The sequence below is a fragment of the Geotrypetes seraphini genome, chromosome 3, assembly GCF_902459505.1.
Source record: "Geotrypetes seraphini chromosome 3, aGeoSer1.1, whole genome shotgun sequence".
NCBI lineage: Eukaryota > Metazoa > Chordata > Amphibia > Gymnophiona > Dermophiidae > Geotrypetes > Geotrypetes seraphini.
This window is the reverse complement of record NC_047086.1, coordinates 27,083,027-27,155,115: the sequence shown is the minus strand read 5'-3', so window position 1 is coordinate 27,155,115 and position 72,089 is coordinate 27,083,027. Positions and strand designations below refer to the sequence as shown.

The 72,089-nt window shown below is 45.1% G+C and overlaps 1 long non-coding RNA gene across 1 annotated transcript; it reads right to left on the bottom strand.

The window, feature by feature from the left end:
* Window positions 1–13,901: 13,901 nt before the first annotated feature.
* Window positions 13,902–70,971, bottom strand: LOC117356320. Its single transcript, XR_004538617.1, has 3 exons — window positions 70,771–70,971; window positions 64,344–64,513; window positions 13,902–14,437 (listed from the first exon to the last, which is right to left on the bottom strand). It is a non-coding gene; the product is annotated as an uncharacterized LOC117356320 (long non-coding RNA).
* Window positions 70,972–72,089: the final 1,118 nt, after the last annotated feature.

Below are 72,089 nucleotides of genomic sequence, written 5' to 3'. Positions count from 1 at the left end.
GCCCAGTTTCTCTAATCTCTCTCTGAACGGCAACTCCTCCAGCCCCTTAACCATTTTAGTCGCTCTTCTCTAGACCCTTTCGAGTAGTACCGTGTCCTTCTTCATGTACGGCGACCAGTGCTGCCTCTCTCCTTTTTAAACAGAAGCAATTGCTGGATTTTATTGTGGCTAGAGAAGGGGGCTTTTTCACATTGTGGAAATTAAGAACCATAAAAAAATATTTTGATCCTTTATCGTTCAGACTATTGGTGCAGGCATTAGTTTTATCTATTTTAGACTATTGTAACATCATCTATTTAGGAGCACTCCAAAAAATTCTAAGGAAATTAAGGATAATTCAGAATACTGCTGTTCAATTGATTTTTGGTTTAAAACAGAACGACCATATTAGTCCATATTATCATTTACTTCATTGGCTGCCTTTGGAGGCAAGAGTATTATTCAAATTTTCCTGCATCTGCTTTAAGCTGATATCGGGATTGTCTTTTTCCTCATTTTGTGTTGCATAGACCATCAAGAGAAACTAGAAACTTCTACTTATTTGCTTATCCAAAAATTAATGGGTGTAGATATAAGACCTTCTTGGATAGGACCCTAGCAACTATCTTGGTTAGGTAAATGTATTCAGCTTGCTATGATATCCTATTGCTGTTTTCGGAAATTAATTAAGACCACTTTGTTCGATAAGTTTATTACTTAATGAGTTTTATTATTGAAATTCTATTTTACAAATATTTGTATTTTTTACTGTATTATTGTATTTCACTGACTGTCCAGCCCTCTTTAGTGTATACCACCTAGAACTTTTGGTTATGGCGGTATAAAAGAATAAAATTATTATTATTATTATATAATTAGATCAGTGGCCTCTTCTACAGATTAATGTGAACCGGCTGCCAACATTGTACCTCCAATTGCTGTCTTCCGTAATATATATACTTTTCCTCTGCATTTTTGTTTTTTTTGCTTGGTCCTTGAAATATTGTGGACTAAATACTGAAAATCTCTTATAGTTAGGTGATTTGTTTGCTTGCTTTTCATCACAAATTTTCTTGAGAATTTATGAATCTGTATTCATTTTAGTATGTAAATAATAATAATAAAAATAACCAGTGCTGCCTTTTTTGAAAGGTTGCATAAGAACATAAGCATCGCCTCCGCTGAGTCAGACCATAGGTCCATCATGCCTAGCAGTCCGCTCCCGCGGCGGCCCCCCAGCTTGATGATCTGTAAGTGATCTATTACTCTAAAGCATTTGTACTGTATAGTACCCCTCTAATTGTACCCTTCAATCCCCTTTTCCTTCAAAAATTTGTCCACTCCCATTTTGAAACCCAAAATCATGCTCTGCTTTACGACCTCCTCCGGAAGTGTGTTCCAGGTGTCCACCACCCTGTATAATGCCTATGCCGCCTCTCACATTAAGTGGTATATTACATTACATTACATTAATGGCTTATATTCCGCCTGTACCTTGCTGTTCTAAGCGGATTACATCAAAAAGATAACTGGACATTTCCAGGAAGAGAAATACAATTAAAGACGTTGGACCTAGTACAACAAAAAAATAGCTGGATTTTTCCAGGAAGAGGAATACAATTAAAGGCGTACGGTCTGAAACAATTTTGATGTGAGGATGCTAAGAGGGGGCGAGAGGGGAAAAGGAAGGGGTTAGTACATTTGGGTGAATTTCTTGTATAGTAGGGTCTTGATTTCTTTGCGGAAAGCCTTGAGGTCAGTTGAAGCTGTCAGTAGGTTTGTAGTCAGTAGGTTTGAGGTCAGTAGTCAGTATATGTGTTTTATATATGAGTATTTTGGATCTGAACCACTTGGGTTGTTAACATTTAGGTTAGATACACTTCCATTATATGCAAATCTCTCTCTTGCATATTCATTAGGGGAATCTTGAAAACCCGACTGGCTGGTGGTCCCTCAGGACAGGGTTGGGAACCACCGCTCTAGACTATTGTAACATCATTTAATCTAGGATCTTACCAAAATATTATTAAGAGGATGCAAATCATTCAAAATACACCAGGAACATGTGACACCTTATTACCGAAAGTTGCATTGGCATCCGGTTGAGGCCATAATAATTTTCAAATTTGCCTGTTTTTGTTATAAAACATTGTTGGGTCTTCTCCCAAGTTACCTTTTAGATCACTTTGATTTGGTCAAAAATAAGTCGTTCTTCACATAGTACGACTTTATTCGCTCTCCCTTCCATAAGGGGCTGCGTATATAAGATTTCTTGATAGGACTTCAGCTTTTCAGGCAGGGAAACGGAATAAAAGTTATGGTGGTTGGATTTAAAACTCTTCTTCTTACCGGGCTTTTAGAAGGTTATCAGAAACTTACTTATCTGATAAATATGTATCAAAGAGAGAACAATTGGGAGACCACTGCGTCCCCTTTTGATTCCATCTTTGGGCTTTTTTTTACGAGCGTTGTACATGTTCTCAGTCTTTTAAAAGATTTTTGTAAAGTTTGTATTCCCAGTACTGGAGTGACACCTAGTGGACCAATAGACAAAACCCTGAGGCAGGCCTCCACCTGGGGGCTGAAACACGGACCGTGTCGGGCCATCTGCTGGATCCTTTCAATATAAGGACATTACGTACATAGGACATTTTCAGTATAAGGACATTATGTCCATAGGACTTTTATACAAGTGTTTTTATTCATGTTTCTGTATTTATTTTGAATTTATAGAAATAAAAGATTGTTTGTGCCAAGGCTGACGTGTTCTATCCCACTCCCCACTTGCTCTTTCGTTAATGGATTTTACGTGGGGTTTTGGTTCCCTTTACTTTGTTCTATATTTGATAAATATGTATAACTTGGACAAATCAATTATACAGTAATGCCATTCTTTATTTCCTATGTATTTCAACTTAACGGTGTAAATTCTCTGTGTTTTACAGTTGTACTTCTTATTGTGAACCGCATTGAACCTAGAGGTATTGCGGTATATAAATACATTTTTTTATTATTATTATTTATGTAATAAAGCTACCTAGCTTGTATGCTCTTCTTGTCTGCCCTTCTGTCATGCAAATTTGGGTGTCATTTAATTAAGGCCAAACTTTAAACTGTTTTATTTGCAGATGTAAATAAGATATCATAAACTGCATAGGAAGAGTCTTACAGAATATGGGGTCTTTTTACTCAGGTGGTTATTCCATTGTTCTTTATTATAAAAAAATTGTAGTTCACCTTTAAATGTTAAATTCTTGTCTATGCGATTGTTTGAATGTGTTCACGTATTACACCCAAGTGAGAGGTTGTAAACTGAAAAAACACCATGAACATCTTCTCTCGCACCAAGCAGCATCATGGGGTAAAGACCTAGAACAATTGCTTTCGCCCACTACTTATGAGGAATTTAGGAAACGTCTGAAAACACACCTGTTCCTAAAGCATCTAGACAACTGATCCTCTCTTCTCTCTCCCCTCTATAGCGATTAACTTGTTCTATTGATCACTCTCTCCTCAAAAATTGATTTCCTGTCCTATTAACCCTCTTTCTTCCTCCCCCTCTTAAAGTCAATCAATTTGTACCTTTGCTTAATCTTTGTAAACCGCATAGAACTTCACGGTATTGCGGTATGTAAGCTGTTATTATTATTATTATTAGGCTTTTAGAATGTACGCCGTCCAGAAGGATTATTCATGGTGCAGGATAGTAAGATTTTAATGAACTTGGAAACTTGAAACATTTACTGAAATCGGTCTTGAGTGCTTAATAAAATGGCCCCTTTGTAAGAGAAAAATTTTCTAGGGTATAAAATACAAATGTATCCAGACCTGTCACGAGATACACAAAAATGTCGACATGAATTTTTGTTGTTAAAGCCAGGTGTTATAGCTCGTGGGGCGTCTTAGTTTCTTCGCCACCCATGTAAATGTGTGATAGTGCATCAAATGCAAAAATAGGTCTTCTTTGATCCTAGCCAACCGACAACCTTCTTGTCAGCGGCTCGACTGAAAATAGGAGGAGGACCATGAAGCACTGTTAGATTAGATTGTTTGATCACAAGATCATTGGTCTGCTCAAGAGAAAACATTACACATCAACCTAATTAGAGCTGAGAGATATTTGAAATGCTCTAAGGATCTTACAGAGCAGTCTTTCCAATCAAGTCCTCCTAGTTTGCACAATTTGTTACCTTTGCTTAATCTTCTGTAAACCGCATAGACCTTCACGGTATTGCGGTATGTAAGCTGTTATTATTATTATTATTATTATTATCTCCTGTCTCAGCCAATATAATTGTTAGTTTTTTATTTTTACTTTCTTTGTTATATTCTCGCTGATTCTACATTTTGGATCTTTATTGAGGACTTGAGTTAAAGTTAAGATATATTGGCTCCATCTCCCCCTGCAGTCCACTAGGAAGATCAACTGTTTTTTACACCTAAGCAGCAACAGGACCAGCCACCACTACCGAGAGCCCTTTGCCCTGATCCAGCCAGACAAGTAAGCTCTTCCCCAGCATTCCGTTGGAAAAATCAATATGCTTGCTTTTAAATATCATCAGAAGTAGGAGATCAACTGCTTTTACACCTAAGCAGCACCAAGACCAGCCGCCACTATCGAGAGCCTTTGTCCCAATCCAGCCAGACATGTGTGCTCTTCACCATACAATTTGTTGGAGAGATCAATCTGCCTGCTTTTAAATATCAACAGCATTGGGAAAACAACTGCTTTTACACCTAAGCAGCAGCGGGTACATCAGCAACCACCAAGAGCCCACAGACCCGATCCTGCCAGGAGCGTGAACTCCTCCCCCTGCAGTCCATTGGAGAGATCAATCTGCCTGCTTTTAAATATCAGCAGCAATGGAGATAACTGCTTTTACATCTAAGCAGCAATGAGACCAGCCACAACCACCGAGAGCACTCAGACCCGATCCTACCAAGAGTGTGAACTCTTCTCCCCCTGCAATCCGCTAAGAAGATCGACTGTCGGCTCCGGGTGGCTTTCCCGCAGAGGAGAGAATCCTGCATTCACCGTGGACCTCATCTGGGGCAGCCTCCTTGGAGCGGCTGGGGCACGGGCAGTGTGTCTGGGAGGGAATGCATGGATGGGAGAACATCGCAGGGGAGGAGACATAGGCATCCTGGGACTGTCGGCCAGAAGAAGCCCTTTCTGGATACGTCAATCGCTCCTCCTAAACTTACTTGCTCCACTTCATCACTGACGCTGACCCATTCTACTTCTATTCCTTTCTCTCCTCTCTTCTACCTTCCAAAGTATTTAGATCAATGCTGTCTTTTTAAAATGTTTATTTTATTTTTATTTTTCCTCTAACTCTACTTTTCACTTCTCTATTACCCTCCAGGTACTTTAGTTAGATTGTGAGCCTTCGGGACAGTAAGGGAATTTTCCAAGTACCTTTCTTATTTCTAATCTTAATGTATATTTTCTGTAAACCGCTTAGAACCTAACGGATGTAGCGGTATATAAGAAATAAATTACATTACATTACATTATTAGATTATAATTTGATTTGTAATTTATTTCTTGTTTAACTTTATCTTTCTGTACAAGTGGATACTTGATATGTTATTGAAAAATGATCAATAAATAAGATAATAATAATAATAATAAAAAAATGGCCCCTTTGTGTGCATATGCCCTGGAGAATTTTATGAAGGACTATTTCTGTGCCTATAGGGCCCAATTTTATAATTGGCGCTTGTAGGAACCTAATTTACAAAAAAGGCGCCCATGATCTGACCCCCCAACCACGCCCACTTTTAGTGTAAGTCCTTTGGACTAGGCGCCTACTTTTTATAGAATCTGGTTTTCCGAATTAGGCGCCTAACTTCCAATCAAGTCCAATTAAAGTTGTTACGCGCCAGTATTGGCGCCAATTAAGCCTATTAATGGATTGTTAGGCGCCAATATTGGTACCTAACTTTCCCCACCTTTTACAAAACCATAGCGTGGTTTGTAGCGCCGGCTGTGGGGTGTGACCGAGTAAGGCCCGGACTGGATCAGACTGGAGCGCTGACCTGGGTCATCCAAACCTCGGCCGAGCGGTAAGGCGAGGTATGGAGGATGGTGGGGTTCGCCAATAAAGATAATTGCCAATGCAAAACTGTCCAGTGTGAACTTTATTGTGCTAATCTGTATCACGGTGCACTTTTTCTGGAGGTGGTAACCAAAACCCCTCAGTATTTGCCAGAATGCAAAAATCAAAACACAAAAACACTTCTTGATTTCCTTACAGTTTGTTGGATCACAATGCTTATTATTATTATGGCTCAAAACAATATTGCAGTCAACAGTATCTTGCCTCTGAAGTAGCTCCCTGGAGTGAAACCACTGTGTTGTCCCGAAAATAAGACAGCGGGTCCAAAAAACGCACTAGGATTTATTTTTGGAGATGTATTATTCTTTTCATGTACAACAATCATCTCTCCCTTCCTCCTGCACCCCAATTCTTCCTCTTTCCTTTCTCCCCCCCTCCCCATGTGCAGCATCTTTCCTCCCCTCTCCCCATCCCTTTGTCCAGAATCTTTCTATCCCTCCCTCCCATCCCCCTGTGCAGCAGAACCCCACCGACCCTCCCACCGTGAGACTGTTTCCTATGCTCCAGCCAGTTTTTGATCCACGTGAGTATTTCACTCTCGATTCCATGACTCGCAATTTTCCAAAGTAGTCGTTCATGCGGAACCTTGTCGAACACCTTCTGACAATCCAGATATACAATGTCGATCGGGTCACCCTTGTCTATCTGTCTGTTTACTCCCTCGAAAAAGTGCAAGTTCATTAGACAAGATCTGCCTTTGCTGAAACCGTGCTGGCTGGTTCTCATCAGATCAGCGCCTCTACCATCTTTCCCGGTACCGAGGTTAGACTCACCGGTCTGTAGTTTCCCGGATCTCCCCTGTTCAGAGCTCCCCTGGGAGAACAGTACAGAAAATTAAATAAATAGTGTGAAAAGTTTCAGCCTCTGATAGCCAGCGCTGGCATTGTGACATCATAATGCCTAAGAGCCAACCTTATCAGTGACGTCACAATTTCTCAATTGTTCTTTACTTGGATCACTTTCACTACATTTCGTTTTCTAGAGTGGCGCAGTGGTTAAAGCTACAGCCTCAGTACCCTGAGGTTGTGGGTTCAAGCCCATGCTGCTCCTTGTGACCCTGGGCAAGTCACTTAATCTCCCCATTGCCCCTGGTACATAGATTGTGAGCCCAATGGGACAGATAGGGAAAAATGCTTGAATACTTAAATAAATTCATGTAAACTGTTCTGAGCTTCCCTTGGAGAACAGTATCAAAGATTGAATAAATAAATAGTGTGACAAGCTTCAGCCTCTGATAACCAGAGCTGGTATTGTGATGTCATAATACCTCATTCCACCAATGCCTAATAGCCAACCTCCTCAGTGATGTCACAATGGCCTGACTGTCCTATATTTGGCTCACTTTTACTACGTTTTGATTTCTAGAGTGGCGCAGTGGTTAAAGCTACAGCCTCAGCACCCTGAGGTTGTGGGTTCAAACCCACGCTGCGCCTTGTGACCTTGGGCAAGTCATTTAATCTCCCTATTGCCCCTAGTACATTAGATAGATTGTGAGCCCACCGGGACAGACAGTGAAAAAAATGCTTGAGTACTTAAATAAATTAATGTAAACTGTTCTAAAGTCCCCTGGGAGAATAGTATAGAATAAAAGAAAGGTATTTATTTTGTACCTGGGACAATGGAAAGTTACCCAGATCCACACAGGAACCCACTTCCCCTGCTACTCAGGCCACTAAACAAACCACTAAGCTACTCCTCCACTCCATGAGACCTAGTACCACATTCTCCAGTGCTCCTTTACCAGACAATGAAACAGATTAAAAATAAACCTGCTCGCCGGCCATTGTCGTGTTATTTCTCCAGCCAAATATTGAGCCATACATCTCTGGAATATTTCTCAGATGCGACTTCCCTAGCTCATATTTGACCCGTTTGCTCATTTCAGTGAATGCTTCCAAAATGCACAGTTAATACAGAGCTGCACAGTGAGTAAAAAAATCGGTCCCTTGGTGTTTTGGACCGGGGAAGTGAAAATAAAGTCATAGAAGTTTAATTTAAAAAGTTTTATTTTTCTCACCGCCATCAATTTCAGAATTCAATCTTTTTTTTTTTTTGGGGGGGGGGAGGTAGGGGACAGAATGAGACTTATAGATAACCTTAAAATACGTTAAGCAGTTACCAGAGGGGAAAAAAGGGCAAGGGCCATTCTCGCACCCCGAGAAAATCTCTTACAATCGCATCATGTAATAAGGTGGATAATGAGCCCACAGCTTTTCTTCCTCTTGAGAAAGGAAGGAGTGAGCTCTGTCGCTCTTATAATGGGAAGCACCAAAATCAATGACAAATTGCAGAATTCACCAAGAAGTCCTGCATGGAGAGAGCCGATAGCAAAGACAAGGTAATACTGTGGGAGGATGAAATGAAAGCCCTGCTACAGAGTAAATAGCGCAATTTCATGGCCGTTTCATCATATTACATTTTCCTTCTTCTTTACACTTCTCTCTCACCTTCATGTGAATGCTTTTAGTTTCATCAGGTCTGGACTGCCGAATTGTTCTATCTGATAATCGCTCAGATTCATGCTGTGCACTGCTGCTCTTCAGCTCGTTCTGCAAGTGAATTTGGCTTTCCTGAGCTTCATTTTGACAGCAGGGGATTCCAAGGAGCCTGGCTTAGGTCTGACACAGTGTCCTGCACACTTTGTTAAGCCGTGGCGCACTAAACAGAGCGTCCGCGGCTCGAGGCATCTGGAAGTGTGCGGACGTCGCCGCGATCCCGCACTAAACAGAGCGTCCGCGGCTCGAGGCATCTGGAAGTGTGCGGACGTCGCCGCGATCCCGCACTAAACAGAGCGTCCACGGCTCGAGGCATCTGGAAGTGTGCGGACGTCGCCGCGATCCCGCACTAAACAGAGCGTCCACGGCTCGAGGCATCTGGAAGTGTGCGGACGTCGCCGCGATCCCGCACTAAACAGAGCGTCCGCGGCTCGAGGCATCTGGAAGTGTGCGGACGTCGCCGCGATCCCGCACTAAACAGAGCGTCCTCGGCTCGAGGCATCTGGAAGTGTGCGGACGTCGCCGCGATCCCGCACTAAACAGAGCGTCCACGGCTCGAGGCATCTGGAAGTGTGCGGACGTCGCCGCGATCCCGCACTAAACAGAGCGCCCACGGCTCGAGGCATCTGGAAGTGTGCGGGCGTCGCCGCGATCCCGCACTAAACAGAGCGTCCGCGGCTCGGGGCATCTGGAAGTGTGCGGGCGTCGCCGCGATCCCGCACTAAACAGAGCGTCCGCGGCTCGAGGCATCTGGAAGTGTGCGGGCGTCGCCGCGATCCCGCACTAAACAGAGCGTCCGCGGCTCGAGGCATCTGGAAGTGTGCGGACGTCGCCGCGATCCCGCCCTAAACAGAGCGTCCGCGGCTCGAGGCATCTGGAAGTGTGCGGGCGTCGCCGCGATCCCGCACTAAACAGAGCGTCCGCGGCTCGAGGCATCTGGAAGTGTGCGGACGTCGCCGCGATCCCGCCCTAAACAGAGCGTCCGCGGCTCGAGGCATCTGGAAGTGTGCGGGCGTCGCCGCGATCCCGCACTAAACAGAGCGTCCGCGGCTCGAGGCATCTGGAAGTGTGCGGGCGTCGCCGCGATCCCGCACTAAACAGAGCGTCCGCGGCTCGAGGCATCTGGAAGTGTGCGGACGTCGCCGCGATCCCGCACTAAACAGAGCGTCCGCGGCTCGAGGCATCTGGAAGTGTGCGGACGTCGCCGCGATCCCGCACTAAACAGAGCGTCCGCGGCTCGAGGCATCTGGAAGTGTGCGGACGTCGCCGCGATCCCGCACTAAACAGAGCGTCCGCGGCTCGAGGCATCTGGAAGTGTGCGGACGTCACCGCGATCCCGCACTAAACAGAGCGTCCGCGGCTCGAGGCATCTGGAAGTGTGCGGACGTCGCCGCGATCCCGCACTAAACAGAGCGTCCGCGGCTCGAGGCATCTGGAAGTGTGCGGACGTCGCTGCGATCCCGCACTAAGCAGAGCGTCCGCGGCTCGAGGCATCTGGAAGTGTGCGGACGTCGCCGCGATCCCGCACTAAGCAGAGCGTCTGCGGCTCGAGGCATCTGGAAGTGTGTGGACGTCGCCGCGATCCCGCACTAAACAGAGCGTCCGCGGCTCGAGGCATCTGGAAGTGTGCGGACGTCACCGTGATGACATCATGTGCATGCGCTATGTCATCGCGTTGACATCTGTGCAGATGTGAAGGCCCTCCAGGCGCCCCTGAACCACGAGTGTGTGGGGGGGGGGGGGGAGGATGTCAGCAGGGAAGAGGGCCAGAGAGAAGGAGAGGCACTGGCGCCGGCTGATTGCCTGCACGCCTATAGGCGGTCAGCTGGTGCTGGCGCCTCTCAACCTCCCCAGTGTATTGCGGCACACCTGAAATCTTAGGAGGCACACCGTTTGCAATACACTGGTCTAACACATATGGACCAACCAGGCTGAAATTTAACATCCTGTGTTGACCACGTAGGACTGCAGAAAGTAAGCTTATCAAGCATTTCCTGCATGCAAAAAGCATGTTTCACATGTGGAAAACAGCTGATAATGTTGCATGAGGTAGAAATGTGTAACAAAATAGATGCACCAAAAGATAGCACCTACCTATATGCAGTCGGGACTTGATTTTGTATTGGGCACCCAAATGTGGGTTGCAAAATGATAAACGCCGCACGCCATTTTATAAATAAGAACATAAGAATAGCCTTACTGGGTCAGATCAATGTTCCACCTAGCCCAGCATCCCATTCTTCATGGAGGCCAATCCAAGTCACAAGGATCTGGCCAAAACTCAAATAGTAGGAGCAGTCCATGCCACCGATCCAGGGCAAGCAGTGGCTTCCCCCATGTCTTGCTCAATAACAGACTATGGACTTTTCCTCCAGGAACTTGTCCAAACCTTTCTTAAAACCAGCTACGCTATCTGCTCTTACCACACCCTAAGGCAACGTGTTCCAGAGCTTAACTATTCTCTGAGTGAAGAAAAATTTCCCCCTTTTGATGAAGTTACAGCTAAAATTGATGAATTATCTATGAATTTTTCAATCCACATTATGGTATTTTCTTGAGGATTGTTTTTTTTTTTTTAATTATATGAGTATTTTATTATGTATTTGCTTTTATTTTGTCGTTATTTTAACACTGTGTATGTAAACCATTTTGTTTTAAACGGTATATGAATTTTTAAAATAAATAATATCAAATAAAGCAGACCAAACCATCGAAAACCTCCGTGACCAGCACTCAGCACTCAGCACTCAACAGTCAACAGTCATCACTCCTTCCCCCTTAGCCAAACTCAGACCACATATTTCATCTTACAGAACAGATGTCTTTTCAGCATTTTCCTAAAGTTCTGTAAATTTTGCTGTTGGCGAATATATCCTGGAAGGTTGTTCCACTCCCTAGGACCAATATAGTGAAAAACACTCTTTCTGGAAGAGGAAAGCCTTAAGTCCCACACGGATGGAACAGACAGATCACAATGCTCAACTGAGCGAAACAGTCGAGCCGGCTCACGTGGCAAGATGCTCTGGACCAGGTGTTTGGGGGCCAACTTCTGTAAGCACATGAAAATATTTACCAATAGCTTGTAATGTATCTTATCCCTTACTTTCAACCGATACAACCTTAGAAAATATTCTGTCACATGCTCACGTCTGTCCAATTTAAATAGAGAGCATACCACTGAATTCTGGGCCACCTGAAGCGTACCCAAAACTGATTCTGATACTCCCCAAAACCCGAATGCAATAGTTGAAAATGGACAGCATCATCGACTGCAACACCATTCTGGACAATGGAGCCGCCAAATAAGGCCTAAGTCCATTGACTAACCAACGATGAAACTACACCTTATGAACTACTACTTCTGAACTACTGACCTCTCATAGTAAGTCCTGAATCCAACAGCACACCAAGACCTCGCGCCACACCAATACTCTGTCCCCCAGCAACTCAACTGTCTCCGGGGACATTAGCACCCAGGGTTCTTGTAACACACAACACCTTCATTTTCTGAATACTTAACTTCAACCTGTTACGGTCCATCCAGTATTTAATTGCTACCAGTACAGACTGTAAGCGAGACGCTGCCCCATCAAAATCCACACCAATGGGGAAAAGGAATTGGATGTCATCAGCGTACAGTCGGTAGGATACATCAAGATCTGAAAGCAGTTTACACAGCGGAACGAGATACGGATTGAATAGGGCTGCAGAAAGAGCTGATCCTGGTGGCACTCCTATTTTAACCTTCTTACGACTCGACAGTTTTTCACCCATAAGAACCTCCTGCTGTCTCCCCATCAAAAAAGACTCAAACCAGGCTTCAACCAACATAGGATGGCAGTGATGCGGCAGAGGGAATTCCCCGATGAGAGAAGGCCACGAAATAGCCTGTTTAGAGTGCTGCCGGCATGATGCTTCTCTAGAGGGAGGTATGTAGGGCTCGCGGTTGGCAGGGTTTGGATGGGAGGGATGGATGGAGGGTCAGTGGGGGTTCGGCTGCGTGGCGGGGGCGGGTGCTCAAGGGTTCTGCTGCACGAGGGATGGAGGGATAGAAAGATGCTCTTGTTCCGGCCCCTCTGTCAAATTTAAGAACCCATTGTGGCCCACGAGTCAAAACGTTTCCTCACCCCTGTCTTAGAGTTTATACTGTTTTTATGTTGGTTGGCTTTGTTGGGGGTCTACCCTGAATTACTGAAATGTTCAGCTCTACATTGTGTGGACGGTGAGAGAGTACAGAAAAGTTATAGCCACTCTTTCAAGAAGTGCTTTTCCTTCTCCCTGCTAGGTGCAGTCACTGGAAGAGCCTAACAAATCTAGTTTTCAATTAAATCTCTTTATTTTCTCTAACTGTAATAACCTCAGAGGCATCCCAAGAGTGCCATCGCCTGCTGATTTTTTTTAATTTTTTTATTTTTAATTACAAAAGCCCTGTGAAAGAATTATAACATACTTATTTTTATTTATTTTAAATATTTATTAACCGCTTCCCTGGTCCCTGAGAAATCATTTTCACAGTTAATGGAACTTGTTGCTACTGATGTGAAGGCAGAAGAGAGGCAGATGATAGCGGCATAGTTCTGTTCGAGTCAACGGAAAAAGCAATTTTGCACTCTTAACAGTGGAGCTTCCTCTCTGGGGTTTTTTTTTTTTAATTTATAATATTTTATTGAAGGAAATAATATAATACAAATAGATTCCATTTCAATTAAAATTACAAATATCATTTTTACATAAATATTTCTAGCATTCCTTCAAAATAAATTGTCTTATGATCCCAATCAACCCCCCTACTACCCCTCGGTGACGGGTCAAAAGCGCGCGAGGACAAAGGTGCGCAGACAACTGAGCGCAAGGCTGAATCGCGCCGAAGAAAACCTGTATTTTAAAGGGCTCTGATGGGGGGGTGTGGGGGGAACCCCCCCACTCTACTTAATAGGGATCGCGCTGCCTCACGCTGCCATGTTGGGGGGTGTGGGGGGCGTAACCCCCCACATTATACTGAAAACGTAACTTTTCCCTAAAAAACAGGGAAAAAGTTAAGTTTCCAGTATAATGAGGGGGGTTACAACCCCCCAACGCTAGCGCGATCTCTATTAAGTAAAGTGGGGTGGGGGGGTTTCCCACCAACACCCCCCGTCGGAGCCCTTTAAAATAAGGTTTTTCTTCGGTGCGACGAAGTCCTGCGCTCCGTTGTCCGCGCCCGGTTGTCGGCGCGCCTTTGTCCTCGCGCGCTTTAGACTATGAACCCTAAACCTCACCTCCCTTCCCCCTTCCCCTCATCCCCCCCCCTTTTATTATAGGAACAAAACTCGCTTAAATATGTTGGCAGACATCAGTCACACGGTCAACAGTATTCTAAGATCCCAGGACACCAGAAGAAAGGGAAAATTTCACCATGTGGTTAAAATAATAAAACCCATTCTTTGAAATCTGTTGACACAGACACCTAGGGCTCCTTTTACTATGGTGTGCTAGCGTTTTAAGCTCACACACAAGATCAGCACGCACTCTAGCGCGCGCTAGCTGAAAAATTACCGTCTGCTTAAAAGGAGGCGGTAGCGGCTAGCGCGCCTTTGTAAAAGGAGCCCCATTTGATATATTGCTAACGACCCTAATGAAAATAGGTATATGCTGGAATGAGTCAGTCTCTATGGAGGCTTTCCCTCTCCACGGTCCATAGCGACCTGATTAACGGCTAGAACACGCCAACGGCGGTATCAAAGTTTTCCCGGTGAAGCTCTTTAGACAATCGTAGAGCGAAACGGAGATCTTCCGTCGTATTCCATCCATTCGGCTTGGCAGAATAAAATCCAAGCTAAGTATCATATTGATGGGCGTCCACTAGGAGTAAAAAAAGAAAATTGAAGGAATAACATAAGAAACCTTGAATGAACACAAACGGGTGATTTGTTCGAAAGCTAAATAATTCACAAGATTATTCATTTATAAGAATATTTCAGATTTATAAAAATAAAAAAGTTAAAAGATATGTTTTGACCAGCGATAGCTCGCATTTAGGACGGCCACCTCAAGTGTCTCTCGTACGAAGAGAGACTGAACAAATTGCAAATCTACACTCTCGAGGAACGTAGGGAGAGGGGAGACATGATCGAAACATTTAAGTACCTCACGGGACGTGTCAAAGTGGAAGATGATATTTTCTTTCTCAAGGGACCCTCGGCCACAAGAGGGCACCCGCTCAAACTCAGGGGCGGAAAATTTCATGGCGACACCAGAAAGTATTTCTTCACAGAGAGAGTGGTTGATCATTGGAACAAGCTTCCAGTGCAGGTGATCGAGGCAGACAGCGTGCCAGACTTTAAGAATAAATGGGATACCCATGTGGGATCCCTACGAGGGTCAAGATAAGGAAATTGGGTCATTAGAGCATAGACAGGGGGTGGGTAAGCAGAGTGGGCAGACTTGATGGGCTGTTGTAGCCCTTTTCTGCCGTCATCTTCTATGTTTCTATGATGGGTCATTTGGCCTTTATCTGCCATCATGTTTCTATGTTTCTATAATCAGAAAGTTCTATGACATCACAATGCAGGTGTAAAGAGCCTTAGCCTATGGGAAGAGGAGATGCAAATGTTATGAGCCTTAGCCAATAGGGAGAGGAGGAGAGAGTGGCTGCTGCAGACACCAGAAAGTATTTCTTCACAGATAGAGTGGTTGATCATTGGAACAAGCTTCCAGTGCAGGTGATCGAGGCAGACAGCGTGCCAGACTTGAAGAATAAATGGGAGGGTCAAGATAAGGAAATTGGGTCATTAGGGCATAGACAGGGGGTGGGTAAGCAGAGTGGGCAGACTTGATGGGCGGTGGGCAGACTTGATGGGCGGTAGCCTTTTTCTGCCGTCATCTTCTATGTTTCTATGTTTCTTGCGTAGACAAGTTCTAAAAGCATGCAACTGCAGGCACTTGAGGTCTTTTAGTCTCTAAAAATTTAAGAAAATATAAAACAATGAAGACTGGCTATTTTCATTAGGGTTGTTGGTTTAAAACACAAAAGTTGAACACATTTATTGATATATTATGTTTATTAAAAAACTTTATGTTTATTAAAAACTTTATATACTGCATAATGGCCTAAAAGGATCCAAGCGGTTTACAATGCATAAATCACATTCATCAAGAAAAGAAGTCCATTATAAATAGAAAAGGAAAGATTAAGAACAAAAGGTTTTTTTTTTCATAAATATTATAACAAACTACATCTCCATAAAAACCATTCTAATGACAAAACAGTAAAACATTCAAATCTCAATGAACTATAATTTATACAGACAGCTAAAAATTCTCCATTACAAAATCCCATAGGGCTCCTTTTACTAAGCTGCGGTAGCGTTTTTAGCGTTAGCATTTTTAGTTAACCCCTGGAGGAGTGTGTGGCGCAGTGGTTGGATCTACAGCCTCAGCATCCTGGGGTTGTGGGTTCAAACCCCACGCTGCTCCTTGTGACCCTGGGCAAGTCACTCAGTCCTCCATAGCCCCAGGTACGTTAGATAGATTGTGAGCCTACCGGGACAGATAGGGAAAATGCTCGAGTACCTGATTGTAAAACCGCTTAGATAACCTTGATAGGCGGTATATAAAATCCTAATAAACTTGAAACTTTATGGCTGCAGAAGCCACTTATATGCCAGTCAAAAAGGGTTTTGGGGGTGTATAGGGGAATGCACATGTTTAAGTCTCAATTCAGTGGTTACAGGGGCTTATGGGCATGGGTCCTCCTCTCTATGGGTCCCTAACTCATCCCCAAGACGACTTAAGCTGCCTATGGCTGGACGACTAGGCTTTCCTATGCCAGGCAGCCAGGTGATGATGGTCTAGAGGCTGAAATTTAAAGTTGTGAATAAAATTTTTAAGGGGGGGGAGGGGGTTGGTGATCACTGGTGTAGTATGTGGGGGGTCTGTGTTATGTGTTTGCAGTGCTTATCTGGTGACTTTAGGTGGGTTTTTGTGACTTAGACAACGTCCAAGTTCCGTCGATCCTGGGCTGTATAACTTTCGGTTATACATGCTGTACGACTAAGTCTAATCCGGCCCACGTCCCTCCCAACTCCCGCCCTCGATAAGCCTCCTGAAACGCCCCGTTTAGCTTTGGATGTTGAGCGGCACTATGAAGGCCTAGGTCATTTAGAAATACGTCCAAAACCCGGTTTTATTATCGGCGCTTGGACGTTTTTGAGAAATGTTCGTCCAAGTGCCAACTTAGGCCGGTTTTTGGACGTTTTTCTCTTTCGATTATGAGCCCCATAGCAGGCAAGCATAATACGGCAAAACACAGCACTGCAAACTTATGCAATACTGTCAAAAAAATGAAATACAAGACTAATAATGTTCTGAGATCCCAAGAATCTTTTTGAAGATAAAAAAACTACTAAATTAAAATCAAGAGCAAAATGGCCCATCTAGTTTGCCCATCTGCAGTAACCATTATCTCTTCCTCCCTCTAAGAGATCCCACGTGCCTATCCCAGGCCCTCTTGAATTCAGACACAGTCTCCTTCTCCACCACCTCTTCCGGGAGACTGTTCCACGCATCTACCACCCTTTCTGTAAAAAAGTATTTCCTTAGATTACTCCGGAGCCTATCACCTCTTAACTTCATCCTATGTCCTCTCATTGCAGAGTTTCCTTTCAAATTAAAGAGACTCGACTCATGCACATTTATATTATATAGGTATTTAAATGACTTTATCATATCTCCCCTCTCCCGCCTTTCCTCCAAAGTATACAGATTGAGATCTTTAAGTCTCTCCCCATACGCCTTATGATGAAGACCACGCACCATTCTAGTAGCTTTCCTCTGGAGCGACTCCATCCTTTTTATATCTTTGTGAAGGTGCAGCCTCCAGAATTGTACACAATATTCTAAATGAGGTATCACATACAATCACACCCAAGTCCCGCTCTTCTGTCACGCACATAAGTTCTTCACCCTCTAAACTGTACCGTTCCCTTGGGTTTTTGCAGCCCAAATGCATGACCTTGCATTTCTTAGCATTAAATTTTAGCTGCCAAATTTCAGACCATTCTTCAAGCTTCGCCAGGTCATTCTTCATTGGCATTGACTGGAGGTGGCCACATGTGGAGGTCCTCCGAGCATGAGCAGCACAATGACATCACCTGCGAGAGCGGACACCCTCCAGAGGTGGCCCCGAGCTTAGGCAGAGCTGGAGCCTTTCCTGCCACCTCCAGCCAGTGCCAAACGAGTCTTCAGCAGCTCACCCCTGGACCACCGGTAACTGTTGCGGGACCACAGTTAATGCGGCTCCCACCCAGGGATGACCCCCGCTGCCCACCCAAAGGTAAAAAAAAAAAATTAGGTTGGGCTCAGAGAACCTGGACAAAATGCGAGGTTTTAGAAAACCATCCAGACACTTGGACAATCCTCTTAAAAGAGGACACTTCTGGGTAAATCCGGACATATTGTCACCCTAGGTAGAGAGAATATACAAAAGAGAAAGTATGGTTTTGAAAGTGTAGGCAAATGGTTTTGACCTTAATCTATCCTAGCACCATGTTCCAAGCACGCTCTATGACTTTTCTCTGCTTTGTGATATAGGGAACCGATATCACAAAAGCACAGTGCCTGAAAAAGGCTCAATACCCGACAGTATGACACATGACTTACTCCTACTGGAGCATTGGTCCAGGACCTGGCAACTAAGTTTCAATGCCAAAAAATGCAAGGTCATGCACCTTGGCAGCAAAAATCCATGCACGTCTTACACCCTAAATGGTGAGACCCTAGCAAGGACTGTAGCAGAACGAGACTTGGGGGTGATCATTAGTGAAGACATGAAGTCTGCCAATCAAGTGGAGAAAGCTTCATCCAAAGCTAGACAAATCATAGGTTGTATCCGTAGGAGCTTCGTCAGCCGTAAGCCCGAGGTCATAATGCCGTTGAACAGATCCATGGTGAGACCCCATCTGGAATACTGTGCACAGTTCTGGAGGCCACATTACCACAAAGATGTGCGGAGAGTTGAGTCGGTTCAGAGAATGGCCACCCGGATGGTCTCAAGACTCAAGGATCTCCCGTATGAGGAACGGCTGGGTAAGTTGCAGCTATACTCACTCGAGGAACGCAGAGAGAGGGGAGACACGATCGAGACGTTCAAATACGTCACGGGCCGTATCGAGGTGGAGGAAGATATCTTTTTCCTTAAAGGTCCCACGGCAACGAGAGAGCATCCGTTGAAACTCAGGGGGGGGGGAAATTTCACGGCGACACCAGAAAATATTTCTTCACCGAAAGAGTGGTTGATCGCTGGAATAGTCTTCCACTTCAGGTGATTGAGGCCAGCTGTGTGCCTGATTTTAAGGCCAAATGGGATCGACACGTGGGATCTAGTCACAAGGTAAAGGTAGGGGAGGGTCATTAGGGTGGGCAGACTGGATGGGCCGCGGCCCTTATCTGCCGTCTATTTCTATGTTTCTATGTTTCTATGAGGAACGCAGAGAGAGGGGAGACACGATCGAGACGTTCAAATATGTCACGGGCCGTATCGAGGTGGAGGAAGATATCTTTTTTTCTTAAAGGTCCCACGGCAACGAGAGAGCATCCGTTGAAACTCAGGGGTGGGAAATTTCACGGCGACACCAGAAAATATTTCTTCACCGAAAGGGTGGTTGATCGCTGGAATAGTCTTCCGCTAGAGCAGTGATTCCCAAACCCGTCCTGGGGGACCCCCCAGCCAGTCAGGTTTTCAAGATATCCCTAATGAATATGCATGAGAGAGATTTGCATAGAATGGAAGTGACAGGTATGCAAATCTCTCTCATGCATATTCATTAGGAATATGCACTAGAGGTAATTGAGCCAGATTTTAAGAAAAAATGGGATTGGCACGTGGGATCTCTTCACGGAGGGAGTTAGGGGGTGGGATGGGCAGACTAGATGGGCCGAGGCCCTTTTCTGCCGTCAGTTTCTGTGTTTCTATGTTATCAAAGGGAAAGTGAGGAGACTGAGGATGCAGCACATGCCTCAGAGCTATTTTGCCCCCAAGTGCCTCATTTTACACTTATTAGCCGATAGATTAATACTAGTAGCCTCCCTTGCAACCTGCTCTCAAATTCAGAGTTCTCTATTTAACACAGCTTCCTTTCCAGTTTCAAATAGATTGAATTGATCCTGAATTCCCTAACAACTTGCCACTACTACCTAGGTAGATAACAATTGTCTTTTGCAGAAAGGAAATGTGGCACAATCCTGTCTTTCTTACTTCTACAAAGAAATAGTTATGCTTGTATACTCGTCCATACACATATTACCAAAGCTATGGCATAAAATGGCCCCAGCACGTAGTACTCCAATTCAAATGGAAGTTCTAAAGAAATACTCAATTACTCTTTACCCATTGAACCCCAATCTGTAACTTTCCCCTCTTCACAATTGTATTATATTTAGACTCATTGTACGACACTGTATTAGACTTATGTATGGTGTTGTCTTCAGACTTATTGTATTGTATTATATTTAGACTCGTTGTATTATACTGTACTGCGTTGTATACACTCATTGTATTGTATTGTATTGTATTGTTTTGTCTTGTATTGTTTGTTGACTTATTGTATTGTATTGTGACCTTGTTATTCGCTGAATGTCCAGCCTTCTTACAGTGTGAACCGCCTAGAAGTCACCTGACTATGGCGGTATAGAAAAATAAAGTTATTATTATTATTATTATTATTACATGGGGGGGGGGATGGGATCATTCATTGGAGCCGTTTAAGAGCCGCCCTTTCATCGTGGGATGAGTTCAGCGGGGCCCTTCACAACATATCGAAAACTTACAGATTACAAAGGAGTTGTTACAATTCACATGTTGAATGGTCTGATTGTGGGGGGGGGGGGCATTGCCTCCTCCCACATGCATCGCATGCTGGAACGAGGTGGAGTGCTCAGGATGACTGCATGTATAAGAGGAGCCAGGTAGCGTGCTTGGCACATATTCCGCCGAGAACCTGTTGAACAGGTGCATCGCCCCCCCCTCTCCCACATGTGCCACACGCTTTACAAAGGAGTTGTTACAATTCACACGCTGGATTGTCCCATACAACACATGCTGGGATGTCTGATTTGTGGGGGCTTTGGGGGGGCCATTACTAACTTAAGAAGGAAGATGGAGGCGATGGAAAATTTTTCTCGTAATAATAATCTTAGATTGATTCATTTCCCCAGGGTTTCTACGATAGCCCCTAGGGAAATGTTGAAACGCTATATGATCGAAGTATTGGAGCTTTCTGAAGAGTCATTACCACCATTTACACAGGTCTACTATCTTCCAAACAAAATCCAGGATCAACAACAGCAATGGAAATTGGAACATGATTTAATGAATATATCTAACATTTTGGAAATATCTGATAAAGAATTAGTAACCCCAGCATCTTTACTTTTGACAGTAGCTCTCGCACCAGATAAAAACTGGTTGTTGAGACTTTTCTTTAAAAATAAACAAAAAGAATTTTTAGGTTGTAAAATTCAGATGTTCCCAGATTTGGCTAGGGATACGCAGAGAAGGAGACGTGAATTCTTGCTAAGGAAACCTGGTGTTATAGCCCTGGGGGGGCGACCTTTTACTTGCGACATCCATGTAAATGTGTAATTAATTATCGTTCACATAAATTTGTTTTCTTCGAGCCATCTCAACTGACAACCTTTCTCTCAACTTCATGTCTGGAGAAAGATGGAATAAGAGTGCTCAGCTTAAAAAAGGGTGCACTAACCTCATTCAACTAGTTACTACTTTTGTAAATGTAATTTTCTTTAATCGCCTATTATCCACCTTGGATCCCTTTTGAGGACTTGAGTTGAAATTTATGCTTATATTTGATATCTTTTTATATTGTTTCCTTTTATATTAATTTCTTTTTTTCTTTTTATAATTTTTATTTATTCATTTTTGAATTCTTACAAGTGAATTAAACATATTATAATCAATTGTCATATATCACTTGCTGAATTTCCTTTCTGTACAAGTTTATGCTTGATTATATTGAAAAATTCAATAAATATATAATTACAAAAAAAAAAAAAAAAAAAGGAAAATGACTGATTTGCTATTTTCAGCATTAATGGCCGGACACTAGTGCTGCCATCAGCTTGTGGCCACTAGTGCGTGGCCCGTTGCTGATACCCGTTTTGTAGGTGGTAAGGGCTCACATGCTATCAGCACGTGGGAATGCCAACCTGCTAACTGATTAGCATAGCCACACCCCCTGAAATCCCTCCTCAATGAAAAAAATGGGAAATTTTTTTTTCACACACGGTTTGCACGTTTACCTTTCAAAATGACTGCGGGATGCCTTAACGCACGTTAATGTTGCAGGAAGCGTGTGTTAGCGCCTCCTGCAGCTTTGTAAAAGGACCACCATAGAGTAGTGTTCTTTGGTACAAGGCCTGGGAGCCAAGGCGGCCCCTGGAGATCTCTGGGTCGGGCCCTATCATCATTCTGTATTTTGAATTCACTACTCTCTGCCTCTCTTCCCAGGCTTATGGCAGAAAGCAGAAAACGGATGGGGGAAAAGCTGCATTTCTCAGCAGAACAAGGGAACGAATTTGGAAATGCCTTATCTCCTTGAGGATACCCCAATGAAAAGTCTCAAGGTGGGTAGGATGTCATTGACCAGCAGTGTCACAGCCCTGCAAGGGGAAGATATTTGGCAGCTCTCCTTCAGTGGCATTAGTGAAGATCACAGCTATAGAAAGTATTCTTACAGGGTGATATATTAACGGCAAACACTAACCCCATTCTTGTGTGTTATTTGCTAAAGGGACCTATTGCATAAAATGGGCTCTACAGTGAATAACTAGGGTTGCCAGATTTTCCAACTGGAAAATTCAGACCCCCTAGACCCGCCCCCAGGCTTGCCCAGTTCCACCCACCCCTGATCTTTAAACCAGTGTTCTTCAACCACCGGTCCTTGGACCAGTGCCGGTCCACAGAAATTTCCTGCCGGTCCACAGGACCAGCATGTGCATCAGGCCCAAAACAGTGTTCTTCGACCGCCGGTCCATGGTGCGATCGATGCAGCGTTATCTACGAGCCAGCTCCCTCTTCCTAACTGATTCGGTGCACAAAGCCACGGGCAGCGGCTCCTACGGGCATCCTGCGCCTGAACCGGAAGCCTTTTCTCTGACGTTGCAACATCAGAGGGAAGGCTTCCAAATGAGGCACGGGACGTGCAAGGTGCAATTAGTACTATTATGGGGGCGGGGTCTGGGGTGGAGATTGGGTAGAGGTGGGCGGGGTCTGGCCCAGTGTTCCTCAACTGCCGGTGCACGGACCAGTGCCAGTCCACAGAATAATTCTTTTATTTCTGCCGGTCCATAGGTGTAAAAAGGTTGAAAAACACTGCTTAATTCGCTGTATGTACAGTTTCTCTTTATTGTATCTACAGTTTCTCTATATTGTAAACCACTTCTCTTTATTGTAAACCGCCTAGAAGTCGCAAGATTGTTGGCGGTATATAAGAATAAAGTTATTATTATTATTATTATTATTATTATAATCCCGCATTAGCCCCGCCCCCGCTCTTGTCGGACAGGGAAGAAGTCCGCACATGCACGGATGCCACACAATGATATCACACGCACGTGCGCGTGATGTCATCTCGTGGCATCCGTGCATGTGCGGACTTCCTCCCTGACCGACGCGATTTCAGGAGGCTTTTCAAAACCCTGGCCAAGTGCTGGCTTTTGAAAAGCCGTCTGGACCCCGCGGACATATCCTCAAATGGAGGGCATATCCAGTGAAATCCGGATGTCTGGTAACCCCATGAATAACCCACCCTACTTTTAATGGGGTTAGTACATGCTGTTAGTAAATGATCCCCACAATCAGCTGTTCTGTCCACAGAAAAAAAAAAAATACACTACAGATAATTGTCACCAGCAATCAAGCACTTGATAGATCAGTTCAGGTTCATAGACAACCCCGCGAAAGACAAAGGCGCGCGCCGACAACTGAGCGCAAGACGGAGGCGCGCGCCGAAGAAAATTACAGTTTTTAGGGGCTCCGATGGGGGGTTTTGTTGGGGAGCCTCCCCAGTTTACTTAATAGAGATCGCGCCGGCGTTGTGGGGGGTTTGGGGGGTTGTAACCAGTGTTCCCGCTAAGCTGCGCTGGCGTGCGCTGGCGCACAAAATTGACATCGCTGCGCACAAGTTTCTCGTCACAGCGCACGGCGTACGGCAGATGGCAGGGCGGCTAGAGGAGAATCGGGCGAGTTGGCTCATAACTTGCTGGCTTTTAGCGCACAGCGAAAAAAGTTTGCTCACAACACCCGCCCGCTTAGAGGGAGCACTGGTTGTAACCCTCCACATTTTACTGTAAACTTAACTTTCTCCCTAAAAACAGGGAAAAAGTGAAATTTTCAGTAAAATGTGGGGGGTTACAACCAGTGTTCCCTCTAAGCTGCGCTGGCGTGCGCTGGCGCACAAAATATTACATCGCAGCGCACAAGTTTCACGTCACAGCGCACGGCGTACGGCAGATGGCAGGGCGGCGAGAGGAGAATCGGGCGAGTTGGCTCATAACTTGCTGGCGCCTAGCGCACAGCGAAAAAAATTTTGCTCACAACACCCGCCCGCTTAGAGGGAGCACTGGTTACAACCCCCCAAACCCCCCCCCAACGCCCCCACAACGCGGCGCGATCTCTATTAAGTAAAGTGGGGGGGTTCCCCCCATGCCCCCCCCCCCGTCGGAGCCGTAAAAACAGTAATTTTCTGCGGCGCGCGCCTCCGCGCTGCGCTCAATTGTCTGCGCGTGCCTTTGTCCCGGCGCGCTTTTGACCTGACACCATCAGTTCATGTACTGCTACAGATGCAATTTTTAGTAAAAAAAAAAATATAAATCAGACAACTGGGTACAGTGAAACGCGACGAGGAACAAACGGTCAATCGGGGTTTGTTCCAGTCCGAGGTCACATTATTCAGGTTCTTGTGAAACACTCTACGCTTCAGTAGGAAAGTGACAAATGATGTTTATTCTTAGGGCAAAACAGATGCATTCGTTGTAGGCTGAAGAACCCCCCCCCCCCCAAAAAAAAAAAAAAACCTGCTCTGTGCTCCTCGGCTCATAAAGAAGGAGGAACAAACAGCAGCGCAGAAACCCGAAGGTACCAGAAGAACAACTTCCGACGACTGTTCCTAATTCAAGCAGGGGGTGTGGAGCCTTCACACGCCGTTACAAAAGGCTGTATCTATCCGCTGGCATCAAGAGCAATTTCACTGTTCGCTGGAACATAAAATAAGCCTCATGCTCTGTGAAATATTTAATTCATCCAGTTCGCAGCAATAAGTTCCCAAACTCCATTTAACTGTCAGGTATTTAAAAAAACACACACACGACCACCGTTCTTTACGCATCGGTGTGGATTCTATGAATTTGCATATTTACACAGGCGATAATATCCAACAAAGGCGAATCTTCCCTTTAATTGTAACAGAGTTTGCTTTGTGTTGATTTATTTCCCCATTTTATAATTCATTGTAAACCGCTTAGATTTTAACTTTTGTTTTCTATTTGCGGTATATTAAATAAATAGAACTTGGACGGTGGCACCTGGCATTACCTTGCCTTGCACCCCCCCCTCACTCTTCCCTACCACACCATGCACCCCCCCCAAAAAAAAAACCTGACCTGGCTCCGGCTTTCGAAGACCGGAATTGCCTACCCCTGCCCTAGTGGAACACCGACTATAGAAGTCTGCCTAGCACTGGCCTTAGTTCCCCAATTCTGGAGCTGCTGAATTTTCATCTGTCTTTTGCCATTTGCAGAATGCAAAAGTCTGTCTGGCACCGATATTAGTTCCCTGATAACGGAATTGCCAGATTTTCATCTGTCTTTTGACATTTGCGGGGCACAGACTGCATAATCAGGTTCCTCTCCAAGATTTTGATAATTAAATTCTACAATTGTGATTAACCTACTATAAAAATTCATAAGCGGTTATCGTGCTTTGAAATATTCATTTTGTTTTGTAGTGCAAAATAAACCCTGATGGTGCTTCCAGCTTGTGTGGCTGTCAGAACGTGGGCCTGGGTTCTATAAATGGCACCCACATTGGACGGCGCCTTCAAAAATGGCGCTGGCCACGTGTCAGTCGTGCATAGGTGCCATTGACAGAATTGCGGCTAGCAAAAACACTTAGGTGCCAGTAATGTAGGCCAGGGTTTGATGGAGAATCGCGAAGAGCGGCATCTAAGGTCATCTCTGCCCCTAACCATGCCTCCTTTGACCATAGGTGCTGCATTCCAGTGCCTATTTTTATTTTTATTTTTTAAATTTATTTATTTATGCAATTTTACAAAATTATTCCAAGCACACACATCTTGTACAGAAAAGTGTGATCGAGACATTTTGACTTAAGTTTACTTTCAATCGTTGAAAGATAAATCACTCAAATGATTAAAAAAAAAAGAAAAATCAACTTCACTTAATCACACCCCATTCCTCTAATTGAGATCCAAGACTTAAGGCTCCTTTTACGAAGCCGCGTTAGCGGTTTGACGCGTAATAGCACGCGCTAAACTGCCGGATGCTCTAGGCGTCACTGCCTCCTCTTGAGCAGGCGGTAGTTTTTCAGCTAGTGCAGGGGTGGCGCGTGATTAAAAGTCGCGCACGCTAAAGCCGCTAACGTGGCTTCGTAAAAGGAGCCCTGAACATAAGAACATAAGCAATGCCTCTGCTGGGTCAGACCTGAGTCAGACCAGCAGTCGGCTCACGCGGCGGCCCAACAGTTCTAGGACCTGTGTAGTGATCCTCTATTTATACCCTTCTATCCCCTTTTCCAGCAGGAAATTGTCCAATCCTTTCTTAAACCCCAATACCGTACTCTGCCCTATTACGTCCTCTGGAAGCGCATTGGCTAAGGCTCTTAACATTTGCATATCCTCTTCCTATAGGCTAAGGCTCTTTGCATCTGCATTGTGATGTCATAGAGCTTTATGGTTATAGAAACCTAGAAACATGATAGCAGATAAAGGCCAAATGGTCCATCCGCAGCATCCACTATCTCCTCCTCTCCCATAAGAACATAAGCAATGCCTCCGCTGGGTCAGACCTGAGGTCCATCGTGCCCAGCAGTCTGCTTACGTGGCGGCCCAACAGGTCCAGGACCTGTGCAGTAATCCTCTATCCCCTTTTCCAGCAGGAAATTGTCCAATCCTTTCTTAAACCCCAATACCGTACTCTGCCCTATTACGTCCTCTGGAAGCGCATTCCAGGTGTCCACCACACGTTGGCTAAAGAAGAACCTCCTTGCTTTCTTTTTGAATCTGTCCTCTTTCAACTTTTTCAAATGCCCTCTTGTTCTTTTATCTTCATCTGCCCTCAGCACGCCGTTGTTGCAGCTTGAATTCAACGGAGCTGGTCCTATGCTGGTTCGGGAGGGGGCGAAGCAGTGCTCCCACACTCCTCTCCACTAGTGGCTGGACATGAACACAAGGAGCCGAAAGCCAGAACTCTCCCATCCACCATGAAAAGAAACAGGACCCAATTCTTCACCTCTTAACCGCCACCATAGAACCATTCAGGCATCAGGTAACGGCTCCCTCAGCTGCCAGATCGGAGCAACTGTCAAACTGGAAATCGGTAGGTGAGCTCAAAAGAAGCAAAAACCAACGAGACTGGAAGTCCCAAATGAAAACAGCAGAGAAAGAACAAAAAACCAAAAAAAGAAATTTAAAAGAAAAATCAACAAAGGCAAAATAAAACAAAAACAAAAGCAGGACAAGGGAGACAGCACAGAAGATGACCTAACTGGCCACCATCTTGTTGGAATATTCATTTCTATCTCTATCTCTACCTCTGTCTTTATATTTTTATCTTTACTTTTCATAAATTGTTTCTTCAAGTACTTTAGTTAGATTGTGAGCCTTTGGGACAGTTAGGGAATTTCTAAGTACCTATCTTATTTATTGTATCTTTTAATGCATCATTTTTGTAAACCGCTTAGAAACCTCACGGTTATTAGCGGTATATAAGAATTAAATTAAATTAAATTATTATTTGAAAGTTTGAAGAATCTGTCCTTCTCCACTCTCTCTATGCCCTTCATGATCTTGTAAGTCTCTATCATATCCCCTCTAAGTCTCCACTTCTCCAGGGAAAAGAGACCCAGTTTCTCCAATCTTTCTCTATCTCTCTCTCTTTCTCTCTCTCCCTTTCTCTCTCTCTCTCTCTCTCTCTTTCTTTCTTTCTATCTCTCTCTCTATTTCTCTCTGTCTCCCTTTGTCTCTCTCTTTCTTTCTATCTCTCTCTATATATATTTCTCTCTGTCTCCCTTTGACTCCCTCTTTCTTTCTATCTCTCTCTCTCTCTCTCTTTCTCTGTCTCCCTTTGTCTCTCTCTTTCTTTCTATCTCTCTCTCTCTCTTTCTCTGTCTCCCTTTGTCTCTCTCTTTCTTTCTATTTCTCTCTCTCTCTCTCTCTCTTTGTCTCCCTTTGTCTCTCTCTTTCTTTTTATCTCTCTCTCTCTCTCTCTATTTCTCTGTCTCCCTTTCTCTCTCTCTTTCTTTCTATCTCTCTCTATATATATTTCTCTCTTTCTCTGTCTCCCTTTGTCTCTCTCTTTCTTTCTATCTCTCTCTCTCTCTTTCTCTGTCTCCCTTTGTCTCTCTCTTTCTTTCTATTTCTATCTCTCTCTCTATTTCTGTCTGTCTCCCTTTGTCTCTCTCTTTCTTTTTATCTCTCTCTCTCTCTCTATTTCTCTCTGTCTCCCTTTGTCTCTCTCTTTCTTTTTATCTCTCTCTCTCTCTCTATTTCTCTCTGTCTCCCTTTGTCTCTCTCTTTCTTTCTATCTCTCTCTCTCTATATTTCTCTCTGTCTCCCTTTGACTCTCTCTTTCTTTCTATCTATCTCTCTCTCTCTGTCTCCCTTTGTCTCTCTCTTTCTTTCTATCTCTCTCTCTCTCTCTTTCTCTGTCTCCCTTTGTCTCTCTCTTTCTTTCTATTTCTATCTCTCTCTCTATTTCTCTTTGTCTCCCTTGTCTCTCTCTTTCTCTGTCTCCCTTTGTCTCTCTCTTTCTTTCTATTTCTCTCTATTTCTCTCTGTCTCCCTTTGTCTCTCTCTTTCTTTCTATCTCTCTCTCTCTCTTTCTCTGTCTCCCTTTGTCTCTCTCTTTCTTTCTATTTCTCTCTCTCTTTGTCTCCCTTTGTCTCTCTCTTTCTTTTTATCTCTCTCTCTCTCTCTCTCTATTTCTCTCTGTCTCCCTTTGTCTCTCTCTTTCTTTCTATTTCTCTCTCTCTTTGTCTCCCTTTGTCTCTCTCTTTCTTTCTATTTCTCTCTCTCTGTCTCCCTTTGTCTCTCTCTTTCTTTCTATCTCTCTCTCTCTCTTTCTCTGTCTCCCTTTGTCTCTCTCTTTCTTTCTATTTCTCTCTCTCTCTTTGTCTCCCTTTGTCTCTCTCTTTCTTTTTATCTCTCTCTCTCTCTTTCTCTCTCTATTTCTCTCTGTCTCCCTTTGTCTCTCTCTTTCTGTGGCCTCCCCACTTTTTCTATGTCCTTCATGATCTTGTAAGTCTCTATCATATCCCCTCTAAGTCTCCTCTTCTCCAGGGATAAGAGACCCAGTTTCTCCAATCTCTCAGCGTATGAAAGTAGAATAGTTAAATCCAAATAATCATCAAAGAAGCACATTAACTACTACTGAACAGAGAACGAATCACTATTAGGCGCTGTTGTTACTTCTTTCTCAAGACGTTTCATTGAGAGGAAACATCAAATGAGACGAGTCTACAAATACATATTTCAAAGAACGATATCTAATAACACATTTACATGGTTATCTTAAAAAGAAAAGACCCCTATTTGAGTCACTCCAGGGTCTCAACATATCCTCAACAATGATGCCTAGATCCTTTTCCTGGGTGGTGACTTCTAACACGGTTAACCTGCAGTTTGGTTTCCTCTTTCCCACATGAACAGTTTAACGTAAATGCAGTGGGGTTTAGTCACCTTCTCACATTCACCAGTGCTAATCTAAAAAGCCCCAGTAAGAGCACAAACCAAGTAAACTGCTGCTAAGACCTGTCGCTTCTATCTCTTCAATATCACCAAAATTCGTCTCTTTCCCTCTGAGCACACTACCAGGACCCTTGTCCAAGCTCTCGGAACCTCACGCTTAGATTATCGCAATCTACTCCTAACTGGTATCCCTCAGTGTCGCCTCCCCCTTTGCAATCTGTACAAAACTCTGCTGCGCGACTCATCTTCTACCAACCTCGCTACGCTCATGTCACCCCTCTCCTTATCTGCCATCGCATATAGTACAAGATCTTATTGCTGACCTACAAGTGTGTTCATTCTGCTGCCCCTCAATCTCTCTCCTTATAGACCTCCCAGAGAACTCTGTTCCTCAGATAAGTCACTCTTAACGTTATCCTTCTCCTCCACTGCCAATTCCAGACTTCGTTCCTTTCATCTAGCTGCCCCCTATGTCTGGAATAAATTACCTGAGTTTGTCCATCAAGCCCCTTCCCTTGTTTAAAAGCAGACTGAAAACCCACCTTTTTGACATAGCTTTCAATACATAACCCTACTCCTTGCCCTTCAACCCAGCCAGCTGACTAATCGTTCCCCTTAACTGTATCCATGACATCCTATTTGTCTGTCTTAGCTATTTAGATTGTAAGCTCTTTCGAGCAGGGACTGTCTTCTTTGTGACTCTGTACAGCGCTGCGTGCGTCTGGTAGCCCTATAGAAATAATTCATAGTAGTAGTAGTAGTGTGAAGAGTTTCAGGCTTTAGGAAGCAGAGCTGAGATTGTGATGTCATAATGCCTCCTTCCACCAATAAGAGCCCACCTCATCAGTGATGTCACAATGGCTTGATTATCCTGTACCCCCCTCTGCCTTTCAACCCAGCCAGCTGATTAACCGTTCCCCTTAACCGTATCCATGACATCCTGTTTGTCTGTCTTGCCTGTTTAGATTGTAAACTCTTTCGAGCAGGGACTGTCTTCTTTGTGACTCTGTATAGCGCTGCGTGCGTCTGGTAGCCCTATAGAAATAATTCATAGTAGTAGTAGTAGTAGTAGTGTGAAGAGTTTCAGGCTTTAGGAAGCAGAGCTGAGATTGTGATGTCATAATGCCTCCTTCCACCAATAAGAGCCCACCTCATCAGTGATGTCACAATGGCTTGATTATCCTGTACCCCCCTCTGCCTTTCAACCCAGCCAGCTGATTAACCGTTCCCCTTAACCGTATCCATGACATCCTGTTTGTCTGTCTTGCCTGTTTAGATGGTAAGCTCTTTCAAGCAGGGACTGTTTTCTTCTTCTTTGTGACACTTTGCAGCGCTGCATGCGTCTGGTAGCTCTATAGAAACAATTCATAGTACTAGTAGCAGAGCTCCTCTGCTTCCTAATCCCTTTTTCTGAGATGCAGAGGCCAGGTTGGAGTCGACAGCAGAGCAAAGAAGAGTTCCAATTTTTGTCTTCGCGTTTCCATTCTGTATTTAGTGAAGGTCTGTCTGTGTTCTGCATGTGGCTCTGATGCAGAATGGGCTCTGTCTTTTCAAGGCCAAGCACGGCACTGGTACTTGCAGAGCAAGATTCGTGTTATTGATAGCTGAAATCTTGCAGTGTCCACACATGTATTGCTCGGCAATGCTAGAATCATTCAACTTCCTTTTAAACAGCAGGTCTCATGGTCCGCTGCTGCTAAGGGCAGGCTGTGCTCAATTAAAAACCCAGGGACAGCATGTGGGTTGCAACTGTTCTCCGAAAAGAAAAGATCACCTCTTCGGCTTGCAAAATGTAATTGGATCTGTGATTCATTCTCCAGTCCGATTATTATCTGCTTAAGTGATGTGCTTTCTGTGTGAGCTTTGGCCTTAATAGAAATATCTGTGCAGGAAGCTGAAGGAAATAGAGAAAGGGCAGGTGGTGTGTGTGCAGCATCTGCCCTCTATTTGCCACACAGAGCACCGGGCACATACCGCACAGCCCCACATTATACTCATTGGCAGGTACTGTAGGCAGTGGCAAAGGAAGGGAGGTTGGCACCTGGCATCACCGCACCACGCTCCCACCCTTCCGACTGACATCCCCCCTTGCGTACTTCATGAAGCGTTCACCAGAACGAGCAGCATTTGCCGCTTGCTTCTCACGCCAGGCTCGGCACCCTTCTGACATCACTTCCTGGTCCTGCGACCAGGAAGTGACATCAGAAGAAAGCTGGCACGAGCAGCAAGTGGAAGATACAGAAGCTGTTTACCTGTAATGGCAGTTCTCCTTGGACAGATGATCTTACAGACACAGAACTGGTGGCGTCACCAAGCGTGTGGCTCACGGATCAGCTGTCCAGGGAGAAGATGCTCGCACTGGCAAATATTTCAAGAGGTGCGCAAGGGGGGCAGAGAAGAGGAGAGGCGCCAGCGTCTCCCGTGAAGATGGCACCCTGGGCAGCCTGCACCCCCCCACGCTACTGACTGCAGGGACACAGTCACAGCAGTAGAACCCAAACTCCCCCTCCCCCAATCTGATTCACAGACACATGCCCCCATGATCAACCCTCCCCAGCAACCTTCTTCGATCAAGACCCCCCTCTACTCCAATCCTTCATAATTAATACGCCCTCCCAACAATGTGTCCACCCCATAGCTTATCCTTCCCTTGTAGGAAGCCCCCTCATAAGCTAAAGCTCGAAGTCTTTAAGTTGCTCAGAAATGATTGCTATTTCTAATAAATAGAACATTTCCCGAACCCAACACAATTGAAAGATCTCGAGCCCCTCGATGAACAATATTTTGAACAAAAACTAACTTGAGCAGTCCTTTTCATTTCAGGGAGCCATAGAAAATGAAATCCATTGCCTACGCAGGTTAGCGAGTTGATATTGTTTTCTTTATTTCAAAAGGCCTTGAGAACTTTTTTCTTTTCACAATAAGCTGCCCTTATAAGGGCCAACCTTTTAATTTCTTCATTGCTCAATTTTATCATGTCAATTTGCTTCTCCTCCTCCTGTTTGTCCCTTACTTGTTCTTCTCTCCTATCAAATCTTGTAGTTCTCCCCATTTGTCATCGATTGAACTCCCCCGAAATAAGGAGCTAATCAGCAAATCGACTTTATGAAAATACTCCACAAGTTGAAAAAACAATATATATATATATATATCAGGTGCACAAAATGCTATGTAAAAACAATAAATATTAATTAATATAAGTGAAGTGCTCAGTCACCAATCGATCTGTGCGAACAGTAAGTTGAAAATGATATGATGATTAACAGCCATGAGATTGTGATTAAAACTGTTTAGCTGATGGAGGTTTGAACCGTAGTGTTTAAAGATTTAGTTGCTGTTTTATTTTTTTAAGTTTAAATTTTTCTGTTCACAGTGCCCCCTTCCTGATGACGCTAAGGCGAAACTTGAGTCGAAGGGAAGCTATGGGAGTTTCAACCACGGGGGTTCTTAATACATTACATTACATTAGAGATTTCGTTTCCGCCATTACCTTGCAGTTCAAGGCGGATTACAAAAGAGTTATAGAAGGAGGGATACAAAGTAGAATCAAAGGTCATTTCTTGTGAAGGTAAAGAGTAGATCAGATAGTATGAGTGAGTTAGGGAGAAGATGGGAAGAAGGAAGGTACTCGTCTTTTTCAGGGATTTCTTTGAAGAGTATTTGCAGGGGTTAGGGGCAGAGCCGGCCCGCGAATATGAAAAAACCGCGAATAATATTCAGGCTGGTTCTGCTGGCTATTTTTAGCCCTATGAGCACTCCCTTAAGCCTTACCTGGTGGTCTAGCGGGTTTTCAGGCAGGAGTGATCTTCCCACACACCTGCCCCATGCAGATCGCTCACAGGAAATGCCTGCCTTGAGCTCCCGTAGTCTCTCGAGCCATTTCCTGTGAGAGATCTGCACAGGGCAGGAGCGTGGGAAGATTGTTCCTGCCCCGAAAACCCGCTAGACCACCAGGTAAGGCTTAAGGGGGGGCTTACAGGGCTTAAAATAGCCCGAAAAATGAAAGTAATTTTTTTCCATTTAAAACCGCGAATAAGCGAATCCGTAGATATGGAATTCGTGAATGCGGAGGGGGAAGTGTATAGTTTTTATTTCCTTTCTGAACATTTTGTAGTCTGGGGTTGTTATCGGTAGATCGGAGATTTGGTTATCTATTTTTGCTGCTTGAGTGGCTAGTAGGCCATCGTATAGTTTTTTCCGTTTAACTCCTTTGATTGGGGGGGGGGGTTCTATGTCTGGTTGAGGTAGTTTGGATGAGGCGGTTGTTCAGGTAGGTTGGGCTGTCTCCGTTTATAGTTTTAAATAGTATACAGTAGAATTTAATAGATTTAATAGAGATTGAAATCTGTTACAAGCGCAGGATTCAATACTGTGCTACCTTCCTCATATTTATTTGAAGATAAGTGATTTTTCTATTTTCTTTTTTGGTTACAAATGTTTAGTATGGAAGGTTAAGGGACTGGTCCCTGTCTACAACCGACGCTTGTACTTTTAATAGTACTTTTTGCACAGATCGGTTGGCGACTGAGCACTTCACTTATATTAATTGCCATTTATTGTTTTTATATAGCATTTTGTGGACCTGATATCTATATTGTTTTTTCAACTTGTGGAGTATTTTCATGTCATAGATTGAAGTCTTTCAGCTACTAACTTTCCCTTTTGTCGTCTTTAACCCCGATTCTTGCAAATGTGCGATGTTTGATGGTTTTATTATTGTACACCACTCAGAGGTCCGATTGAGCGGTGTAAGAAATTTTTAATAAACTTGAAATTATAGTTATGGTACATTTCCCTATGAAGGGTTTCTTTTCAGTTGTGGATCTGCCATTAAACTATCACGCTATAGACGGCATAGAAATCCTTTATAGTATAGTAAATCCTGACCCTCCCCCCAGGACTCACCCAGTGACTGCCCTGACATTATAGTAGGCTAAATGGGCAGACTGGAGGAGCTAAATGGCCTTTATCTGCTCTCATTTTCTCTGTTTCTGTGGAGCAAAATGGCACTATGATCTCTAGCAATAGTCTTGCCATGGCATACAGTTTGAGAGACAATGATCTACAGCTTTCTCCCTTTTCTCTCACACCAAACCTCTCATTCCCCCTCTCTTACTCCCCAGTCACTCACTAACTCTCTCCTCTACCTCCTTCCATCCAGCATGGCCTTCTCTCTGTCTTCTCACTTCCATCCAGTATGTCACCCTTCTCTCTCTCTCTCTCAGGTCCTGCTCAGTTTGATCCAGGGTCTGTCCTCCCCCCCCCGGTCTCTCCTCTCCCTTCCATCCAGCATCTCATTTCTGCCCCTTTCTATCCAGTGTGCCACCTTTTTCTCTCCTCACCTCTCCATTCAACGTCTCTCCATCTCTCCTCTCCCCCATCCTTCCATCTAGCATCCCCACTCTATTCCTTTTCCATCCAGGGTCCCCTTTTTCTCTTCCATCCTTTCATTTAGTATGACCCCCCTCTCTCTCCCCACAGCCTTCTGTACCCAGTTTTTAAAAATACATTTTAAACCCACCTGGGTTTGGCCATGGGGACTGGAGGCTTTCCTGCAGTGCTATCATGGTCCGGGGGTGGGCATGATGTTACTGCTCTGGCCTGGCAGGACTGCGGTAGCAGGAAGCAGGCAGACCAGCTAATCTCTCTCCCAGCGGCCGCGACACTTGTTGATTCTGCATTCCGACCACCAGGGAAAGGGAGGAGAAATGCGCTCATTCTGACACATGTGTGGCAATGAGGAGCAGGACTGGAGAGGAGGCCTAGTGTGTGGGGGTGCTGAATATTATGAGAAGGTTGGGAAGAGCCGAGAAGGCTCCCAGACCACTGTTGACAGCAGCAGAAATGGGGTCTGGAAGTCTGTTGGACCAATGCAGATGGGCTCGAATTGGCTGCCAGGTGTCGACCAGAGGGAGGGCGGCAAAGAGCGTTGCTATGGTTTCCGAATCTGAATCAGTTCTGGTTCAGCACTTTGGGGTGCAATGTATGCTGGGAAAGTATCTTGCCGTTGCCAAAATCTGGACAAAAGCAGTAAAATACAGAAGTTTCAAGTTTATTTATTTATTTGATATACCGCCTATCATTGCGTCTAGACGGTTTACAATACATTTAAAATAAGTACATATGTTAAAACGGGGAAAAAATTATCAATACAAGGGACATAAAAAAAAACAATGGCAGGATACAAAAGGGAGGAGGGGGAAAATACAATTTCCAAAATAATTTAAAAATAATAATAATTAAAGGCCACGCAAATGGGGAGGGCGTAAAACAAATGTTTGTTGAAGTCTCCCAGATGCTCAAAGAGCCTTCAAAAAGAGGACATGTCCGTGGAAACCCGAACATCTCATAACCCTAGTTCGAAGGAGGCGCTAGTTGTAGGGGGTAGGTCTGACTGGGAAACTGAATGTGGCAGAGTTCTTGCGGGGGGGGGGGGGGGGATGAGGAGAGTGCTGATCTGGGGGAAGGGGGGTGTCAGAAGTGTTTCACAAAAGGGATGGGATTGTGCCGCTAGACTGCACAGCCACTTCCTTGAAACGCCCACCAAAAAAAGCCCAGATCCCCACTCCTCTCTGCGCTAAGCATGTGGTAGCCATTTGTTCACGGTAAAACCCAAGCTAGCTGCTTACCACAGCTTATTACACACTCCCTCCCAAATTATTTCCCTAACGCAGTCTTTTAAGAATGAGATATTCAGCCAAATGGCTATGCTAATAGAAGGCAGCTGGAATTTATTGTTGACATCTTGTCAGAATTATAATTAATCAGCTCAGTTAAAGCAGGAGATGCAATGCTTCACTGGGATAGTTTCCCTATAAAAACCCGAGAGTTCTTTGTTAGGCAGTTCTGGGAGAAACCCATAGCAGCTGTTCCACAAAATACCATACCATACCATATCAACTCTTGTATCCATCAGATGTCAGCTAGGAATTGCTACAGAGGCAGAGATATATCGAAATTGCATGGAAGATATACAACACCTTGCTAGACCAGGGTTCCCCCATCCCTATCCTGGGCACACAGATTTTTTGTCTTTTTTAAAATTTTAATGAAAACATTTTAGAATTAACACCAATCAACCATTTGTACAGAAATCAATAATAATAATAATAATAATTTATTTTCTTATATACCGCCCTACCAGCAGTTCTAAGCAGTTCACAACAGGGAAAAAAACGGAGACATTTCAGCACAGGATACAGTTTCAATAAAACGCTAGTTTCAATCTAATATAACATGATGAAATATAAATTGCAGTATTGTTAAAAAATTAACATACTGAAAAAATTTAAAAAACAAGATCATCAGAAATATTAAAAATCAGCATTCTTGTTTACCAAATAAATAGGTTTTTAATCATTTCCTATATGTAAAGTAAGAGTAGGATTGGATAATCATCGGGCTTAATCAGGAGTTCATCCTCCCAGCCTGATACTCCAATGTCCTGTCTAAAAAAAAGTCTTATAACGACAGGCCTTTGGGGCAGGGAAGATGAACATGCCTGAATTTCGAGTACATTTTGTTGAATAAGATAGTTTCAAATAGGAAACCAAATAAGAGGGCAATAATCCAAAAAGCGCCTTATAACAGATGCACCCAAACTTAAAAAGCACTCTGGCCCCAAATGGCAGCCAATGCAGTTTGGAATTAAAAAGACTGACAAAAATGTCAAAAATCAAACAAATTGCAGCATTCTGTACTAGTCGGAGTCTTAATATAATTTTTTTTGGTAACCCTAAATAAACAATAAACAATAAATAAATCATGTTGGGCAGACTGGATGGACCATTCGGGTCTTTATCTGCCGTCATCTACTATGTTACTATGTAAGAGGAATAATTACGTAAACCTGGAATAAGGGAAAAAAAGAATAGCACTACCGTATTTTCACGCAGATAACGCGCACCCGTGTAAAACGCGCACACGGGTATAGCGCGCAGAAACCACGATTTTATGTACAAAAACTTTTGTATACCGCGCTCACGGGTATACCGCGCATGCTGCCCAACTGTCCTTTCGCCCGCCCCGACTCTCCTCTGGCCACCCCGACTCTCCTTTCGCCCTCCCCGACTCTCCGTGCGCTGTCCCGACTCTCCGTTTACCCGCCCTGCCCTGCCCCCCCCCGGCAGGACCACTCGCACCCCCACCCCGAAGGACCGCCGACTCCCCGACAATATCGGGCCAGAAGGGAGCCCAAACCCTCCTGGCCACGGCGACCCCCTACCCCCACCCCGCACTACATTACGGGCAGGAGGGATCCCAGGCCCTCCTGCCCTCGACGCAAACCCCCCTCCCTCCAACGACCGCCCCTCCCCCCCAAGAACCTCCGACCGCCCCCTCATAAATGCTTTTATTAGAAGCTTATGGCTTGCCCACTAAATATCCTCCCTTCTGGAAGACACAGCAGAGAGTCTAATAAGAGCCCACGAGAAGAGACTGTGCAGCGAACTCAAATGAGTTACTGTGTTCAGGTTTCAGCTGTGTCAGCGGCACGGAAAGTTACTGCCATCACTTATCTGTATTGATTGCTGCAGGGAAGGGCTGAATCGGGCTGTTGTGATGACAATATCTCATTCCGGCGCGTGTACACACACGCACGCAAAAATGGACACACGGGTAACCCTGAGTTAGGCATGAGCACTATAAAGACATGAGCACTATAAAGACAATGAGTTAGGCATGAGCACTATAAAGACCCGCGACCCCCCTGGCCGACCCCCACGACACCCCCACCCGCCTTCCCCGTACCTTTGTGTAGTTGGGACAGACGGGAGCCAAACCCGCCTGTCCGGCAGGCAGCCAACGACGGAATGAGGCCGGATTGGCCCATCCGTCCCAAAGCTCCGCCTACTGGTGGGGCCTAAGGCGCGTGGGCCAATCAGAATAGGCCCTGGAGCCTTAGGTCCCACCTGGGGGCGCGGCCTGAGGCACATGGTCGGGTTGGGCCCATGTGCCTCAGGCCGCGCCCCCAGGTGGGACCTAAGGCTCCAGGGCCTATTCTGATTGGCCCACGCGCCTTAGGCCCCACCAGTAGGCGGAGCTTTGGGACGGATGGGCCAATCCGGCCTCATTCCGTCGTTGGCTGCCTGCCGGACAGGCGGGTTTGGCTCCCGTCTGTCCGGCCAACTACCAAAGGTACGGGGAAGGGGGGTGGGGGTGTCGTGGGGGTCGGCCAGGGGGGTCGCGGGTCAGCTGGGGGGCGGTCGGAGGTTCTTGGGGGGGGCGGTCGTTGGAGGGAGGGGGGGTTTGCGTCGAGGGCAGGAGGGCCTGGGATCCCTCCTGCCCGTAATGTAGTGCGGGGTGGGGGTAGGGGGTCGCCGTGGCCAGGAGGGTTTGGGCTCCCTCCTGGCCCGATATTGTCGGGGAGTTGGGGAGTCGGCCGGGCAAGAGGGCTTGGTCTCCCTCTTGCTCCGATCGTGGATGCGGGTGTGGGTGGGAGCGCGTGCGAGCGGTCGTTCGGGGTGGGGGTGCAAGTGGTCCTGCTGGGGGGGGTGAATCGGGCGTCGGGTGGGGTGGGAACTATGTAAAAAAAATTTTGTATACCGCGCTCACGCGTATAACGCGCGAGGGGTATGCGCGGTAGGTAAAAACGCGTATAGCGCGCGCGTTATATGCGTGAAAATACGGTAAGTCCATGACATTGTAGGCATGGAGGGACATAATCAAAAGATATGTCTAAGTCCGTTTTGGGCCTAAGTCGCGAGTTGACCAAAGTTGGACATGGAAAAAGTCCATTTTCGAAAAACACGTCCAAAATATTTTTTTTGAACATCGTCTAACTGTACGTCCAGCCATCAGATCATCCAGACTGCTAAGTTGTCTATCTTTATACCCCATTTTTGTCCAAAAATTTGTCCAATCTTATTAAGAAGGGAGGGGGGTGGGTTTCATTTTATTTAATTTATCTCATAAAATATTTGTCATTATTTTTATTATAATTGTTATGTGTATTGGGAGGGGAGGGAAAGGAGGCATTTAAATTTTAATAACAATTATTATACATATTAGGTAATACATATATTTCAGTTATTATTGTTCATAAATACAAAATAATATATTGTATTTACAGTGGTACATGAAAGCAATTCAAGTGTATGTTTTATGAGATCGTTTTAAATTTCTATGTTACACTTGTGGATGTATGAAAATGAATAAAAAAATTTAAACAAAAATTTGTCCAAGTCAAAAACGCCTAGAAAAAGACCTTTTGGATGTGGGCGGGGTCAGCGAAGTGACTGACTGGACACTCAAGTATTGCGCTAGAGTAGTGGGGTACCTTACAGGGCACTGCTGAACTTCACATACACATCTCACCACAACAACCTTATAGGTCATGGTAAACCCCTCAAAACACCCCCTAGAACCTACTAGACCAGCCCTGCACAACATACGTCCTGCGGGCCGCATGCGGCCCACAACGGCTCTCACTGCGGCCCACAGATCAGCTCTCCCTACCGGCTGTCTTCCTCGGATTCCCCCTCTGCGTCCTCCAAATTCCTCCCTTTAAAGCTAATTATGGCAGTCTGCTAGGTTGCAGGCTGCCGTTAGTCTCCGCAGCACGTTCCTTCTGCCACGGTCCTGCCCCTGATGTCAGAGGAGAGGCCGAACCACCACAGAGGAAACGTGCTGCGGAGGCCAACTGTACGCTGCTGTTTCTCATCCTCTTGCAGTTGCTTGTTGGCGGCATGGGTCATGTCCAGCCGCAGCTCAGCGCACCCAACAGCTCCAGCTACCACCAAGCAGCGGCTGGAAACGCCTCTTCTTGCCCAAGCCTTGGGGGCTCCTTCTCGCTGGGCAGCAGCACTTGGAAGCGGCCGACAGAAGCAGTAGAACACCGGGCCACTTGCAGCTCTTTGCCCAGCTGAGCCCGGGAGCGGGGAGCGCTGGGCGGCAGAACAGGCGTGGGTGGCTTGCGCGCCTGCAATGTGCGATGTTGCACATGTGCTGCAGCTCGTTCTTGGCCACGCACTCTTTCTTGACCAGTAGCAGCTTGGAAAACTGGTCCTCGTTGGGGTTGGTGGTGCAGGAAGCAGTGGAAATAAGGCCCCACCTGTTGCGAGGGCCCTGGCGGGACGCTGGATCTAGACACAGGGGTGGGAGGGAGAGAGATAAGGAGGGGGGGGAAAACAGACTTGAAGATAGGGCAGAGAGGGGAGGACTCAAAATGTTAGCAGAAGGAAGATAGAGAGAGGGAGAAACCTGAAACAAAGGGGAGGCAGAAGAGAGAGGGGCAGATGTTGGACTTGGGGGTGTATAGAGGGAAGAGAGAGAAAGAGACTGCAGAGAGGTGGAAAGATTCTGGACCAGGGAGGGAGGAAGCAAGGCGAGAGAGAGAGAGAAAGAGAGAGGCAGAGAAAGACCTGGAAGAAAGGAGAATAAATGCTGGACATGAGGGGGGGGGGGGGTTGCAAGCAGAAGAGAGACAGAGAGGGAGGCCTAGACCAAAGGGAAAAGACAGGAGGCAGGTGCTGAACTATGGGAGGTGCAGACAGAAGAGACAGAGGAGGAGATACCCTGAGGAAGAACAGTGAGATGGAAGGTCATAACAGAGGAGGGAGAAAGAGGGAGACCTGGAACAAAAGTGGTGGTAGGTACAAAGAAGAACTGACACTGGATCTGGGGAGGGTAAGCAGAGGGAAAAGAGAGAGAATCCTGGACCCAAAGGGGATGGGGCTGGATTGTGAAAGAAATGTTGGATGCACAGTCAGAAGGAAGTCCAACCAGAAACTAATTAAATCACCAGACAGCAAAGGTAGGATAAATGATTTTATTTTCAATTTAGTGATTGAAATGTGTCAGTTTTGAGAATTTATATCTGCTGTGTGTATTGTGTGTATATGAAAAATGAAAGGAAAAAAATTGCATTACAATTAGTAAAGGGGGCGAGATCTGGGGCAGAGCTTGGGAAGTCTGTGGTTGGGGGTACTTTGCCTACAGCAGCGTTTCTCAACTACTTTAAGCTATCAGCCGCCGCCAGTGGCTCCCTTCTCTCCTGCCCTCTTCCCTGATGGCACCCCCATCTGGAAGGCCTCTGCGTATGCACGGATGTCAACGTGATGATGTCATGCATGCGCGTGATGTCATCACGGCAACGTTCGCGCACTTCCGGGTGCCTTGAGCTTTAGCCACTATCTGTGGCCCTGGCTACATTTTCCAACTTTATTTGAGTTGTGCAGGCCTGTACTAGACCCACCTGTCTACCACCCCAATAGCCCTTATGGCTGCAAGTGCCACTTACATGGCAGTACATAAGGGTTTTGGGGGGGTGCACATGTTTATGGGCCTGGATCCTCCTCTCCATGGTTCATTAGCCCACCCTCCAGACCACTTAAGCCACCTCTGTGCAGCTCTACTAGGCGGTGGGGGGGGGGGGGGAATCAGTGGTCACTGGGGGAGTGTGTAGGAGTCTGTACTTTGTCCCTTTGAGAACAAATGTGTTAAATAGCCAGATAAAACTTCCTGAAAATGTAACTTATTTAGGAGTTTTGCTGGATTTTCAGCTTAGTTTTTGTTCACATGTGCAGAATGTAATTTTTAAAAACTTATTTTCAGCTGTGAATGTTACATAATCTTCGATCAAACTTATCTAGGTATGATTTTAAGAAAGTTGTTCAAACTGTGGTACTTGCAGGGTTGGATTACTGTAATATTATTTGGGGGGGGGGGGGGAATCCAGGCAACATGTATGTGTGCCTTGCAGGTGGCTCAGAATTCAATAATATGGATGTTGAGTGGGATTGGAAAATTTGAGCCTGTTACAAGATATTATATTGTTATGTATTGCCTGACTATGGTGTTTTGAGTACATAAGAACATAAGAATTGCCGCTGCTGAGTCAGACCAGTGGTCCACCTTGCCCAGCAGTCCGCTCACGCGGCGGCCCCTAGGTCAAAGACCAGCGCCTTAACTTAGATTAGCCCTATCTGTGTATGTTCCGGAGGGTGTTTTCCCCTATAACAGACTCCGGAAGAGCGCTCCAGTTTTCTACCACTCTCTGGGTGAAGAAGAACTTCCTTACGTTCGTACGGAATCTTGTCCCCTTTCAACTTTAGAGAGTTCCCTTTTGTTCTCCCTACCTTGGAGAGGGTGAACAACCTGTCTTTATCTACCAAATCTATTTCCTTCAGTATTTTGAATGTTTCGATCATGTCCCCTCTCAATCTCCTCTGTTTGAGGCAGAAGAGGCCCAGTTTCTCTAATCTAATATAAACTGCTGTTGATGGTTTGTTTGAGTTTTAATCCTATGGCGCCCAGGTATTCATGCGATTGTTTGGCACTGTATGTCTGAACGAGGCAACTAAGATCCTCCACACAGGCAAGTTTGATTGTTCCGTCTTCAAAAAGCCTCCGGTTGGGGTTGGGCTGGGGAGAGCTTCGATGGTTGAGATTGGGCTGGAGTGAGCTTTGATGGAATCTTCAGTAGATGGATCCTAAGCACAGTACCGGGCAGAGCTCTGGGTTTCCGGCCCAAAACTATCTAGGAAAAAAAGGACAATTTAAATTAAATCAGTAATTTAAAGAAGAGGGTAAGGTTGGGCAGACTGGATGGACCTTCTGGGTCTTTATCTGCCAACATTTACTATCCCCCTCTTTTGCAATGGTGCGCTATGCTTTTTAGCGCGCGCTAAACGCTAACACGTGCATGATATCCTATGGACGCGTTAGCGGTTAGCGCACGCGTAGATTTAGCCCACGCTAAAACGCTTAGCGCACCTTTGTAAAAGAGGGGGATAGTAAATGTTGGCAGATAAAAACCCAGAAGGTCCATCCAGTCTGCCCAACCTTACCCTCTTCTTTAAATTACTGATTTAATTTAAATTGACCTTTTTCCTAGATATTTTTGGACCATGAAGGAAACGGAGGAAAGATGGAAAACAGAGTCAGAGATGCCGTTATACAACAAAAGGATTTATCTTGTTCCTCCTGAAAAAAAATCATCATCACAGGCACTCCACCGTGTTAGCACCCTTTAGATCAGTGGTCCCCAACCCTGTCCTGGAGGTGCACCAGCCAGTCTGGTTCTCAGGATAGCCGCAATGAATATGCATGGGACAGATTTGCATGCCTGTCATCTCCATGCTATGTAGTTTCAAGTTTCAAGTTTATTCAGAAATTTTATAAACCACCCAATAAACCTTCTAGGCGGTGAACATTATGTTAAAAACATATATGGGGTGACTATACATCCTTTAGAAACAACAGTCGTAATTCAAAACATAAAAAAACAATTCAAAAGATAAACAGAAACAAGAGGGAGGAAGGACAGAACTACAATTTATCAAGTAAGAAAGAGAACATATAGGGAAAGAACAAAGGGGAGGGTGTCAACCCCCCCCCCAAAAAAAAAAAACAAACCTAAATTAAAAAATAATAATAATTAATTAAAACTACGTAGCCCTAAAAAAGGCATTTAGGTCTCGAAAGCATCAAGGAAAAGAAATGTTTTTTGTTTTGTTTTAAAAATGATTAAGATTTGACTCTTCCCATAAGTAGTCAGGAATATTGTTCCAAAGAGATGGCGCAGTGACAGAAAAAATGGTTGACCTCATTGTATTAATAAACCTCAAAGATGGGACAGATAGCAAATTTTTAGACACAGATCTTAAACACTTAGATGAACTAGAGGGACTAAGCAGGTTATTGATAAATTCTGGTTGATTATTTTATCTAGTTTTATAAGTCAGTAAAATAATTTTATATGTAAATCTCTCTCATGCATATTCATTAGGGCTGTCGGGAAAACCCGACTGGCTGGTGGTCCTCCAGGACAGGGTTGGGGACCACTGCTTTAGATCAGTCACTGAAAGGTAAGCAGGGGCCGTTAGAAGGTGGTAGGCACAAGAGACCCTGTTAGATTACAAACGGGAAGGCAGTGGAGTACGGAAGGGGATCGAAAATATGACAACCAAAACAAGCAAGCTATGCTCAGGTGCTCTTGAAATGCTTTTGGGTGGCTTGAGAACAGTCAAGAGCCAATGACCTATTTGAAACATACTGTATTGTGCTTGGAAAAAAAAAAACCCAACAACAATTCCCTTTCTTCTCTTCTAAACCTTGCCGGCAGTAGGATCACAACCAGAATTCTAAATATACATCGTCCAGAGATGATCTCATCCATTAGATATGTTGCAGATTTATAATGCAGAGCTCATTAGGTTTTAATATTTGATTCACCGAGGTTTCCAAGAAAACAGACTACCACATTTCAAGTGGGAGAATGAAAATCTGGCCACCTCACTCCAATAAAAGGACGCAGTCAGATTTTAAAATAAAAACATGCCATACGAAAAGACCTATTCAAAACAGACCCACTTGCTATGGAGGATATTTTTAACGTTTTCTGATCTCATTTCTCTTCCTGATGAGAATGCAGCATATTGGCATCATTTAAAAAAAAAAAATGAGCTTGTCCGAGAGCTGCTTAGAAAAGACTAAACAAAAACAGGCTCTCTTGACAACTGTCTTTTTCATTGACCCGGAGCCCCTAGGCTATCACTTTTATGCCTGAGAGGCTCTGATGTTTCTTCACAAGAGCAATTGTGTGACAGTCATCATGACATCTCTGCTTTGCATATACAGTAAAACCTTGGATTGCAAGTGTTTTGTAAGACAAGCAAAACATTTGATTAAATTTTAACTTGATATACAAGCAAGGTCTTGCAATACAAGTACATACAGTATACACACATCTGTATCACAACTGAGCCAATAGTTCTTCTCTCTGACGCTGTGGGAGTGTAGCGACTGTTCTAAATAAGCGAGGTCTTTCAATACAAGTACATACAGTATACACACATCACATTATCACAACTGAGCCAATAGTTCTTCTCTCTGACGCTGCGGGAGTGTAGCGACTGTTCTAAACAAGCGAGGTCTTGCAATACGAGTGCATACAGTATACACGTGTCACAACTGAGCCGATGGTTCTCTTTCTGACACTGCAGGAGTGTAGCGACTGTTCTAAACAAGCAAAGTCTTGCAATACGAATACATACCGTATACACGTGTCACAACTGAGCCGATGGTTCTTCTCTCTCTGACGCTGCGGGAGTGTAGCGACTGTTCTAAACGAGCGAGGTCTTGCAATACGAGTGCATACAGTATACACGTGTCACAACTGAGCCGATGGTTCTCTTTCTGACGCTGCGGGAGTGTAGCGACTGTTCTAAACAAGCAAAGTCTTGCAATACGAATACATACAGTATACACGTGTCACAACTGAGCCGATGGTTCTTCTCTCTCTGACGTTGCGGGAGTGTAGCGACTGTTCTAAACGAGCAAGGTCTTGCAATACGAGTGCATACAGTATACACGTGTCACAACTGAACCGATGGTTCTTCTCTTTCCGACGCTGCGGGAGTGTAGCGACTGTTCTAAACAAGCGAGGTCTTGCAATACGAGTGCATACAGTATACACGTGTCACAATTGAGCCGATGGTTCTCTTTCTGACGCTGCGGGAGTGTAGCGACTGTTCTAAACAAGCAAAGTCTTGCAATACGAATACATACAGTATACACGCGTCACAACTGAGCTGATGGTTCTTCTCTCTCTGACGCTGCGGGAGTGTAGCGACTGGTCTAAACGAGCGAGGTCTTGCAATATGAGTACGTACATTATTTGTATTAAAGTTTTTGGGTTGTGGAACGAATCGTCTGAGTTTCCATTATTTCTTATGGGGAAATTCACTTTGATATACGAGTGTTTTGGATTACAAGCATGGTTTCGGAACAAATTATGCTCACAAACCAGGGTTTTACTGTACTTTATTTATCTATATAAACAACTTGCCTTGAGTTTAGCCTCATAAGAACATAAGAATAGCTTAATGGATCAGACCAACGGTCTATCTAGCCCAGTATCCTGTCTTCACGGTGGCCAATCCAGCTCACAAGTACCTCCCATCTGTTTATCCCAATGAACTCTGTGCCACCTATCTTGTTCCCTTCTATTATCTATATTTGACCCTTTGTTATAGGATAAGCTGTATTATAGGATAAGCTATACTATACAAAACCATTAGTGCCATATCTACAACTATGTTATTTGAATGTTCTGATGTGTGCTTACAAGATGCTTAATCTAAAAAAGAAAGGAAAAACAACCCCACGTGGGAAACGTAATGTCAAAAGGAGTGGGGGAGGGACACAATCAACCAACTAAAATCAACAATTTATTAAAAGTATGACACATATAGCATATACACTGAAATTATATGTAGCAAGACCTAAAAAGTCTTTAAATCCTCTGTTTCCTGGAACCCCCAACACGGTCCATGTTTCGGCTGAAACAGCCATCCTCAAGGAGTGTGTTAAAAGAGCCTCTGACAAAATGCCACCTTTCTTAGGTGGCAAGCACAAGGTCTACAATATCTTTTTCACCTGTTTTCAGAGAAGGGGAGCCTGGTCACATTTGCCAAGCTGCAACAAACTTTTGACCTACAGGCTAATGATCTCTTCGCCTATTACCAGATCCGTCACTATGTTCAGTTCCTCCCAGTGGCTGCCCTTACTGAAGTCTGCAGGGAGGCGCTTTCGGAACTCTTCAGCTGAGTCCCAGTTTAAGAGTGCAGGTCCCTTTAAATCTTCCCCTGTCCCAGCTAGAGGAAGGGGGTGGGGCCCTGGAGCACCGAACTTTAGGGAGCAGCTTTACTTACCAGAGAAAGTCCCAGCACTTGGCCAAGGAGGAAGGAAATAGCCCAGAAAGGCAAACGTAGAGCTGCTAAGAAAACTGCTGGAGAGAAAACATGAGCAGGTAGAAGTGCCTGATATTGAAATGCAGGATTTGGATTTAGAAGAGGCTGTTTGTGATTCACAAGGGGAAGAAATGGATTGGTTGCCTGCGTCTAAAATGCTGGGTAATGCTGAGGAAAGCATGGACTTTTGAACAATGTCCTGGGAATATGGAGGAACTGTGAGTAATGTTTTGTTGTGAAAGGACTGAAGCTGATGTGTTGTTGTTTTTTCCTTGTTGCTTTATTGTCTGGAAGGATTACTTAAAGCTAATTGATTACCAATGATAAAGCCCAGGGAGGAAAAATGTGTGCTCCCTGTGAACTTTTTTTGCTAAACGTTTTTTTTTTCTTCTCTGAAGAAAACTTTACTCTGTTTGCAAGCTACTGGCAAGGACTTTGGAGGGCTGGAAGCTGTATACGTTTGGGGAGGGTGGAAAGACCAGCGGGTATTAGCTCCATGATCCTGAGAGGGCTTGTGTTCTTTGACCTGGCACAAAGCCCTGCCTTGCTAAGGTCAGAGCTAGAAAAGAAAGAGAAGCATTTTTGTAAAACTTTTTTTACTGTTAGTGCTAGCAGCTGGGTGTCTCCTGGGAAGGGGAGAGCCATGTGTTCCATTTGAAACTAAGAAAAGGAACAGCACTAAAATGAATTTACTGATTTAAAACTTTGTATGGTGTTCAAGACCAGGAAACCAGGAGAATCCTAAATAAAATCTTTTTTTCTTTTGTTTAATCCTGTCTACCATAACAGGGGGAATTCAACTAAGAAGTTTGAGCTCTGCTTAGATTGCTGAGAACTGTGGTTTTGCTAAAGCAAAGTGGTACCATTTGAATTTCTGTTGCAAAGTGTTTTGCTGGTTTTTCCTGTTCTGTTTGATTATCCTGACAACCTGACAAAGAGAAATTGTTGGTGTTTTTTTTTTTTTCCTAATGCTAATAAACCAGTCTTGTTTTGTTTTCCTTTCCAAGAGTCCTGGTGTGCCTGGGGAGATGCTGGAGGAAGGGAAAAATTGGGAGTAAGACCAAGTATCCATGCTGACTTTGTGATTGTAGGACCCAGCACAGGCCATCACTCGGCCAGCCACAGGTCCTTGTCATAATACTCAGCTGCTCTTGGATTATACACCCAACATGTTCCCTGAATATCTGTAGAGTCTCACCAATTGTTTTAGCTGATATTTGCTAATCTGCCAAAATCAGTTCATGGACATGGTCAACAATTTCAGACATTGCTGCATCTTCGGTCTCAAAATCTCCACACTGAGGCCCCAATTCTGTAAACTGCACCTAACTTTAGGTGTGGTTTAGGCGTCTGATTTAAGTGGTTAACGAGTGATTTAAGAGTCTTAACAAGTGTTAATTGGGACTTAGACGGGGTTAGGCATCACCTAGGCATCGTGAAAATATAAACGCTAGGTAGATGTGAGTTTTTGGAAAAGTTGCGTCCAAGTATGTAGACTTGGGCGTAACATTGGCATAGTTAAGGATAGGCACCACATAGACGCTAGTTAGGGGGCAGACCGCATCTAAACATCTTGGAAAATGTAGGCGAATGAAAAGCTGGTCTAAGTGTGGTTTCTGCTTGGTTTCTGGGCTGAACTCAGGTTTCTATGGGCGGAACATAGATGTGCTTTGGGCTTCCGAAATGATATTTTCTACATAGACTTCAGGAATAATTTTTTCCCTCTTTTTCCCCTCCTAATAGATTTAATAAGCCACCTTATCAATAGGGCACATCAATATAAACATATTGCATGGAAAACAGTACTTTTCTGCTCAAACAGTAATATGATTTACTCATTACACCACCTTTGGCTTTCCTGCTTAAAAAGAACTCCCTTTTTTCTCACCAAACTGTGCTGCAATCAGCTCTTTCTTGAGAGTAAAGAAAGAACATGAAAAAGATATTGATATTGCACACATTACTTCATTTCTCAGAGCTTAACAATAGAAAAACCTGATACAGACCTTAACATGCATTTTCCTTCATTGAAAATAGAGGTGTGCAGCTGCACAAAGCTGACCTCATAGTGAGACCATCAAGGTGCACCTTCAAGGTATAATGCCACAATTAAAAGATGCGCTGGGTGTTGAATTCGCAACCTCTGTATGATCAGCACAGGATTTTAACACATTCAGCTACATCAGCTTCTAATCAGGTGGATCTCACTGCCCTGTCATATCATAGTTGACTGACCTATCTATGTATCATATGCTTAGGAATGATATCACAGTCACCAAAAAAAAAAAGCATTTTTGGCTCACCAAGTTAATGCGCCTTGTCCATCTTCTCAAGCTCACCGGTTCAAATCCCACCTTCACTAATTTTAACAACTTCCTATTAGCTGTCATAAGAGGGAATAGATGGTGGAATTTGCCATTTTATCAGCACATTTTCCTTTCCAGGCAAACTTATTTTCACCTTCTCATGGCTAGGACATCCTAAGCAGTCATGGGAGGAAACTTCTCCTCTGACAGAGCAAAGCCATTTGTGGCTCACCAAGTTAAAGTGCCTTGTTGCATCTTGTCTATCCTTTCAAGCTCACCAGTTCAAATCCCAGCCTCACCTTCACTCATTTTAACAGCATCCTAACAGCTCTCATAAGTGGTGGACTTTGCTGTTTTTCATCAGCATTCTGCAATTTGCAGGCACAGGTGCATCAGATACATTTATCTGCTCTCAGCTACAAGCCATTGTGGTAGGAATGGATTTTTTTAATGCAATATCCGCACAGGGCAACAGGTATATGAGTTTGCTAAAACTTCAGAGGGTTTGGACAGGTGTTGAAGGAAACATAGAAACATAGAAGATGACGGCAGATAAGGGCCATAGCCCATCAGGTCTGCCCACTCTACTGACCCACCCCCAAGTCTACTATCCTAGGGATCCCACTCCTGGTGACAGGTTCCCTTGGCTTAACCCTCTAATGGATCCCACATAGGCATCCCATTTGCTCTTAAATTCTTGCACGCTGTTTGCCTCGATCACCTGCACCGGGAGCTCGTTCCAAGGATCAACCACTCTCTCAGTGAAAAAATATTTCCTGGTGTCGCCATTAAATTTCCCGCCCCTGAGTTTGAGCGGATGCCCTCTTGTGACTGAGGGTCCATTGAGAAAGATAATCTCTTCTTCCATCTCGATATGGCCGGTAATATACTTAAACGTCTCGATCGTGTCTTCTCTCTCCCTACGTTCCTCGAGTGAGTACAGTAATATGGAAGGTACATGTTTTTTAGATGTATCCTAAAGACTTTACTGTTGGTAAATTCAGCTTAGCTGGTTGTGGTTTCATGCCTGAGGAGTGTGTGTTGGGTTGGGGGACAGGGTTTAGGATAAGAGAGAACAGGCTGCTTTAGACATCTGAGAATTGCTGCAGATCATTTTAAAGATCAACTCAAATATGTTTAAACAAAGGAATGGCTAAAGAGTTTGAAGGTTTTCTGGTAGAAAAATGAATATCAAATATTTGTTAACTGTACTCAAGACTTAAACCCCTGATGTATGGAAGACAAAAGCAGTGCCTTAAGGCATAGAGCTATAGAGGGAACTTTGCTTAGAATTTGGTAACAGAGCCTCTACAGACTAAGCAGATGACAAATGGCTTCTTGTCAAAACTTTGAGAAGTGAAGGAAATGATTAAAAGTCATTGCAGCTGTGTCTCTAACGTCCATTGGCATTCTTTGATTCAGATAAGTACATGACTTTATTGATTATTCATTTTAAAGTGAATGGTTAAAGGTGGACAATTGAGGGAACACGATGATGCCATGATGGTTCCCTGGAATTTGTGGCCATTATCTCAGGAGGTGTACTGAGCACATCACATTAGATTGCTCACTAATTTATTTAATTAAAAACATCATTAACATTTTAAGTGAGCATATAGTTGTGTTTAAAAGACATTTTTTGCTAGTAGAAGTATACAGTAGAATGGGGTCATTTATGCACCCAACAGATTTTAGCAGTGCCCCGAGCTGGGTGCGAGATCCATGCTTATCTCATATTCTATATAAAGGACTTTCTTTGTGAAGACTAGCTTAACTCGGATCTTCCCCCTAACTTTGACCATCATTTATATCATTCTCCCCCTTCCTTTCAACAAATAAATGCAACATGGATCCTAGGGCCTCCACTATAAAATCACCCTCATCGAGTGAAGCAGGATAGAGTGTACAGGCGGTGGCACAGAACTGTTGTTCGCCGACTGCGAGGACAATGCATGCTCAAGGCCGCCGTTGTGTGCTTCTAATTTTCCAGCACTGAATTAACCTTCAAAGCAGTTTCAGAGAAGAGACGCTGGAAATAGTAAAGCATCCTCTTTGCTAAAACGAGACAATGGATGTTCAGCATTTCAGAGATTATAGGGCATCCATAATGGGGAAGCTATTCAATCAAAGTCTTTGTTGTTCTTGCTCTTCTGCCACTATGACTATTATGATGAAGGCATAAAAGGTTTTCGAACTGCTGCTCAGCATAAAATCATGGAATTAGAGTGATTTTCAGTGAGAGACGGGCTGGGGTTGAAGGAGTAGCATGTGGCCAAGGATCAAGCATTTAAGCATTTCATTGGCGTCTCCAACTACCACTAGGACAATTTTAAACAAGCGGGGAGCAATTATAACTGTAAATGTAGACACTGCATGCTATATTTCAGGGGAAGGAAATTATTAGTATTTAAAAAAAAAAAATAAATAGAACATAAGCCGTGCCTCTGCTGGGTCAGACCAGAGGTCCATCATGCCCAGCAGTCCGCTCACACGGCGGCCCACCAGGTCCAGGACCTGTATAGTAACCCTCTATCTATACCCTTCTATCCCCTTTCCCTTCAGGAAATTGTCCAATCTCTTCTTGAACTCTGTCCTATCACGCCATCTGGAAGCGCATTCCAGGTGTCCACCACCCGTTGGGTGAAGAAGAACTTCCTAAAATTGGTTCTGAATCTTTTAATTTATCTGAATGCCCTCTTGTTCTTGTAGTTTTTGAAAGTTTGAAGAATCTGTCCCTCTCCACTTTCTCCATGCCCTTCATGATCTTGTAAGCCTCTATCATGTCCCCTCTAAGTCTCCGCTTCTCCAGGGAAAAGAGCCCCAGTTTCTCCAATCTTTCAGGGTATGAAATGTTTTCCATACCTTTTATCACACACGTCGCTCTCTTCTGAACCCTCTCGAGTATCGCCATATCCTTCTTTAGGAATGGCGACCAATATTGGACGCAGTACTCCAGATGCAGGCGCACCATTGCCCAATACAACGGCAGGATAACTTCTTTCGTTCTGGTTCTAATCCCAGGTGGACAGACCTCCCATATCACGTTGATTGAGCGGTTTAATACGAGAGGCAGTTTATAGTGTGATGAACATCTGATCCCTTCTGCTACTCTTTGAACACCCAGAAAATGCATGCTGCTTGTTTTAATGACCCCCCTCGACGAGAAAGCTATTCTAATTATCGCTGGGCTGCTTGCTTTCAGTAGGAGGTTTGGTGTTCAGGAAAGTTGCTGGCTCGACCTCACAGAAAACGAAGATGTTCCATTCTGCAGCAATCTGCGGCAGTCTCCCCCCCCACTCCACCCCAGTTGCACAGTTGGGCGTGTAATTTTCGCAAGCACAAACAGCGCAATTATCAAACACAAGGTTCGCACATACATTGGGTTTACTTAGGGCTCTTTTTACAAAGGTGCGCTCTTTTTACAAACTTAGAAATAGGTTTCCTACTTGCTTTCAGTGTGCATTCAATATTGTAAAATATGTCTTGAAGTAACCATAACCTCTACGGCGTTCGATCAGCAAAAATGAAATGATACGAGTGGGAATATACACATATCTCCTATACGATCATAACTATTAAACAATAACATTACACAACATAAAATGCACTTGTATACCGCAAATACCATTAGGGGAGAATGTGGCGCAGTGGTTAAAAGCTACAGCCTCAGCACCCTGAGGTTGTGGGTTCAAAACCCCGCTGCTTTTTGTGACCCTGGGCAAGTCACTTAATCCCCCCATTGCCCCAGGTATAGTAGGTAGATTGTGAGCCTTCCGGGACAGAGAGGAAAAACTGCTTGAGTACCTGAATAAATGCATGTAAAACCATTCTGAGCTCCCCTGGGAGAATGGTATAGAAAATTGAATAAATAAATAAATTCTATGCAGTTCAAAAACTAATGATACAAATGAATAAACATCCTATATTTAAACTTACAAAATTTCTTAAAAAGATATGTCTTTAAGGCATGTCGAAATTGTTGGTACGAATTTGAGATTTTGAAAATGCGAGTCAAATCCCTAGTCCATGAGGCTGCTTGAAATGATAGCAAACGATCCTGAAATTTCTTATATTCACAACCCTTTACAGAAGGGGACGAGAATCATGAATGAGATTGTCTAGGATGTTTAGAATTTGTAATGATAAAAGATTCCATAAGATACTCAGGAACTGAACATGTTAGCGCCTCATAACCGATACAACCGAGCTTAAATTTAACCCGAGCCTCAACTGGAAGCCAGTGTAAACGGCGATAGAAATCGGTGACATGATCATACTTCTTCAAATTAAAAATCAATCCGACTGCCGCATTCTGAATCGTGCACCGTCTCCGAAGATTGTTCCGAGTACCAGCAAGGTGCACAATATTACAATAATCCAGAGGACCAGCGATTGAACCAACAATCGAAAGGAGTTAATATCAAAATATGCTCTAACAGTTCTTAGTTTCCGTACAACCCTTTTGGACCAGCAAGTCAACCTGATTTTTCATAGTAAAAGTACAATCCAAAATTACACCAAGTATCTTTATGGTTGACTGGAAGCTATAGATGTTATCATTTAGGACAATAGATGTAATGTCTTCATTTAAATTTGGTGACGCAAAGAAAAATTTAGTTTTTTCTATATTCATTTTCAATTTAAATTCTAACATCCAAAATTCAATTATCTGTAAAATCTCAACCACAGTTTGATTATTTTGAGAGAAAGAGGTATGTACAGGAATTAAAATAGTGATGTCATCTGCATAACTAAATAGTTTAATTTTAAACTGGGATAATCTATTGTCTAAAGAGGCCAAATAGATATTAAAAAGTAATGGCGGCAGAGGAGACCCCTGGGGTAATGCAGAAGGGCTACTCCAACTGTTTGAACGTTCATTGTTAAGCTTTACTTGATAAGTTCTACATTTAAGAAAAGAACATAAGAATTGCCGCTGCTGGGTCAGACCATGTGGTCCATCGCGCCCAGCAGTCCGCTCACGCGGCGGCCCCCAGGTCAAAGACCAGTGCTCTAAATGAGTCCAGCCTCACCTGCATATGTCCCAGTTTAGCAGGAACTTGTCCAGCTTAAGTCTTGAAACTCTGGAGGGTATTTTCCCTTACAACAGACTCCGGAAGAGTGTTCCAGCTCTCCACCACTCTCTGGGTGAAGAAGAACTTCCTTACGTTTGTATGGAATCTATCCCCTTCAACTTTAGAGAGTGCCCTCTTGTCCTCCCTACCTTGGATAGTGTGAACAGTCTCTCTTTATCCCTTCAGTATTTTGAATGGTTTCGATCATGTCTCCTCTCAGTCTCCTCTTTTCAAGGGAGAAGAGGCCCAGTTTCTCCAATTTCTCACTGTACGGCAGCTCCTCCAGCCCCTTAACCATCTTAGTCACTCTTCTCTGGACCCTTTCAAGTAGTACCGTGTTCTTCTTTATGTACGGCGACCAGTGCTGGACGCTGTACTCCAGGTGAGGGCGCACCATGGCCCAGTACAGCGGCATGATAACCTTCTCCGATCTGTTCGTGATCCCCCTTCTTTATCATTCCTAGCATTCTGTTCGCCCTTTTTGCCGTCGCAGCACACTGTGCAGATGGCTTCATCGACTGGTCGATCAGAACTCCCAAGTCTCTTTCCTGGGAGGTCTCTCCAAGTACCGCCCCAGACATCCTGTATTCATGCATGAGATTTTTGTTACCGACATGCATCACTTTGCACTTAACCACGTTGAACCCTCAAACCGTTTTAAAACTTGGCCATGTATGCCTATAGCATCCAGACATTCCGACAGTTTATCATGGTCCACAAGATCGAACGCATTACTCAGGTCCAACTGCAAAACCAGAGCACTAACACCCTTACTGAAAAGACTACATAAATTATCCACTACATAGTAACATACATAGTAGATGATGGCAAATAAAGACCCGAGGAGTGTGTGGTGCAGTGGTTGAAGCTACAGCCTCAGCACCCTGGGGTTGTGGGTTCAAACCCCGCACTGCTCCTTGTGACCCTGGGCAAGTCACTCAGTCCTCCATAGCCCCAGGTACGTTAGATAGATTGTGAGCCCACTGGGACAGATAGGGAAAATGCTTGAGTACCTGATAGTAAAACCGCTTAGATAACCTTGATAGGCGGTATATAAAATCCTAATAAAAAAAAAAAAAAGAATGGTCCATCCATCTTAGCTATTTCTGGTGATGCTAAAACTGTCTCTGTACTATATGTTGGTCTAAATCAGGGATCTCAAAGTCCCTCCTTGAGGGCCGCAATCCAGTCGGGTTTTCAGGATTTCCCCAATGAATACGCATCGAAAGCAGTGCATGCACCTAGATCTCAGGCGTATTCATTGGGGAAATCCTGAAAACCCGACTGGATTGCGGCCCTCGAGGAGGGACTTTGAGACCCCTTAGCGTCATGCTAGGTTCTGTCATATTACAGGATCTAATGCAGACATGGGCAACTCCGGTCCTTGAGAGCCGGAATCCATTTGGGTTTTCAGGATTTCCCCAATGAATACGCATCGAAAGCAGCGCATGCAAATAGATCTCATGCATATTCATTGGGGAAATCCTGAAAGCCCGACTGGATTGCGGCCCTCGAGGAGGGACTGTGAGACCCCCTGGTCTAAATCCTGACTGTGATCCATGCAGAATGGAAAAATGTTCCAAATAATTCAACAGTTGATTGTCTACTAAACCTTCCATAATTTTTATAAAAAAATCGGAATTGACGAAATCGGCCTATAATTAGCCACCTTAGAATCCTTAAGAATTGGAGTAATGATGATATGACCTCCAGATGGAGGAAAGATGCCACTATCGGGCAGATGAGTTATCCAGATAAACAGACGTAATTGAAATTGTATAGGCACTAGTTCCGTTGCTGCCGGGAAGCAGTATGATTTCACACACTTGCTAAAAGATTTCCTAAAATCATCCCAATCGGGATTAGCAAAAGTACCCCATTCTAGAATGACATTAACAAAAGTCAGCCAGTGAAGGTAACAGATCCTGTTTCTTACTTACAATCAATGAGCAAGATGTGAAACTACGTAAATGCTCTCACTATATCTGCTAACTTGTATGCAAAAACACAAAACAGGTAACAGAAGACAACTATGAAAAGCCAGTTGGAATTTAAATCTATGTGCAACTATTTTAAACAGATCAGGTTGAGAAATCTTTGAAATACAAATTTATGTAGTCTAAAGAAACCATGTTTAACATCTACATTTTTTGCACATAATTATGTAATACTAGTCATTAAGCCCGTTACATTAACAGGTGCTACAATATGTCTATCTGTCTTTCTTTCTTTCTGTCTCTCTCCCTGGCCCCCTTTGTCTGTCTGTGTTTCTTTCTTTCTGTCTCTCTCCCTGCCTGCTGTCTTTCATTATCGTGCACTGCCTGCCTGGCCCCCTTTTGCCTCCCCCCCAAAGCAAACCAAGATTGCTCCCTGGCCCCCTTTCCCCCCCCCTTCCCTGTACAGCAGCAGCATTCCCTCCTTCCCTGTGCAGCAGCATTCCCCCCTTCCCTGTGCACCCACCCCTTGCCTGCTCCCCCTGTTCCCTTCCTTTTCCCTCCCCCTGTCCATCAGCAATCCTTTCCTGCTCCCCCTATGCATACGCAAGGAATCTACTTGCTTCAAAGAAAAGCGCTGCACCGCGGTGTTGCTGGCCTCAGTGTCTTCTCTACACTGCGGCCAATCCTAGCGTAAACAGGAAGTTGTGAGAGGGCGGGCCGCAGTGGAGAGAAGATAGTGAGGCCAGTGGCAGCACAGCGCAGTGCTTTTCAGTTAAACGCTATGAGCAGGCGAGAGGGAGGAGGGGGAAAAATAGATGGTGGCAGGGGGGTTTGGAAGTCAGTGCGCGTGCGGCAAGCCGCCGCTCGGCATTTGGAGGTCAGGGCATGTGCGGCAAGCCGCCGCTCATGCCTGAAGATTTTAAAAGCGTTTCCAAGGCTGCGTGGGAGTTTAGGGGCATAGCAGCGGGCGTAGGGCTTCGGGTGGGGAAGATCTGGTCTGCTGATGCTGGCCTGCTCTCACTGGGTCCCCGCGCCGTCTAACGTGCCGTGCGTGAGGGCGCTGGTACTGTCGGATGGCTCGGCGTGGGCCCCATGCAGCAGGAGCTGAAAGCAGCGCTGGGGGCTTGTGAGAGGAGCCGCCGCTGCTGGCGGCCAAGGTAGGTGCTGGGAAGAAGGCTGGGGACTCGCGCATGCGCACTCCTGCCACCACAGACCTACAGATCATTGAAGCACGCAAATAGGAGTGCGCATGCGCGGCTAGAGTTTTATTGTATAGGATAACAGAATGCAGTTGTATCCTACCCCGCCTGTCTGACCTTGACTCTTGGAATTGGCGGGGAGGGAGGTGTTGGGGGGTCTGAGGGTAGGGGTGCCTTTGTACCCTAGGAGAACATCAGAGTCCAATCCTCTTGAGGGGGTCCCTGTCTTGTATAATTTAAATTCTTGTCTGCCATTTTGCATTTGTTGGTGTCTGGTTTTTTTCTTGTTAATAAAAACAGATTTAAACATAACAGAACAAAGGCAATTTTGTCATTTGAGCTTTACATTTTTATGCCAGTGTGCATTATAGGAAAGGAAGTAGCTGAATAGTTGTGAAACAAAGGTCCTTATCTATAATAATAAAACGCTAAGCGCGCATGCACACTCGCCGCATGTTCCCTGATCCCTGATCTGTCGGGATGTGCCGGCAAGAGTGCGTATGCGCGCATATTACATCACAACAGCACCGCGCCGCCCCCTCACAACGCCAGCCACAACGGTCATGTCCATCAGCTGGCTCGGCGGTGGGTTGTAGACAGCACCGATCCTTAGGTCCCCCTCCCCCCCCCAGCCGTCAAGAGGAGTGTCGCAGGCGGCCCGGCTACTTCCCGCCCCACTCCAACACTCCCCCCCAGTTCAGCCGTAGACGAGATAAAAAACGCCTCCTTCTCTCCCCCCCCAACCCGGGCAGAGGCGCAGCCGACAGAGCCTAGTGGAAGGATGTAGAGAGAGACCGGGGGGGGGGGGGAGTTAACACAGCCGCGATGTAAAACGTACCCAGAGCCGAAACAGAAACAAAACACCGACGAAGGTAAGCAGGGTTCGGGCCGGGATACCCTGACACTCTTGCACCACTTTGAACGATGGGGAGGGGGGAGTCTTCTTAAAAAAAGAAAAAAAAGGTTTGTTGGAGGGACCGTCGATCCTCGGCCATCTCTGCCTCTTCGGATTTTTTTTGTTTTGTTTCGGCCCGCTCTTCCCTTTCTTTTGCCACTTTCACCCTTTTGCGAGGGATTCTTAAAAGAAGACAGACAGACAGACAGTGGAAGAAAGACAGGGGGCCAGGGAGAGAGACAGAAAGAAAGACAGACAGAAAGAAAGACAGACAGACAGAAAGACAGACAGGGGGAGAGAGATAGAAAGAAAGAAAGGCAGACAGGGGGAAGGAATAGCGACAGAAAGAAAGATAGACAGGGGGCCATGGAAAGAAACAGAAAGAAAGACAGACAGAAAGAAAGAAAGGGGGCAGAGAGAGAGACATAAAGGAAGAAAGAAAGAAATGCCTAAGACTACACATCTATTCTAGCACCCGTTAATGTAACAGGCTAAAAAAACTAGTACACAATAAAATGTGGATAATTTAAATACATAAATTTCCCATTCACAAAAGAAAGCTTGTTATGACATCCCGATTCTGCAGAAGAGATCTTTTAAATAGAGGTAAAAAAATTAATAAATTCAACCATATCTAAGAAACTAGAGCTGAGGCGGTTTTATCCAATGCAATTTCCTGCATCAACACCCCAAATAACCCCAGGAAGAAGTCAAAAAACCCAAGGCACACACCCTCAAATTTTTTTTGTTGGCCAATGTTATTAGGATAAATTCACGATACTGAAAACTATAAACCTAATAATGGCTAAGGGCCTCTTCTATCAAACTGTGATAGCAATTTTTAGCATGGGGAGCTGCACTGAATGGCCCGCGCTGCTCCCGACGCAGTATGATGGAAGAGGCCTTAAATGTATTTACTCAGGTTTCACAGTAATTGTACTTTCAGATGCAAGGAAAGGAAAGAGACAGGTAGAGGGCCAAATTCTATAAATGGTGTCCCATTTGTAGGTGGCAGCAGGCATCCTACCGCAGTCTAACCAGCCAATAAGGATGCAGATTAAAAACAACACCCTGAGGCAGGCTGCCTACACTATAGGTGTCTGTCGCTGTTGAGAGAGACACGTAGGGATGCTTAAGCTCGCCCAAGGCATGAGCATGGTTTCAACCCGAAGTGGCCTTGGCCGAGCTTAAGCGGCCCTAGGCATCTCCCTAGGGCCACGATAGGCGCCTGAAATATAGGCCATTGAAATACTGGCCTACATTTCAATTAGACACGGACTGCTAAACTGATCGCGGCAAGAAAATCTCTGCCACGATCCGGTTGGGTGGGGGACCCTGGAAAGGGGGTAGTGGTCACCGGGTGGCCAGGGGATGCTTGGGAGGGGTGGGGCAGAAGGAATTGGGCATTCCTCCTGCCAAGGGATGTTTCGGCGGGGGGGGGATGATGCTTTAGGGAGGGCAGCGGCAGGAGGAATTCAGCACTCCTGCTGCAGTGGACTGGCAGGGGAGGGGTAGGGTTGGGCAGTGGCGTACCTAGGGTATGTGGCACCTGGGGCCCATCATTTTTTGACACCCCCCCCATGTAAAAAAATATTTTTTGTAATGACCATGAAACGGAATAAATGGTCAGAATAGAAACAGGCAGTGAAAATTTTCTTGTATTCCAAACACAACATAACATAAATTATGTCTGAATTGTCATGACATCAGAAGTACATATGGAGTAGTTACAGGTGATGCTTGGGACAGTTCTGATTGTGTTAGTTCGATTTTATGTGTTTTTTGAATAGAAGGGTTTTTATTTCTTTTTGAAGGTTTTGCAGTCTGTGGTCGATGTCAATTGGTTGTAGAGTTGGGGATCGAGTGTTGCAGCTTGAATGGCTAGGAAGTTGTCGAACAGTTTTTTTCTTTTGACGTTTTTGGTTGGAGGGTGTGTGAATGGTGCGTGAGTTCTCCTATGTCTGTTTGAAGTGGATTGAAATATTTAGCTGAAGAAATTAGTTACCCCCTCATCCCACACACATTAATTCTCTTCCATTTTTGTTCCCATTATAAAAAACACTGATAAGTTCCCAGAAAAAAAATACATTAAAATAAGAAGTGAAAACAAAGGCCCCTACAGATGAGAACATAACATAAGAATAGCCTAACTGGGTCAGACCAATGGTCCATCATGCCCAGTAGCCCATTCTCATGGTAGCCAATCCAGGACACTAATACCTGGTCAAAACCCAAAGAGTAGCAACATTCCATGCTACCGATCCAGGGCAAGCAGACACTTCCCCCATGTCTTAATAACAGATTATGGACTTTTCCTCCAGGAATTTGTCCAAATCTTTCTTAAAACCAGCTACACTATCTGCTTTTACCATAACTTCTGGCCACTTCATTTTTAAGTTTAGATCTTTCCTTTGAAACAGAGACCTTGCTAGATGTCAAATACAGCACAAGGTAACTTCACATGGACTTAGCTGTGCAGGAAATGTGAATCTCCTCATACACCCACCATATAGTGCAAAAATGTGCAAAGGTCTGTTTTTTTCTTTCGATCACTACATAGCCTAATGCCACACAAGCAGCGCTGTTACAAACATATTCTGTAGGTCAATGCTAAGGATAACAAAGTTTCCTTCCTTGGACCAGAAGGAGATACTGATAAACCACTGGAAGAGATCTCAAAACAACACCCAAAGACCCACTCAGTGTGTGAACCAGTTGAGTGGAATGGACTAACTGGGGGGTGGAAATGGGCCCGGAGTTTGCTCAGCAGAATTTCCCAGACCACCTCTTCCTCTCAACACATTGACACGCTGCCACCATCACCACTAGGAACACCTCACTGGGTAGGCCAGCTATGCCATAAACTTTATAAAACACATTATTATATTTTCTTATAAAGCACATATTTTAACTGAACTCTGACATCCTCAGCCTTTCCATTCACAAAAAAAGAAAGAAGAAAAGTTCCCATTTCCTGCTGTCTCATGTCCATGGCCTATACAATATTTTTTTTCTGCAGACCCTTCAAAAGTCTGACCAAATCCTCGTTTCACTTGCATTATAAAGTACTGAGGATGCCATCTCTCCCCAATCCCAGGTCCTAAAGTCTAAGACAGTAGCGCAAACTAATGCTGCCAGATTCAGGAAAAAAAATTTCGATTCGATTCAGCCTATTGAATTGGTTTTTCAATTCGATTTTCCTGCCCAGTTGGGTGATTTTTTTCAAAACTCCTGGTGGGTTTTATAGCTTTTTCACCCCCTTTGGCTTCTCCTAACCACACTGGCGCTGTGGTGTAAATAAAATAAAGAAACAAAAAGGACTTTTCCTCTCTCTGTTAAATCCTAGCTCACGCTTGCAGTCCAACACCAGCTCTGGCAGGATACACATTTCAAATCTGACATATTATAATCACAAAACAGAAAATAAAATTAATTTTTCTACCTTTTGTTGTCTGGTTATATTTCAAATCTTGTTGGTCCAAGGCTCTGGTTTTCTTCTGGTAACTTGCTTGCCAGGGTCTCCTTCTTTCTGCATGCTAACCATCCATCTGCCAACTCTGTCCTCCCTTTCCATTTCCCTTCCCTTCCCAGGAAGTCTGGTATCTTTCCTTTTTTTCATCTCCCTCCACAGATCCACCTTTTCTTAACTACCCTTTCATCCGGCATCTCTCCCTCCTTCCCCACCACCCCAAAGTCCACCATCTCTCCCTTTCTTTTCCTAATTACCCTCCTATCCAATATCTCTATCCCTCCTCCACACCATCCCTTGTGTCCAATTTCTCTCCCTTTCTGTTCCTTCCCTCCCTAAATCCCATGGTCCATCATCTCTCTCCCTCTCCTCTATTTTCAGACCCATTATTTCTTCCCCCCCCAAAGTTTGGCATATGCATGTCTCTTTGAATACCCCCTTCCCTCCGTGTACTTCTAAACCAGGGTCCCCCCCAAAGGCCTGTCCCCCCTTAAAGGTCTGCCTGAACCCCCTTGAAGGCCTGTCCCACCCCCTTGTAGGCCTGTCCCCCCCCCTTGGAGGCCTGTCCCCCCTTGAAGGCCTGCACCCCCCTTGAAGGCCTGCACCCCCCTTGAAGGCCTGTCCCACCCCCTTGTAGCTTGTCCCCCCCCCTTGTAGGCCTGTCACCCCTTGAAGGTCTGCACCCCCCCAAAGGCCTGCACCCCCCCAAAGGCCTGCACCCCCCTTGAAGGTCTGCACACCCCCGAAGGCCTGTCCCCCCCTTGAAGGCCTGTCCCCCCTTTGTAGGCCTGTCCCCCCCTTGAAGGCCTGCCTGCCTTTCCCCCCTTGAAGGCCTGTCCCCCCCTTGAAGGTCTACACCCCCCCAAAGGCCTACACCCCCCCCGAAGGCCTGCACCCCCCCCGAAGGCCTGCACCCCCCGAAGGCCTGTCCCACCCCCTTGTAGGCCTGTCCCACCCCTCCCTTGAAGGCCTGCACCCCTTAAAGGTCTGCACCCCCCCGAAAGCCTGTCTGCCTGCTTGTCACCCCCCTCCCCCTTGAAAGCCTGCCTGCTTGCCCGCCCACCCCACCCTGAAGGCCTGATGCCCCAACCCACCCCGAAGGACCGCTCGCCCCCCTGGCCTCCCCGCACCACCTATGAAGCAGCCGCAGCAGGATCGCGACGTCAGCGATCCCTGCGCTGCTTATGCGCTGCTTCCTGCGCCGCGGTCCCGCCCCTCCTCTAACGTCAGAGGAGTGGCGGGACCGCGGCGCAGGAAGCAGCGCCCAAGCAGCTCAGGGATCGCTGACGTCTCGATCCTGCTGCGGGCTGCTTCACAGGTGGTGCAGGAAGGTCAGTGGGGCGAGTGGTCCTTCAGGGGTGGGGGGGGACTGAACGGCAAGGCCGGGAGCACCCCCTCAGGGATGGCATCCGGGGCGCACTGCCCCCCCCGCATCCCCTTGGTACGCCACTGGGGTTGGGGGTTCTGGCAGGAGGGAGTGGGCATCCCTCTTTCCGGAAAACTATTGGGGAAGGGTTCAGGGGTTCCCTGCTGCTGAGCTGATCGTGGCAGGGAGATTCCCTTGCCGCGATCAGCTCAGCTGCAACGCGATTCTCTAAACGACGCCTGTGACATGGACGCCGGTTAGAGAATCGGGGTGGTTAGTCGGGGTTATGCGTCTGTCTGTTAGAACAGAAGTGATTCTCAAAAACTGCTTAGGTGGCTGCTGAGACCAGGCGTCCTATACAGAATCAGGCCCAGAGTGTGTAGTAAAATGTGCCCAGATTTCTTCATACTAGTGGGGATGCATAGATTTTCTTGCTTGCCTCTCGTTAAAGCAGTGATCAGGGTCAGTGCACTGGCCTTGAGACTCTGAGAAGTGACAGAAGCGTCTCAAAGGGGGAGTGAGAGTGATTTAGGATTTCTGCAACCTAGAAATCCTGCTAAATATGCCATGAACCATTACCTATAGTAAAATAGCACAGAGGGAATATTTTGAAGTACAGCATGAGAAAAAAAAAAAAGTGAGACAGCAAGCTGCAGAAAAATTGATAAGTACTCTGTGAAAATGATTAAGACCAAATAAGCAAATGCTTTGCAAAAGGAAACTCATTTTTCTGGTTTCTCATTTTAGCGAATGCCATCTGCGATTTGAAAATCATCCCGTTAATCACAACCTTTGAAAAGGATACGGATTGCATAACACTAGTTCTTACCGTCATAAATTATTTTGTGAGGGCTCCCGGTAAAGCCACTAAATGTTCATTAACTGTAATGTCTGTTCTCTTACATTTCTAGTTCTTATTAGGCGTCCGCAGATGATTCACGTTGGCAAGTCAGGCCGTACACTTCAGCCTCGGCAGTGCTGTCTTCTCTACAACGTGCCCTAAAAAAAAAAAAAGATTGTTTATACCATGCAAATTATTTTGGCCAAGCCCTATGCAAAAACATATACCCTATTTCCCCATGTATAGGCCGCAGAAAATTCTGATTTAGGTTTTAAAACGGATAAGCCGCCCCATGTTACTAGCCGCGGCTTAGCTAAACTTTTTAAAACCTATAACGGCCTATACAATGGGGCAGCTAGGGTGGCCTATACATCCCTCCCCCCTCCTCCTGGTAAATAATAATAATAATAATAATTTTATTTCTTATATACCGCCAAAGCCGTATTAGTTTGATGCGGTGTACAACAAAGAAGAGGTACAATCAACGAATACAGATACAATCAGCGAATACAGATAAAAAATGTAGGAAGCAGGAGACCAGTACAATAAAAGGGCCATGAGAAGGTGGGCAGGAAAACAGGGGTAAGGCAAAAGAGAGATCTTGGGAGGTAAGGGTCAGGCAGGAGGTCTTAGGTTACAAATCGGTTAAATAGCCGGCTGCCTCTTGCCTTGTCACGGCCAGCGGTGCAGGGCAGGAGCATTCTTTTCAGTGTCCAGCCGGCACCGCGCTGCTTCCTCAATGCCTCAAGCATTGAGGAAGCCTAACTCAGTCCACACTCAAACTCTGCACCGAATTTGCCTCTAACCATGCCGATTTGCCGGTAGGCTCCTTGCTGTAGATGCCTACCTTGAGGTGGCAGGCGTCTACCAGCAAATTAATTTTTGTAAATCATTTTTTACTTGGTTTTTTTAATGGTGCTTTCAATTATCAACGCTGATTAGCCAATTAAATTAAGTTAGGCACCTAGATCAGCTAGGCACAGCCATCTAGGCACCTAACTGCAGGTGTCCCTTATAGAATCAGGGCCCAAGAGTCACTTGCCCCAGCCCATATTAAAATATAATTCAGGGATGTAGGAAGTCAGGCCTCAACCAAGGCAGGGGTTTAGGATGCCCCTAATGAATATGCATGAGATAATATCCATGCAGCTCGCTCTCTCTCTCCATTGTATGCAAATCTATTTCATACATATTCATTAGATATATTATGAAAACCTGACCTCTCTGCAGCACGAGGACTGAACTCCTGCATCCCTGAACTATTTTAACCCTTTTTTAAGGATTGGCATTAGTTGTGGCACTCACCGAAGGTATACAACAAAATCTTCACTTTCTCTCAGTACATGCCATCTCACCTTCAGAGTCAGGGGATTTCCCTTCAATGCCAAAATGTTATCTTTTCATGCTTTGAGAGAACACACAGCAAATCTTATGAGTTGCTCCAATGAAATGTTTATTGAAGACTTGTGCAAAGCATAGATTACTCTGAGAAAGTCCTTCTTTCCAATAGTGTATAGTGTTGCTTAAACATTATTTTCATATAATAATACACTACACAGCTCATTGACCTGGGTCTGTGATCCTTTTATAATTTGTGTATATTTCTAACCTGCACAAATGAGGATAATTTTCAAACAGATATTTTACCTAGGTAAATCATCTTGAAAATTTCCCTCAAGAAGTATAGCTTTTGTTCTTTCCAGGAGACCATGTTGTGACTTGCCATCATGTGTCAGGGCCTTCAAAGAATTTAGTGATCCACACCTCTGCCACCACATCAACTGATTATTCTTTTTTTCTGGAAAAGTTTTTTTTTAATTATCATTTATTTATTGCTTTTAAAATTTTTTCCAAGAAACCTCTTGTAAAGAATATTGAAAATAAGAGAAATAACATATTTTAAACAAGACAGAATCTCAATTAGGACATGTCCAGGGGTCCGGATGGCTTTTCAAAACCCAGCACTTTGTCCAGGTTTTGAAAGGCTTCCTCGAAATCGGGTCGGGCAGGGGGGCAACCGCCACGTGATCATGTCATGTGCACATGATGTCATCGTGTCGCATCCATGCATGCGCGGATACCCTCCTGCCTGATGAGAGTGTGTGTGGGGGGGAGCTAGGGCAGGATTGGGGGCAGGACTGAGGCATAACGGAGTGGGGATGCGTGGAACTGGGCGGGTCTAGGGGGGTCTGGATTTTACTAAAGTAAAATCTGGTACCCCTACCTATTACATCACTCTGTGCAGACACTTACGTAGGCGCAGGGACTCCAGAATGTTCCTCTTTAGAGGATGCATGGCTACGGTTGAGGCCTCTGCTGCAGGAAGACCCCCAGAGATGTCCAGATTGTGGTTGATGAAGTGTTTTCATTTGAAACAACACATGAGTCCACTTAAATGAACAAGGCCGTGAACTCTGTCCTTAGGATATTCTTGCCTCTGCCTACTGGAAAAGAATCTGCTGTTTTCTGTAGCTCTGTTCTGCTGTTGTGTTTCTGTTAGAGTCTCTAGACAGATAAAGGTGTTCTTCTCCATTAATACTTTAGTGTTGTCTAGACTACCTAAGCAATTATCGTTGGAAAGTGTAGCTTCTGTGAAAGAACAGCCATTGTGACTTGAATGGATATGGGAGAATAGTTCCTCCTTTTTTTAAATGTCTGTGCCAGATTTCTGTGATTCTTTCTTTTTAAACAATAAAGTGAAATTCGGTTGATGTTTCTGCCGGAAGCTCAGCTACAATTCAAAATCTCATCCTGCAGTCGGCTCGCGTTTGTAGAAACGCGGAGGACCAAGCCACCATCTCCTCAGAAAACTTTCATGGATTCACTAGCACTTCTCTGATTGCCCAAAAGGGAACCTATTAAACCAGTGAAGACACTGGATAGAACGGTGTCAGGTCAAAAGCGCGCTGGGACAAAGGCGCGCCCAGACAATTGAGCACAGCGCGGAGGCGCGCGCCGCTCAAAATTACTGTTTTTAGGGCTCCAACGGGGGGGCATGGGGGGGGCGTGGGGGGACCCCCCCACTTTACTTAATAGACATCGCGCTGCCTTGTGGGGGCGTTGTGGGGGGTGTGGGGGTTGTAACCCCCACATTTTACTGAAAACTTAACTTTTTCCCTGTTTTTAGGGAAAAAAGTTAAGTTTACAGTAAAATGTGGAGGTTTACAACCCCCCAAACCCCCCATAACGCCGGCGCGATGTCTATTAAGTAAAGTGGGGGGGGGGTTCCCCAACAAAACCCCCCCGTCAGAGCCCCTACAAACTGTAATTTTCTTCGGCGTGAGCCTCCATCTTGCACTCAGTTGTCGGCGCACGCCTTTGTCTTTCGCGCCATTGTCTATGAACTGGATAGAACACGCTAAGGAAGGATTTCTGCCAGCACTGATTGTATTAAATCATGTCAGGACACACCGCAAGCTGCTAAAAACGCTATCGCAGCTTGGTAAAAGGAGCCCCAAATCAAGTTCAAGTTTCAAGTTTTATTAATACATTTGATAAATCGCCTATTAAAATTACTAAGCGATGTACAAAATCCAATAAAGAATAATAAAAAGAGGCTAACATTTAACAAAATGGTTACATAGTATACAAACATGAGTCGGGAGGAAAAAAGTTAAAAGTTACAATCTTAAATTTTTGGTAGAAAAACAAAGGAAAAAACAAAAGGCAAGGGGTAACTAATCTCTTAAATCCTTAAATCTCTTAAAGGTTCTGTTTTTACCACTAAGAGAGGGAAATGCAAGTTTTCATTTTATCATAGTGAATTTTAGTTTCTTTGCCATTCACCAGTCTCACACCACCCTCGGATCGTAGCCTACGATTAGGTTGGTAGACTTCCCAGAGGTTCTGAGGTTGGCGGGTAGAATGTCGACTGCGCATGCTAGGCTCGGAGCATCGATGATATCGGTGTCAGGTCAAAAGCGCGCCGGGACAAAGGCGCGAGCAGACAACTGAGCGCAGCGCGGAGGCGCGCGCGCTGAAGAAAAAGACTGTTTTTAGGGGCTACGACAGGGGGTGTGTGGGGGGGAATCCCCCACTTTACTTAATACAGATTGCGCCGCGTTGTGGGGGCGTTGTGGGGGGTTTGTAACCCCCCACATTTTACTGGAAACTTAACTTTTTCACTGTTTTTAGGGAAAAAGTTACGTTTTCACTAAAATGGGGGGGTTACAACCCCCCAAACCCCCCACAACGCCCCCACAACGCGGCGCGATCTGTATTAAGTAAAGTGGGGGGGGCTCCCCAACAAAACCCCCCTTTTTATTCGGCGCACGCCTCCGTCTTGCGCTCAGTTGTCGGTGCGCGCCTTTGTCTTCCGCGTTACTGTCTATGAACCATGATATCTGTGGCTGCGATTTTGTGTGGGGAGGATGAATTTTAAGAAAATGCTGAAAACTCAATTATGTAACAATGCCTTCTTATGCTAAGGTATATCTCGGTTGGTGATCGCCTTTTAGAATTTTTCTGACAACAATGTATGATTTAAAGCTTGCTTGTATTTCTGAACTGATTGAATGTGTGCTCTATCCCTATCATAACAGGGACAATTAACGATGTTGTTTAGACATGTCTATGTTATTTGTGATAATCGGAGGGAGACAAGATTTTATGTATGTGATATGGAAACCGCATAGCTGTATGTGGTATATAAATTTTTAAATAAATAAATAATAATAAATGCTGGAGCAGAAGAATAGACCACCCAAGACTGGGAGACCCCATCCATGCTCTGCTCACGTATTTCTTTCTTTCTTGGGGTTTATTAACTGCCTTTTATAAGGAGCGATTCACCCGAGGCAATGTACAGCGAGTTTTAAAACCAGGTGCTTTTCCTATTTGTCTCAGAGGGCAGTGGCATAGCAAGGGTGGGAGGCGCCCATGGTGGGGGGGGGGGGCGTCCCTCCCCCGCTCCCCCACCTCACGCGTGCCCCCTTCTCTCGCCCCATCCCTCTATTGTTCACCGCCACGAGCAACGAGAACTTTACCGTGCTCCTCGCGACCCCGTCGTCTATCCCGCGGACGTCACTTCCTAGGCGTGGTACCCGGAAGTGATGTCAGCGGGAGAGAAGACGCAATCGCGAGGAGCAAGGTAAAGTTGTTGCTCGTGGCAACGGTAAACTAGAGGTACGGGGGAAGGCAAGGGGGGACGCGCACATGCTGAGGGGAGGAGTGGGAAGACGTGGGGGGGCTGAGATTTAGAGGGGTGCTGGTGCCTCCACCAACATGACACCTGAGGCAGACTGCCCCCCCTTAATATGCTGCTGTCAGTGGGTTTAAAAATGGGTGCAGAAAAATGGTACACCGTTGATAGCGTGCAGGACGTTGGCGCGCTGACAATCCCGCCATGACAAAAGCATGCCGCCGCTTCCACAGGTTTGAGGCCTTCTCGTTTGCATTTTAAGGGGGTGTGGGGGGAAGGAACCCCCCTACACTTACAACTCCTCGCGCTCCCGCTGGGAGGAGTTGGGGGAGGAACCCCCAGTACATTGAAAACTCCTGTTCTCCTTTTCATTTTCGCTCTTCGGGTTCCTCCCCCAACCCCCCTCCCCTCCAGCAGGAGTGCGAGGAGTTGTTAGTGTAGTGTGTGGGTTTCTCCTGTCACAAGCACCCCTCAGAGCGGAGTAGACTTGTAACAAAAACTATGCTCTGGCGTGTTCCCTACCACCAGGGATACCTTCAGGACTTTGTGCCCTAGGCAATCGCCTAGGCCTGGGAGCAAAGGGTAAGTATGGGCTTCCACCGCTCAACACAATACAAAGTCCAGTCAGCATTCTTTCAAAAACATGCTAATAGTTTTATTCTGTTCTTACTGGTCAAAAAGAATGAAACATACAGGTCACGCATGCAGCTCTCCACAGAATCCAGTTTTCAAACGTGAAGCAAAAATAAAGATTAAAGTTTCTCAAAAGAACAACTAAACTGATCTGTTTCACCTGAGCCTATATACACTGGCTCAGCACAGAGACCAGCTTGGCATTTCAGAAAGAAACCTGTTCTCTTGTAACAGGGTTCCAGACATGCAGGATATTTTTACAGCAAGCACATGGCTTCCTATTATATCTTAGAACAGCAGACAGTTCATATTCTCCTGAGCTTGTCACCAGACCGTTTTTGCTAAGGCTGCTGAGTGCCTGAGCTATGGTCTCAGTTAGGCAGCACAGCTGAGAGAGATTCTGTAATTGCTCTGCCCAGCCATGGCACACACAGGGAGGATTAGCATAACAGCATTCAAACAGTTTCATATAGTTTAGCTCAAACGTTCTATGGTCACAATAGTAAGTCTTTCAGGTAAGTATTCTCAGAAAACCTACAGTTTAGCTTCCTTATCAAAGGAGCAGAACCCACAAAGCACTCCCTGCTCATAGAATGAGAAAACAAAAAAAACACCCCATTGGCTGTTTCTCCAGCTACTCACTTTTCAATTAATGTCTATGGGTTGTGTCTGACTCTCAGTAATGGAGCCAGCTTCCTGCACTTCCATTCCTTCCAACAGCTCTGGAAAATAACTGGTAGAAGTGGGCTTTCTTCTACCTCCTGCATGGGCCAATCTGGGACATCAGCCACTGCTTCCTTGTCCCAGGGCTCTCGCACTGCTCTGGGCTGCTGGAGCCTCGTCACTTTCTCCTCCCCCTGCTGTTTGCTTCAACCTGCTTTTAATCAGCCCACAGCCAATCCCCTTCAGCCTGTAGAGGGGGATGGGCTTTGGTGCTACTGCAGGCTTTCCTTGCTTGTTCTGCCTGGGTTTTCTAGGCTCAGCTAGTTTCTCTTTGCCTGCCTTAGCTGACTTATAGACAGGATGCCAATTAGTGCTGCCCGATTCACGATTCGAATCGGTTCACCGATTCACTTTGGGTGAATTGAATCGAATTGAATCAAAAATTTTTTTTTCCTGAATCGGGCAGCACTAATGCCAGTGTTGCAAATCTGCCTGCTCTTGATCCGGATCACCACTGCTCAAATCATATGGGCAAAGGAAGTCAGTCTCAAATCAGTCACCAGAATTAATCTGGTCAGCTCTTCTGCACAGGATCCTATTAGGGGCAAAACTAGTGCTAGTGCTAGATTTGTTACATTCCCCCACCCTTAAAGGCTGACCCTCACTTGTACCCTGAGGAGTCCCCATGTTCTCTGGAATACATAACAAACAAAATAAATTTAATGGCGTTTCCTATTTTTATTTCTTTTATCAGAAGGGCCCAGGCTAGGGCTTGGATCACAGAAGTCATCAGGCTACTGTAACACTGGGACTTTGCTTATCTCACAATCTCCTAAGCCCCCTGTGTACTCCAACCCCTCCAAACTAAATACCCTCTGGGCCAAGGCCGCTAGGGCCTCTGATATTTCTTCCATACCACCTCCTTTCTTTGTTCTAGTTGAGTCTGTAGATCACTCAATACATCTTCCACTCTGCTTAACTGGGATTTATACTGGCCTAACTGAGTTTCCAAGGCCTGACTTTGCTTTACCCATTTACTTGTTTCTCCCTCCTTGTCCTTCCATTTTCCTGCTAAGCCTTCCATAAGCTTTTTCAACTCCCTCTGATATTGCTGATTTCCTGTGATCTGCTCTCTCACCTGAGAAAGTTGTTTGGTCAAGTCTGCTAGAGCCTTATTAAAGGTCACTATATGTTGCTGATTTTGCTCCAGAACCTCCTGCTTCATCTCCATACTAAGAGCCTCTTTATCTTTTGTCAGAGCTCTTATTTTTTTCCTGTAACTTCTCCACCTCCTTCCT